Source organism: Colobus angolensis, unplaced genomic scaffold, assembly GCF_000951035.1.
Source record: "Colobus angolensis palliatus isolate OR3802 unplaced genomic scaffold, Cang.pa_1.0 Scaffold324, whole genome shotgun sequence".
NCBI lineage: Eukaryota > Metazoa > Chordata > Mammalia > Primates > Cercopithecidae > Colobus > Colobus angolensis.
Window position 1 is genome coordinate 2895895 of NW_012116533.1, and position 64449 is coordinate 2960343.

General features: G+C 41.3%; 2 protein-coding genes across 6 annotated transcripts in view; both read right to left on the reverse strand.

The window, feature by feature from the left end:
- Window positions 1–3215: 3215 nt before the first annotated feature.
- On the reverse strand, window positions 3216–28974 carry CAPN6 (calpain 6). The gene is made up of 13 exons (XM_011951691.1): window positions 28678–28974; window positions 22098–22277; window positions 12658–12789; window positions 11379–11587; window positions 10678–10870; window positions 9611–9804; window positions 9266–9343; window positions 8974–9160; window positions 7047–7169; window positions 6687–6889; window positions 5988–6109; window positions 5485–5621; window positions 3216–4875 (listed from the first exon to the last, which is right to left on the reverse strand). The coding sequence occupies exons 2-13, from the start codon at window positions 22260–22262 to the stop codon at window positions 4693–4695; spliced, it is 1926 nt and encodes a 641-aa protein (XP_011807081.1). The 5' UTR covers window positions 22263–22277; window positions 28678–28974; the 3' UTR covers window positions 3216–4692.
- A 23580-nt stretch (window positions 28975–52554) lies between these two features.
- DCX (doublecortin) overlaps window positions 52555–64449 on the reverse strand; it is a 120264-nt gene continuing 108369 nt past the window's right edge. For 4 of the 5 annotated variants that reach the window (XM_011951696.1, XM_011951695.1, XM_011951697.1 and 1 more), the window contains exon 7: window positions 52555–60507. In XM_011951696.1, coding sequence (XP_011807086.1) covers window positions 60451–60507 — 57 coding nt within the window. In that variant the 3' untranslated portion in view covers window positions 52555–60450. The remainder of the gene's footprint in view (window positions 60508–64449) is intronic. The other variant, XM_011951694.1, reaches the window with a different exon arrangement.

The window sequence follows — 64449 nt, forward strand, 5'->3', positions numbered from 1 at the left end:
TGTGAGCTGTCAGTCTGCACCTAGTAGGGGATGTCTCCCAGTTAGGCTACTCAGGGGTCAGGGACCCACTTGAGCAGGCAGTCTTTCCGTTCTCAGATCTCAACCTCCGTGTTGGGAGACCCACTTCTCTCTTCAAAGCTATCAGACAGGGGCATTTACCTCTGCCGTGGTTTCTGCTGCTTTTTGTTTAGCTATGCCCTGTTCCCAGAGGAGGAGTCTATAGAGGCAGGCCAGCCTCCTTGAGCTACGGTGGGCTTCACCCAATTCGAGCTTCCCAGTGGCTTTGTTTACCCACTTAAGCCTCGGCAATGGCAGGCACCCCTCTCCCAGCCTCGCTGCTGCCTTGCAGTTAGATTTCAGACTGCTGTGCTAGCAATGTGGGAGGCTCCGTGGGTGTGGGACCCTCCGGGCCAGGTGTGGGATATAATCTCCTGGTGTGCCGTTTGCTAAGACCCTTGGTAAAGTGCAGTATTAGGGTGGGAGTTACCCGATTTTCCAGGTGTTGTGTGTCTCAGTTTCCCTTGGCTAGGAAAAGGGATTTCTTTCCCCCTTGTGCTTCCCAGGTGAGGCGATGCCTTGCCCTGCTTCAGCTCTCGCTGGTCGGGCTGCACCAGCTGACTAGCACCGATTGTCCAGCACTCCCCAGTGAGATGAACCCGGTACCTCAGTTGAAAATGCAGAAATCACCCATCTTCTGTGTCACTCACGCTGGGAGCTGGAGGCTGGAGCTGTTCCTATTCGGCCATCTTGGGCATGCCCCATGCCACATTTTCTTAATTCAGTCTATTGCTGGTGGGCATTTGGGTTGGTTCCACATCTTTGCTATTGTAAATAGTGCTGCAATAAAGATACATGTGCATGTGCCTTTATAGTAAAATGATTTATAATCCTTTGGGTATATACCCAGCAATGGAATTATTGGGGCAAATGGAATTTCTGGTTCTAGATCCTTGAGGAAGCACCACACTGTCTTCCAGAATGGTTGAACTAATTTGCACTCCCACCAACAGTGTAGAAGCGCTCCTATTTCTCCACATCCTAGCCAGCATCTCTTGTTTTCTGACTGTTTAATGATCGCCATTCTAACTGGTGTGAGATGGTATCTCATTGTGGTTTTGATTTGCATTTCTCTTGTGACCAGTGATGATGAGTTTTTTTCATATGTTTGTTGGCTGCATAAATGTCTTCTTTTGAGAAGCGTCTGTTCATATCCTTTGCCTACTTTTTGATGTTGTTGTTTTTCTTGTAAATTTGTTTAAGTTCCTTCTAGATTCTGTATATTACACCTTTGTCAGATAGATAAATTGCAAAAAATTTCTCCAATTCTGTAGGTTGCCTGTTCGTGCTGATGATAGTTTCTTTCGCTGTGAAGAAGTTCTTTAGTTTAATTAGATCTCATTTATCAATTTTGGCTTTTGTTGCCATTGCTTTTGGTGTTTTAGACATGAAGTCTTTGCCCATGCCTATGTCCTGATTGGTGTTGTCTAGGTTTTCTTCTAGGGTTTTCATGGTTTTAGGCTTTACATTTGAGTCTTTAATCCATCTTGCGTTGATTTTTGTATGAGGTGTAAGGAAGGGATCCAGTTTCAGCTTTCTGCATATGGTTAGTCAGTTTTCCCATCACCATTTATTAAATAGGGTACCCATTCCCCATTGCTTCTTTTTGTCAGGTTTGTCAAAGATCAGATGGTTGTAGATGTGTGGTGTTATTTCTGAGGCCTCTGTTTTGTTCCATTGGTCTATAGCTCTGTTTTGGTGCCAGTACCATGATGTTTTGGTTGCTGTAGCCTTGTAGTATAGTTTGAAGTCAGGTAACATGATGCCTCCAGGTTTGTTCCTTTTACTTAGGATTGTCTTGGCAATGCGGGCTCTTTTCTGGTTTCTTATGAAATTTAAAGTAGTTTTTCTCTAATTATGTGAAGAAAGTTGATGGTATCTTGATGGAATAGCATTGAATCTATACATTACTTTGGGCAGTGTGGCCATTTTCGCAACGTTGATTCTTCCTATCCATGAGCATGGATTTATTTGCCATTTGTTTGTGTCCTCTCTTCTTTCATTGAGCAGTGGTTTGTAGTTCTCCTTAAAGAGGTCCTTCACATTCCTTGTAAGTTATATTCCTAGGTATTTTATTCTCTTTGTAGCAATTATGAATGGGAGTTCACTCATTATTTGGCTCTTTGCTTGTCTGTTATTGGTGTATAAGAGTGCTTGTGATTTTTGCACACTGATATTGTATCCTGAGACTTTGCTGAAGTTTCTTATCAGCTTCAGGAGATTTTGGGCTGAGAGGATGGGGTTTTCTAAATGTACAACCATGTCATCTGCAAACAGAGACAATTTGACATCCTCTCTTCCTATTTGAATACTCTTTATTTCTTTCTCTTGCCTAATTGCCCCGGCCAGAACTTCCAATTCTATGTTGAATAGGAGTGATGACAGAGGGCCTTCTACCGTTTTGCCTTCTACCGTTTTTTGTCTGGGGAAAAATTCTCATCCTTGGGGGAAAAAACACAGTAGCGTCTTTGTGCTTAATTGTAATATCATAGTGCCATCTGGTGACCATATGGAACGACTGCATTATCTGCAAGGGATTTCATGTCTAATAAACATCTACAACATGTAAATCTCTAGTGTGTTCTGGGTTAGTGTTATAGGGACAGACAGTGAGGGCTGGACTTGAGAACTGTTCTCCTGAGCTATCCTTTTGGAGATCCTTCCCCTGGTCAGGCACTTTTTCATGTCAGAAAGAAAAATAAGAATTTTCCCCTTTACCCACCCTAAGATGGGCAGATGGCAGTTTTTATAAGCAAATGAGTGAAGTCTTCACACATCCCTTTGGCTCTAAGGAAGATGCTGGGAAAGGGTAGTTGGTATTTTGTCTTGTTGAGAGATCTGCCCTTAAAAGATTTGGCTACTGTACCTATGGCCTCGAGTCCAATCCCAAATAGGAGTTTCAAACTCAAGTAACTCCGAATAGCACCCAGCTGTCCCTAAATATGACATAAAGGCCCCTCTTCATTCTTCCAACTACCCCAGCATGCAAAGAACTGTACCATCAGAGTGTAGCCAGGGCCTTTGAATCCATCACACTTTTACTTGAGCTCAGATTTCGTGAAGTACTCCAGCCCCCACCTCCAGTGGCTTTGAAACAAGTCTTAACAGATGTTCACTCTTGCCATCCATCCCATGCCATCAATTCAAGTGAAGACTGGTCAATGTATTGAATATGAACTTTATTGTGATTTGGTTTATGTAAGGCAGTGTAGTGAAGGCACTGCAGAGGTTAAACAGACTGGAAAACATGGTAAAAAATGAGCGAGCTAAAAATGAATGCTTGCTGGACTAGGCTAAGTACTACAACTATGTTTCTTTTTCATCATTGCAGAAGCGTTGAAATATTGTTGAAGGTGGGGGTTTGGGGTGGAATTAGGGAAGGCTTCATGGAGGAGGTGGCATTTATACTGGGCCTTGAAGGAGGGGCAGAACATTGATAGGTTAAGATGGAGGGAAGAACATTTCATAATGACTGACTCTAGAGAAAATTCTGTAGAAGTACTGAAAAATGAGAGGGCAAACACTCCCAGCGAGTGAAGCATCCCAACTGAGAGAAAAGTCTGAGGAGTCTGGGCTGGGACCAAAGTCTCAAATCCCCAGATGGGGTCTTCAGTACAAATGATATTAGGAGGCACAGGACAATGGGCTTGTTTGTAAACCTAGCAGCAGTGAGAGGTTTCACATTGCAGTCAGGGGCCCCAAACTGGCTGTAGTATGTCTGGGTGAATTCTCTCATCTTTTAGGTGTGTATGGTACTTACTTATCTTTCCTCTTGCCCACTGACTGCCTAAACGGTAGTTCGTGCGCGCCCATGTGCGCGTGTGTGAGTGTAGGTGTGTGTAGATGGGTGGGGGACCGAGGCTTTGTCTCCCACTGCAGCTTCTTCCAGTTTTCCTTCTTGTGGCACACAGCTGGCTTCCATTGAGCTGAAGCTCAGGCCCTTCTCACTGTCTAGGACTCATTGAACTCCAGCTCTTGATTAAGCACCTAGGAAGCTTTCTCAACATGAAGGTAAAATTTACTGTGGGGGGTGACTTGGTTGAGGGCAGGACTACACTTTCCGGAGGTGGTGATGGTGGTGAGTGGTGGTGGTGGTGGTGGTGGTGGTTGTGGTTGGTGGTGGTGGCAGTGGTGACTGTAAGGGTTGGGGACTTAAAGCTGGCTCTGGCTGCTGGGTGAAATGCTGCTGGGAAGTCTATAGTGTTCAGTCAGGAGCTAGGATGTCAGGCTAGACCAGCTTGGCCTTGATCAGCCCTCCTCCTTCCTCAACATGCCCTACAGGGGAGATATATCGAACAACTGAAAACATCACAGACATCTGTAGGGAGTTCAGCCTCTTGTTATTGTCCTGCTTGAATCTCACCCCCGGAAGCCCCAGAGATCCTTTCTTGGCAAACGTATATGATGTCTAGATAGGACTGTCGCCTCCCCATGTCCAGCTGCTGGAGGTATATAGGTTATGTCGCTACTGATGCTACTTGGATTGGGAAGTATGGGGAATTTATCAGAAGAGAGGAAAAGTTGATTATCATGAATCTCATTCTTTCTAAAGATTGTGAATCTGAACTAAGACCTGGCACCTGACAGAAAATAAAAGGGTGGCAAGCTTTGTCAGGATTCTCTGGGATTGGAGATTTAGAGCTCAGTGAGATCATCGCTGGAAATAACCTTGAAACTGATGTGGCCTTGCTTGACTTTGGCGGTTGGACCACCCTTCTTACGCAGGTACAGAGACTTCAGATCACGGCAGTCGCTGGGGTCAGCATCCAGAGTAACCTGCCCCAAGAACTGATCACAGAATTTTCGGCTGTTCCAGACCTGGAAAGACAAATGAAGGGAGTGAAGATGAGCAGCCCTCAGTGAGATTAACCTTTGCCCAGTGACATCCAGATCTAATGCTGAGCTTCAAAAGATTTGTTTTAAAACCAAGAGACCATTCTGTCCTTTCCTGATAGCCCATCAGCTGAGGGAAGGATATCTCAAAGAATATAGGTGAAAAGCCAGAAAACGGAATCTCCGGTTTGTTCTTGACCTGTGGGATGGTTACGTAAAGGCTGCTGGTCAGGCGTATTAAGTCAGAAAAACTGCCAGACTGCAGTGATTCATCCTGACCTAGCCATGTTGAGGGTCCTCTGAACTGGCATATGTTTCCTTCCATGGGATTTTATGATACGTATGTTAACATGTGTACTGGTGAGCACGTGGGCTTTTGCCCACAATTAAATAAATGGAAGAGAGGAGATTTAGGATGGATGGTAATAAGGAAGTCAGTGTCCATGCTTGGTGAGAAAAGTTTTTGAGTATAATACAAACCAAAAAATATGATAATTCTTACTCTGCATCCTAAACATATATAAGGTACTTGGGATCATCTAGTATCTGGTACAGAGTATGAGCGTTTCTGGGGACCCCTGTACACACTCTTACCTGTACTATAATAGGAATGTCAGTGGTCCTTCTGTAGAAAATGGCCTGGGTGTCAAAAATGGCATGAACTGTATTCTTCTGGACAGGAGAACGGACTTCCTCCTTTCCACATTTGATGACCAAATATGGGTTTACAGCTGGAACAAAGTGACATGTTTTTAACACAGCAATTAAAGTTCCTTTTCTAGATAGACAAGAAGGTATCTCAGTAAGCCAGTCCTGGGACTTTCAGCATAGCACCTGAGCACCGGAATGACTGAGATTCAACACTTTTATTCCCACTTCCCTTTCCTTTTCCATATTTTGTATAGGAATATGAAAATGAATCTATTGTAGGCCTTGCCTGAAGTTGACATCCCATCCTCTGCCATGATTGCCATCCATTCCCAACTTCTCTAGACTGAAAATATTGCTGGAGAAAATCATTTGTGATCATATTTTCTAACTTATATGCTATAAATGCAACTGAATTTTGCTTTCCCAGACATTCCTGCCATTCTTACTTTCATTGGCATACTTCTTCTCCAGGTCCTCAGCACTATGAACAGTGATCTGAGTAACTACTTTCGGGTAGCCACGAGCCAAGTTCCAGCAGGACATTTTGGGCATGTCCAGAGTCAGTTCCCTAGAACATCAAAAATAAAATATTTTCATCATATGATAAACATCCTTTGATGAAATAAGTCCACCAAAGCAGACATCATTGCTGAAAAGCATGAGACATTGTATGACTTAGCCCATTCTTCCTCAGATATGGCTTATATATATTTTGAGCATGCTTTCCTTTCTCTTTTCTTTAAGGACCAGGAGATAAAGATCAAAGTAGGCAGGGCTGGGACAAAAAGGTGGCTTTGGTGACCCAGTACTCAGAACATAATAGAAGAGCAGGGAGGAGTGCCATCTGCTTAAGAAAAGAGGGTATCAGCCAGAAAACAGAAGACAAAATTTGATGTGGAAGAACTTAGACTATAGGCCTGTTCCTCTTTAAGGGTAGCTCAGAGCTCTAAAGTTCAGACCTTCACTGGGGAATTTCCCCCAATCCCCCTTTGAGAAATATTTTTACCACCATGATTTCAATGAATTAAGTCTGATTTAAACAAGTTGTCCTATCGAACGTCTGAAGAGGGGAGATGGGTGAAGGGGTTCAGGATTGGAGGTAAAGCAAAGAACAGGGGTTTGAGGGCTTGCAAAGGAAACTGAACCTGAGCTGGACAGGCACTTCAGAGAAGATTCTCAGGAGAAACTCGCTGGTGCGACCATGCTGGAACATGGTTGGGACAAGCACATAGTTGCCCTTCTTCAGGTACTTGCTCAGAAATACTGTGCGAGTGTCAATATAGGTGGAAGTCCCAGCACGCTCCTGGATGTAGAGGTGGTGGAGGCGGAATTTGCGGTTCATCTCCACCTGGAAATGAAATAGGGTAAAATATTCAATTCCACTCAAATCGTGGTTTTTGTATCCTCCGTTTTCTTTATCCTTAGGCCTTTCATTCTTCCCTTACCCCTAAATCATCCTAATTTTTACTTTGTTTGCCTTCATTCTCTCTGCTCCAAATTTTTACCTTGAAGAGCTCAAAGCCAATGATGTAATTGTCAGGTCTTCCCATTCGGCGGTAAGTGCGCAGGTCCTTCTGCTGCAGTGACATAATGACCTTGTGCCCATCCTCAGGCACGGTGAAGATGTACTAAGGGAAAGAGGCCACCAAAGAGGTGAGTTAGCATTCCCATTTCAGATGAGCCAGCTTAAATTTCAGGGAAGAAAGTTTGTCATTGGGAAGCAGAGCCTTGAGTTATTTTCTGGGCTTTGATATTGATCAGACAAGGTCTTGGATAATTCATTGACTTGCTAAGTGCATACCATTAATACTTGCTTCTTTCTATGTCATTCAGCATGTGTTGAGGGATAACTTTATTCTTAGCCTTTGATGCCAAAGAGGATATGCTTTGTTCTAATAAGTTATTGGTAAATTATTGTATTATTATTATTGTTGTTATTATTATCCCTTTGTATTTAAATGCCATTCATAGAAAAAGTCTGGAATCCATAAAGACAGAAAGCGTTTTCATTTGACTCAACCTGACACTACAGCATCACCCTGGGCTAGCCTCCTATTGCCAGCCAGACATATGGCCTGTGGAAGAGCTGGATCCACTTCCTTGGAGAATTGATGTTTTGCTACTGCCACTTTAAGGAAGCTACAAGCCTGTGTCAGACTTTCCAAACATCATCTGGGGAATCACGGTGCTGTTAGGAGGTAAAACTAAAAGGCATCAGATTTTCCTCTCTGTCTCTGTCTCCACTCCTCTCTCCCTTTAGAAGGAAACATGAAACAGCTATTCGGGAGGCTAAGGCAGAAGGATCCCTTGATCCCAGGAATTCAAGGGTGCAGTGAACTGTGATCCTGCCACTGCACTCTAGTCTGGGCAACAAAGTGAGATCCCATCTCTAAAATGATGGAAAGAAGGAAGGAAGGAAGGAAGGAAGGAAAGAAAGTAAGAAGAAAAAACAGATTCAGAACTAAGGCCCCTAAGTTCAATCCTGTACATACATATAGAGTGAAGCCATTTTCCCAGCTTAGTATATGTGCCTAATACTTGAAACATTTCCAGAGTTGTAAATGGAGGTGAGGTGGTGTGTGGCGGGGGAGATAGGAAATTTCTTTTCTTTAGGAACAATTAAAATGGAAAGGGTGGAAGAGCAGTATGAGTTAGGTGAATCAGCCCACTAGTCTCAGTATTCTCCTAAATGCCTGACCAATGAGATCCATGGAAAGAAAAGACACACCCGTGTCCAGTGAGGCAGCAATATAGGCAGAATTCTTGTTTTCTATGCGTTAGCTCATCAGCACATTTTGAGATGAAACCATCCAGGTTATTATAGATTCAGGCTTTAGATGTTTGGGTTTTTTACTCTGGACTTGACCCTGCTGTGTCACCTGGAATAGCACTGTAATGGGAGATGGATGGGATGGAGTCATTGACAGGGCAATGATTAAAATCCTGGGAAAAATGACCCGGATCTAGATGATAAAATGGAGGCATAATAATGGGGTTCAAAAGAGTCATCTGCATTAGAAAGAGGAAGAATATAGTAAATGTGCACCCCAGAGAACAGCTGGGCAGTAAAGCGAAATGAGGAAGAATTGAGAGAACATCTCAAAGCAGATCTTCTCTCTCCAATGTGGGACCATCACAAGGAAGCAGGGATTGTCAAAGAGCCATACCAGGCGATATGGCCAGAAGAGAGGCAGCCAGAGGAGGTGATTCAGATTTGATAATGCTGCCAAAGTCTGTCTCTGCAAAAAGGCATAGTCTGCTGTGGTTTACAAGCGCCTGAGACAATCCCTAGGGATCCTGGTTGATGAATATTACACAATAACTGCAAATGGAAGACTTGATGCTAAAGAAATACTCCAGAGATGACCAAAGCAAGATCTGAGTTCCTATTGACTGGATAACTTTGAGGCAAATAAAGTAATTGACTCAAACCTGGGGATTCTGCAGGAAGGTATCACGGTTGTTATAGCAGCCTCCTGAGCGGTTCATCAGGGGATCATCATCCACAGTCCAGCATCCCAACACCGATTCCAGCTCCTTTCGGCCAAAAATAGGGTTGTTCACATTGCGGCAGACATTCAGTTTGTGAAAGTTGCGGCAAAAGTCCTCCAAGCTCATCCTGAATGGAAGGAGCACAGGAAAAAGATAAAGATGATATTTAATACTTAACACTGTAGTTCCATGTGGAAGCCCCAATTCCCTTAGTGCAGAAACCGCTCCTCACCAAAACTCTCCATCATCAGACATAACAAGCCCCAGGTTTTTGCGATCTCCTGCAGTCAGTTGCTGCCACTCTTCAGAACTGAAAGCAAATAGAAAGAAAGAAAAAAAAAAAGATAAACCATTATGTTTGCCATTGACTTCTTGTAGTAAGCAGGATGCCAGAGAAACAGAACGCAGGAGAATCAGTCCTGCTTTATTTCATCTGTGGCTGGGTCACAGACCCCATGCCTGACAAGAGCCCACAGATGTCACTGAGCACTGAGAGCACACTAGCAGTCTGGAGGGATGGGTCTGGGAGAACTACAGGGCTTTGGAGATGTAGCTGTGAAAGTGGAATGCAACTCACATTTCACTCCAGGGGCCACTCCATTCCTGTCTTCCCAAGGGGTTTCTCAGGCGAATCATATACAGCTTCTCAGCACTGAAGACTTCCACAAGTCTCTCTCCAAGACGAATTTTGCGAATATCAGTCATGGTGTAGGTATGGCCCTTCAGCAGACCCCAATCAGTTTCAACTTCTTGCTCCTCCTGACTGGGAGACTGAGAGCAAAGAAAGCTATATAAAGGCACAGGAACTGGGAGACCCAGTCCTGACCCCCCTTCTTCATTAATTGGCTTAACTCAGTAGGATTGAAGCTAGTTCTCACACAGATGGAAATTTCATCCTGACACCCAACTTGAAACAAAAGCAGTAGAGAAAAAGAAATAAAGAATGTAATATAACAACTCAAGTCAGATTCAGACTATCCACTGTAGTACATTAATATGAACTGACATAAATTTTTTTTTTTTTTTTTTTTTTTTTTTTTTTTTGAGACGGAGTCTCACTCTGTCCACCAGGCTGGAGTGCAGTGGCGCGATCTCGGCTCACTGCAAGCTCCGCCTCCTGGGTTCACGCCATTCTCCTGCCTCAGCCTCCCTAGTAGCTGGGACTACAGGCGCCCACCACCGCGCCCGGCTAATTTTTTGTATTTTTAGTAGAGACGGGGTTTCACTGTGGTCTCGATCTCCTGACCTTGTGATCCGCCTGCCTCGGCTTCCCAAAGTGCTGGGATTACAGGCGTGAGCCACCACGCCCGGCCACTGACATAAAATTTGATGGGGCAGATTCATTTATTGAACAAGCAGCCATAACCTCAAGATCTAGAAGCAGAGACAGGAGGAATAATTTAGCAGAGACTACTGACACCAGCCTGGATGCTGCATTGGTTCCACGTGGAATGACTGGTACAAAAGGATAAAAAATTAAAGCACCTCAACTTCTACACCAGCACAAAATGTGTATCTTAGCTTTCCAAGTACCATTAATAGTTTTCCATGGGTCTTTCGGTTAAGGGTGAATTTCCCTACTAAATTTTGTAGTCTCTTCTGCCAGGAATGAGTATACAGTGGTTGTTTTTCATGAGTACAAACCTCAATGGAACAGCAGATCAGACCACCTTTGGTAAATGTTTTGTACAGTTCTCCGAATAGCTTGTACTTCTCCTCAACAAGCTCAGTGTATCTTCCTTTCTGCATGTCAACAGTTTCAGCCAATGTGCCCGTGAAGTCCACAATAATATCAGTGATGGTCAAACCATCCAGGGCCTCATAACAGCCTAGCAGCCTGAGGGCAAGTATGCAAGGTTATCTTTGTAAAATTGTTTTTCCAGGTCAAGAACATCATACTCTAAAGAATCAGAACATTCCCTGCCTAGACTTTACCAGATGGCTTTTCTCTAGGTATGAAATGAGATATTTTTTGAAATTATATTCAGAAATTTCTAGGCTTAGGCTATGTTGATCAAGGACAATCTATGCAAAAACTTCTTTCTATGGGGAGATATTAGATAAAGAAAAAACAAAGTGATAATGTCATGTGATCTGCAGATAGCAGCAGGAAAGGATACCTGGGAGCAGGTAAGAGTTTAAATGGAGACAAGAACCTCTAATTCCTCTCTCATCTAAGATTTCTGACAGCCAGGCCCAAGTGCAAAACAATGCCTTGGTTCTGACTGACATCTTACCCAACTTAATCTCCAGGGTTGGGCTGGGAGAGAATGAGCTCCCAAAGACAAATGCGGCTTTCCTTTCCTCATGTACCCTGACAGCAGACTAGTCAATCCCCTCCTTACTTTGCATAAGCTTTTTCCAGCAGAGCATTCCAAAACTCATTCATGGAGGTGGAAAAAGAGAAGACCAGATCTCCATTAATGGTGGGCAACAAGTCATCAATCACCACTTCAGTCCATTCTCCAAAATGCCAGAAACGAAAGCGAAATATCCCAGCATATTTATCTGTTTTTTGAGGGTCCCACTCCTGTTCCTTATGGTTAGGAATTGTCTAGAAATGCAAGAACATTTAATCAAGTGTTATTCACCAGACCACATCCAGAAACTGAGATGACAATTTACTCCTGGCAAATCCACATGACAACAGGAAGCAAGCCACATACACCTGGCTTGAGTCTGGATTGGAAAATCCTAGGTATAGCATTTTGCCCACAACTTCTGCCTCCTCAGATCAGTTTGGCTGAGGATGATATCACCATGCCTGTCTAAATGCACACAGGAGAATACAGTGTGGCTGGGACAACCAGTCAGTGGTTAAATGCTTTCCACAAATAATCTATAAACTAGATGTTGAGAAGCGGACGACATAAACATATTCATGATTGCATGTTTAAAATGCAAGGCATTCTAAAAAGCAAAACCAATCAAAATCAAGGCCCATTGTAGTTTGTTTTTTAAATATCCATTCTAGAGATTTTATGTCAATTCTATTGAATATGGATTTAATTTGCATTTTGAATAAAATCATGTTTAGAAAATTTTTTTATATAACAGCTACACATTAATATTCTAAAATTATTTTTTTGAGGAAAATGTTTTAACTTTGTCCCAAGTCAATACTTCATTGCCTTGAACTCTACCTGAATGCTAAAGGAATTTTTGTACTATTAATAATTTATTAGAACCTTTTCAAAGTCCTACTTCTGTCTTTCTCACCTTTTCTGTTATTAATATGTATTAGTGACTCCCTGGTTTCTACTGACTTTTTATCCCAGTAGGTACAGACAATGTAATATGCAGAGATACTGAGTCAATGCACGGCAAATGATAACCAAAGATTTCAATGAGCATATATGACAAAGCAAGTAGAGTAAAATGTTAATGGCAGAATCTAGGTGGGTATATGAGTGTTCACTATAAAATTCTTTCAACTTTTCTGTGTTTGCAAAACTTCTTATAATGAAAACTTCTTATAATGAAATGGAGGGAAGTCGCCTAGTTAATACCTCTACTTTCAAGAAATACAACAATCTAAGAAAGTTATGAGCTGATTTTTTCCTAAAGTTATTAAAGAAGACAAGAAAGTGGAAACTGAATGAGGTCCCACAGGAGGGATAATACCTTTGTCCAATGAGTCTCCTGAACAGCCAAACAGGAAAATGCAGACACCATTGGCTTGTGCCCCAGTCTCCCTTGGGTCAGCTGGTGGTTGCTAATGTTGCCCACAATCAGACGGGGGTCATCACAGATGTCCTATGAATACAATAATTGGTTATATGAGAGTCTGGGAAGAGTTTCATAAGAGTCACTGTGAGCTGAACTAGGCAGGACAGCCTTCATAGAGGAGATAAGGTTAGAGTTGAAAAATGAGTAGACTTTCCATAGGTGGGTTGAAGGGAAGACTGAGGGGATTATAAGGAAAACCAAAAAACAGTTGATCATCTTGCCCCATGTTTGGAAGTGGCAGGAGCAATGAAAGGAGGGGTTGTGACGAGATTGGGTGCCATGCGGTGGTGAGGGCTCTTAGACATAGCTATCATTGGGGTTTGGGAGAGTTTTCACCACAGTAGTGACCTTTCAAAAAAAAAATAATAACTAGGAATTAGTACATTACACTCTGATCCTATTTTGCCAGGATGAGATTTTCTGAAGCACCTGTGTTTGGAAGGGAGGTTGTATTAAAGAGACAAGGTCTAATGAAGGTTAACGTTAATTCTTCTCCTTCTCTAGGAAAATCAGTTAGGAGACCTTATAGGAAGCCCTTTTCTAACATAAAGCAAAAGCAACAGTGGTCTCCATAGCAACCAGATTTTTCTACATTTTTGGATGAATATAGATGACAGCAGCATTAATAGCAAGTGGTAATAAACCACTCACAAGAACACTTCAACCGACCCTCTTCCCAGTGAAGGTCCTGAGGGAATCTGGGCAGAGTGGGGGCAGTATTTGTTTGGAATGTATGCATGTATCTTCCCCCCAACATATTAACTGTGCCTTTGCCCTGGGAGTAAGAAAATGACACCTAAATAATACAATTATAACATAAAGTGATAGGGCACAGTAGAGTCATTTTCAAAGCATAATTCATGTCTAAAGGAAGAATCCCCATAATTCTCCTGATCATAGTCAGAATAGGATTCACAGTGGTGTTAACACTGGAGTTGACTAGAATTAGGCAGTTGGACAAGAGAGGGGTACAGTGGCATAACAGGTAGAGAGAAAGGCATGGGCAAAGGCATTGTGGCATACATGACACTGCATGGTTGAAGACATAATTGGGTGACCCAGAGTACCAGCATTTGCAGAGTTCAAAGGCAGGAAATACCAATGCATTCTTGACTAGATCGAGAAAGCTTCACGAGGAGGCCATTGACCGGTACCTTGACATTCTGCTTACGCAGCAGAAATAAATCCTTGTCTCAAATGGAATCTAGACATATATCCTTTTAAAAAGTATTAGAGGCAGCTATATTTTTCTGGTCCTCAAATCTCTTTTTTTAATGGCCATAATTCTCCTTGATGAAGGGTCTGGTCTACAGAATGAAACATTCCATATATTCTTTAAAAACCAAAATAACTCTGGAAAGAAATAGGCAGGCATTCTGGGCAAAGACAAGTCCAAGTTGGAGATTAATTGGGCATCCCTCTGCCAAAAGGAGATGGCTAGATAGGTTGTCAGCTTTGGATTCTCAGGTCTTTTTTTTTTAGATGCATGCCTGGTAGCTCACAACTACTTTTTGTTTTAGAAGAATTTTCTATCTTAAAAAATATTTTTTATGAGTTGCAAACTGCACTTGTTTTCACTTGTTGAACATAGAGCAGGTATGTTGAGTGAGTCAAACCCTGATGTTCTTTTCCTTCTCATTGTTTTTTGCCTTTTCTAAAATGAAACTAAGCACAGTTTTTCCTCCCCAGGTCAGATGTTTTCATTTTATTTGGAGCAAGATGTCAAAGTATAAAATAATTTCTTTGACCTAGATAATACATATCATAGTTTCCTAACACGGAAAAACAATAAAGTGAACACTGATATATGAAAAAGTGTGCTTTTAGACTAGTAAGACAAATTATTTGCTAGTTTTATGTAGAGTTGTTAGTGGTTGGAGATACACTATGGTGTCTTGAATTTCCAAAAGATTTTCATTTCACAATAGGTATCTAGGCTTAGCCAACACTTTTGGCATGTCAACTTCTATTGAAGACATAAAGGGTCACATAAGTGAGCAAAAAGACATATAAACAGAATTCAAATTGAGGAATGGTGTAATTATTCTGTTGTAGACCCAAGATGGATATGATTATTATATATTATATGTGTGTGTCTATGTATATATATGTATGTACATATAATATATATATTAAAAGCTGTGTCAAATTCATGAGAGAATGTAAGTTTGGGACCCCTCCCCACCATGTTCCATTTCCTCTTATAAACTGGCCCATTCTCCAGGTATGCTTTACCCCTCTTCATACACGATGGCTATTTAACAATAGATTTAAAACATGACAAGTTAACAGTCATAGAATGTCAAAACTGGAATGAATTTTGGAGACCAGTAAAGCTTATCTTTCACATGAGGAAGCAAGCTCAGAGAAGGGCAATAACTTGCTACTCTGATCATCTAGCTAGTCAGCAGGAGACCTAGGCCTAAAGTTTTTTTATTTTTCAGAACCACATATGGCTAGAGAATAAAACTCAAGACCTCAGTCATCCATCCCTGTGCCTTTAGGCTCAACAATAGCCACCACATAAAGGATGATATTGTGCAACTCCTCAGGGACAGAGATGCTACCACCTCTTTCAGTCATTCATCCCAATGTTTTATGCCTCCGCTTAAAACCTACCTAAACACTCTTCACTCTTTTGGAAAACTTACTTACCTCTTAGCTTTTTGTTCCAGGATAAATATCACTAATAGGTCTTAGTCTGCTCATTTAAATTCACTAAATATGAATCAATCTCTTACTATATGTAAACATCGTGATATGAAATCTGGGAAGCAAATCCTTTATTAAGCCATATCTTCTGTCTCTTTAAGGAAGTGAGGCATTAAAAGACTAGAAAGTAGCCAAGGATTTAGAAAGGGTAAATGGTAATAAGCCAATGCAAATCCAGCAGCCAAACAGACTATTTGGTGACAAATTTGAAAACAACAAAATGACTGGTTGTTGACTTCTTCCCTAGTTTTGGACACACGGATATCTTCCTGTTGGGGTTAAGGATGTAAGACTTGAGAAATTTTTCTGTAACTCAAAGCTGAGATGCAGAGTGCAGATGGGACATTTCAGCTTGAGCTGTGCTGGAGAGGTAGGAATGGGGTTGGAGGAGAGGTCACAGCACACATATTCACAATATTTGGGTGGCTTAGGAGCAAGGAGGGATGCTGAGCCCCTAATGGTTCCCAGCTGTCTTGGCACAGTTGAAGTGATCCTTGAACTGGGCTGTTTGTCACGGCAAAATGATTTCTTAGGAAGAAACACACAACTAGGAAGTTAGTACCAAGAGTAAAGCTGAAATGGTCCCCACATGACCCCGCCTCTGAGCCAAAACCTTCCATTAAGCAAAGCAGCTTCTCTAGGAAGTATGTTCTCTTAGCTTAGTCTTAAGGGACTTCTCATTGTCCTTACTTCATCTTCCTTCCCAGAGACCTCTGAGCGGGAGGGGGCATACAGTTACAAGTCCTGTAGCCCTGCACAAGGCACTTTATGTGACTCCCTTTGCACCTACCACATCCAAATTCAGCATTTTTTCTTTTACACAGGTGAAATTTACTGACAATAAACATGGAGGTCCAGGGTAAACCGCAGGAACCACAGTAAAATGAAAAGCTGCCCAGAAAACCAGCAGCCAGAAGAGTGGAAACACTTTTGACCAAGTGCTACGTGCAGTCTAGCAGTAGTGAGGGGGTACGAGTGTGGACACCTACAAGTGAGGCCAGCCCTGCGGTAGGTACATTAGGAATAAGTCCAGGGTCTGAATAGTCCCAGAAGGCTCAGGGGCTAATTTGCACAGAACTGCTACTCAGGAATGGAGGGTTTTGTGAGCTAGTCCAAGTAGCTGTTATCTTACTTAGAAAATTGAACCATCCCCCAAATGGAGCATTTATAGGTGGACTTGGGCTCGAGGACCAATGTTGCACCAGCCTCTCAAGGAGTCCACTTTTCCTAATGGGGAGTTTCAATTCTGCATGAAGATTTGGTTATCAGTAAAATATTCTCTTCCTTCCTAACCCATCCAAGGAAAACTCAATATGGAGAATAGAATAGGATCTTAGGCCCAACTTCCACCTCCAAACTAGGCCACCAATCACTATGTAATCATTTTCCCACTTAACCTTCAGAATTCTGCTAGGAGACTCAAGCATAGATCCCAAACTGCTTTTTGGGGAATAATTTGTGTATCTATGCAATGGAATACTGTTCAGCAATAAGATGGAATAAACTGATACGTGCCACAACATGGGTGACTCTTGAAAACATTATGCTAAGAAAAAGAAGCCAGTTACTTTCATGATTCCATTTTAAGTGGAATGTACGGAATAGGCAGTTCTGGATAGAAACCAAAAGTACATTAGTGGTTGGCTGCAGCAGGGGGTGGGGGTAGGGTGGAGGGATTACTCCTTTCAAATGTGCACAAGGGATCTTATTGAAGTGATGCAACTCTTCTACAACTGGGTTGTGGTAATGTTTGCACAACTTTAAATTTACTAAAAATCATTGCTTTGTACACTTAAAACAGGTGAGTATCACAATATATAAACTGCACTTCGATAAAGCTGCTAAAGTTTGTTAATGCATAATTTAAAATAAATAGGACAGTTGGAGAGAAAGACTATGGGCCTATTCAACTCTCTTCAATTGTGTAAACAGTGGAAAACACTTAGGACTACTCACATGGGGTGATATAGTCTCTGGGAAGAAAAGGAAATTTTTGAACAGACTAGGCCAAAGCTACTACACTGAAATGTTGCATTCAGCTGGTGGTTGGAAATTTCTATTAGCACAGAGGGAAAAGTGTTTCTTTTTTTACAGTTCCCTCACATGCCATCTATCACCCAAGCCTGTATATTCTGCTTTTAATGTCTCCCCTCATCTGCCTTTCCCTTCCATTTCTACTACCATAATTTTAATCCAGAGCCTCATCACCCTCCCACTCTCAACCAGACAATGTAGTAAAATGGCCCCAGGGGAATGTATTCTCGAAGGGAAGACTAGGCAACAGCAATGGTAGCAAGGTTGAACTTAAAACTTGACAGGAGAGCTGACAGATCTTGTGCAGGAGTCCTTTTTTCCTCCACAGTTGACAGTGCAAATTCCCATGAGGCTTTACTCCTTTGTAGTCAGGGATTAGATGTGTCTGATTTTAAGACACTATTGTAGGTAGATATGAGTCAGTAAGGAAAAAAGCCAGAGGTGGGCAGGAGGGGAGAGTGGCTGGAGGGAGCTGGAGAAGAGATTTTCTGTGGGAATTTGGCAGGCAGATTTCAGCCAAAAAATCCAACCGGCAGTCTTATGATCACACTGTAACTCAGTATAAGTTAGATCTTATAATTTATGAAGACTATATATGTTGAGCTCCAGGAGGATAGAAAAGTCCTGGAGCACATGGTCTCAGGCAATATACCTGTGTACTCAGAAAACTAGGACAACAGCTGAGGCCAATGAACAGCTGGATAAATTAAGAACTTTCCTCTGGAGGGTATGGGCAGATGATATGGCATTGAACAATTGCAAAACACTCAGAATTCCTGCCATCTGAAGAGGCTCCTTAAAACACAGCAAGGAAGTGGCAAGTGGGAGGAGGGGAACTCAATCCTGCCCAAGAATGGGAGGGTGGCCCAGGCTGAGAGGGGCAGAGCTTGACTGGAGTCAGTCTGTTAAACTATCAGTGGTGTTTGCAGGCATGGAGGATTATGAAGGCAAAAGCCTTCAACACGAGAAAGGAAAAAGACAGAAAATATGAGGTTAATCGTGTTGCTTCCATTTTGGAGACTTCAGAAAAGAGCCCCAGTTAAGTGTGCAGCTACATGGCATGCCAAGGGACAAGATGTCTATAAATTTCACTGCAAACCAGGATCTCAACCTTGCCAATGAGGCGGGGGAGGCCAACGACTCATCTGGTCTTCCTGAGCCAATTCAGAGAGGCCCAGCTCTGTCTCTCAGCTTTCCTGATGAGAGGCCAGAGAACTTTGACGTGGTTCTTGACCACAGGCTTGGCCTCCACTCTGGCTGGGAAGGAATCCACAGCTTTTCGAGGAGGCTCAGATGGTGGTCCAGAACCTTGTTTTTTTCCTCCTACTCCCCACAAGAGGCCCCTTCCCCAACCATTCCAATCTATGGTAAACTCCCCTTCTTCAAAAATTCTACATGATTTACTGTCCATGTGCCTGAAAATAGCATTTCATACATCCAACATTCATTTCTTTTTTAACTCTTTGATAGCTCAATATCCATCTCCCCAACTACAATGGGAGTGCCTCACCACAGGCCATGTCTGTGTCTTGCACCAAGGCTGGCATAGAGTAGGTGTTCAGTAAATATTTCTCTAGTGACCCTCCCTTTGGGCTTAATAAGACTAAGCAAACATCATGCTCTCAAACAGGAGAGTGTGGAACAATTAATGAAAGTGTGGCATCAACACAGTGAAGAGGAATGTGAGAACTGACTGGAGGGAAGCTACTTATTTTGGTAAAAACAGGAGACACAAACAACTAACTCTATCTCCCTGATATGACAGCAGGATAGAGTGAAAACTCATGCAGGCTTTGCAATCAAACCCAGATGAAAATCCTAGCTTGTTAGCAGTCTGACCCTGAGCAAATACTTACCTTCTCTTAAAGACACAGTTTCTTTCTATATAAAGATATATAATGGGCATGTATCTGCTGGTATTTTTTAAACTTGGAAAACAGAATTGCATCAAAGTAACTTTTAACATGCCTACTTTGCTAAGCCATGGTAAATAAGGGTGAAATAAAATAATGTACCTCAAACACAGTATCTGGCCCATAGTAGGCATGTCGTGACTGTTGATTCTTTTTCCTACCCATCCCCACTGTTCAGCCTCTCTCTCTGATTTTCTCTCACTTTAGAAGGGGTATTGTTTGCTTTAGAGGCAAAATGCCACGGTTGTTTTGTTTTTTTTTTTTTTTTTTCAATCAATGTTGACCAGGTTGGCCTCGAACGTGTGGCCTCGCCTCCCCGAGTGCCAGGGCAACCGGCCTGAGCCACCGCGGCTCCCTGCCACGGTTGTTAAGACTTTTTCCTTCCCTGCTAATCCATCTAGGATTCAATCCACAGAATTTGGAGGATGAAGGCAAAGGACAATGGGCTGAACCAAGATAGAGAGGGAAGGATGTGTCTAAAGACAGCCAGTACAGGAAACACTGTCTGCTTGGTGCACATCTGGGGAATGGCTTCATGTTGGCTTGCAATTTTGCTGCCCACCGGATTCCCTCCCACCTCCTCCACCTCACCCCTACCTATTATCCTTTTTCTCTTCTGTGTCTTCAACCTCTTCTTCTTTACCATCTACTTCTTAGCCTATAAATATGTTCAAGTCTGTCCTATTTCAGAAAGACACCTACCCAATACACCTCTCTTAATTTTCTGCTTCGTTTTTAGCTACTTTTGCCGTATTGACGTCTTTTCCTTCATATCCAAGCATCAGAAAAGAGGGATGCCCCTCATTTATCACCGTCCATTCATAAGAGTGGATCCCAGAAAATGTATCTCTGTTTTCTCTATGTATTTTTGCAAAATAAAAAAAGCCTGTCTGCATACCAAAGTATTTGTTAGTGAATTCTGCTCATTTCCTAGATTTTTCTTGCAGGTCAGCTAAGTGATCCGCTGGAATGTCAATAACTCCAGACACGGAAAGGCAGGAGGAGTGTAATTTTCCTTCAGACAGAGCGAGTTTCTCCCAGTCTCATACTTTCAATGGTTGTCATTCTTTATAGGCAAAAACTAAGAGATGTTCTTTGAGTTGCATAGAAAACAAGTCTTGATGTAACCGGTGTATCTTGCCACCACATGGTAGCAACGTGCATAAACTGAAGTAGCTCTTGGCATAACTCCATTTAGGAATTTAAGCTGTGGAAATTACAACTAAAAGTGATAGTTGGTAAAAGGGTTACCTGAAGGAGCAAATATTGAGATGATGCCTGAGATGGTTCCATAATAGCACACAGAAAGGAACCTCATTAAATAGGACCTGAATGTCTTCAGGATATTATGAAGGTACAAGAACTTGCATTTCACAATGCCTATATACCCATCACCTACATTGAGAAGGAGCTTAGGTACAATATCCTTCTATCCAGTTATACCCTTTAGATATAGCAAGGTTGCAATTTATTCTTCAGACTCCATCATCCTATTGTTTTATACATTGAGCTCCTGCCTACGTAGGACTAGTGAAAGGGTTCTGAAACTTGCTTTAGAGACACAACATACAGATGATGCACAGAGAACCGCAACAGCTATTAATAGTTACTACTAATAGGTGGTGAAAGACCTACAATTCTACTTGAAGCCCACTTGTCCAGTTGTGGGATGATACAGGTGACAGTGTCCATAGAGCAGCAAAGAACTCTTCTCGCCCCCATGAAAAATTCATCTTTTCTTTTTAAAATTCATCTCATTTATGCTTACTGTATAAGGAGTTTTTGTCCTCACTGGTCTAAAATTACGTTTAAATTGTTATGATAGGTAACTCAGTAAAGAGGCAAGAGCATAGTTGCTTTTCGCGTTACCATATTTACTCAAATGAACTTCCAAAAGAAAATAAGAATGGCATCTCTCTCTCTCTTTTTTGTACAGAAATATTCATAGCATCTTTAGGTGTAACAGTAAAAAATACTAGAACCAACTCCAATGCCCTTTGGTAGGTGAGTAGATGAACAAATTTTGGCATATCCATATCATAAATTACTACTCACCAGTAAAAACAAAACAACTATTGATACACAGAACACCTTGATTGGATCTTAGATTAATTTGCTTAAGGTTAAATAGCTAATCTCCAAAAGGTACAGCATATCTTTTTTTGTTGTGTTTTCTAAGTAAATCTGTCAAAATTTGACTAAAATTCAGGACTCCAAGCTAGAGCCAGGAGCGCAGATCCACGGAACTTTCATTATCAAGTTTTCTTTATGTGAGGTGATAAATACGTTAACTTGATTGTGGTAATTATTTCACAATGTATATGTATATCAGAACATCACATTGAACACCATAACATACACAATGTTTATTTGTTAATTATATTTTAATAAAGCTGAAGAAAGAGAGAGGAAAGAAAGAAAGAAAGAAAGAAAGAGAGAGGAAAGAAAGAAAGAAAGAAAGAAAGAAAGAAAGAAAGAAAGAAAGAAAGAAAGAAAGAAAGAAAGAAAGAGAAAGAGACAGAGAGAGAGAAAGAAAGAAAGAAAGAGTAAGAAAGAAAGAAAGAAACTTAACTTCTAAATTGGTCTACACAGTAGACCTTGTAAGTGAAACAGTGGATCAAGTAGAGGTATGATGAAGGAGGTCAAGGAGAGAGAATGTGTAAAATAGAAAGTTACCTGGGGACGTTTCCACACCACCTTTCCAGGAAGCAGTCGGTTATAGAAAAGAGAATCATTCTCAGGCAGAAATGTTGGATCACAGAAAAGTCTACTGTCTTTGACGCATTCCTGCTTCAGTTCCTGGTATTTCTGGTTTTTGAAGAGCTTCAGAGGAGGACCCATAGTGTTGAACTATGCCTAGAATGAGGAAAATTGTTGTCTTTGAAGGAAGAATTTCTTAGGTCTTTTAAGTGTTATCTGAGATTAGACAAACAGCCGTCATCCCAGGGACTTCTTCCCAGAGCTAGGCACTTCTAGTTTGGATTTAAAGGAAACGTCACCATTTTCAAAGAAAGAAGGGTCCACGCTCAGCAACTAATTAGTATGGGGCCTTGGGTAAGGCACCTAACCATTTTGGGTCTCAGTTTCTTTATCTGTCAAATGGGGCAATATGGGTCTTAATCTTATTGGGAAAAAAATCAATAATAAAAGTGAAGATTGTGGGTTAAACGTGATTCATTATAATTTAAAGAGAAGTCTTCCATTTATACCAGCAGGAAGTAGTTCAAGACAAAGTACAACTTGAAGATAAGGGAAAAAATCATTTTACTATAGTCAGAATAAGTTGGTGCGCTGGAGAGTCATGTACTTCGTGCGTGAGGGGAAAAGTAGCCTCCTTCCATTCCAGCAAGTCTTTTTACACAATTTCTTCCGTCTTATCATTTAGAGAGCTTTGCATTTTTTATTATTGGCCAGGCAGACTACTGCAAGAAACGGCTCAGCAGATGGCCTCCAAAGACAAGGAAAGATAGAAAGATTGTATGGTCTTTCTTCTTAAAAGTCTAATGTATAATCCTTTGCCTGTGATAAAAGACAGATTCTGAAACTCAATTACACTGATTTGGTGGGCTATAGATTGTTATCCCACGGCAATACACTCTTGCTTTCTTTTCTTTAAAAAAAAGGGAGGAAAAACAAAAACCTCACATGGCTAAACAGAGAATTCATATAGTGATTCTTCAAGCAATGTCTATCAGAGTGCCCCACACTCAAGTGCTCTTAACAACTGGTTTTTAGGAAGATAATTTGAAAGGCAAATTTGATTTTCAATAGCCTTGGGGTGATAATAGGGTTTTCAGTGCTTTTTCTTGATTCACAAAGATAGATTTGTAATGATTTTAATGATCCTCTCCTGGCATTCAACAGTAAATAAGAATGAGATTGTGAAATTTACATCGTGTCAACTATTTCAAAATGTATTTTAGAAATAATTGTCTATATTCTATAATCATAGGAGGGTTGAAACAAAAATAAACCTGAGTAAGTTTCAGAATGTCTGCTAAAAAATAAGGAGAATACGTTAGCACTTTAAGGAGTATCTGTGTGGTATATCTGTGGGACAGTCGCTATTTTATAAAAAGTGAAATATTGATCAGACCTTTCTACTAGTTCATTTTATGTCCTTTCAGTATCACATTGAAATGCCTCACTGGTAAAGAAGTTTCCCCATTTGAAAACCGTAACAATTTTTAATTTAAATGTTTGCAATGTTATTACAATGTTATTTGCAATGTGTGTACAACAAACTTACCCTTTCTCTGAATCCAAGGAACAAGAAGCTGAGAATAACCACATTTTTTTCATAGCCTTATTTATTGGCAATTGCTTTTAAAATTGAGAGCTGTGGGGGCACTGCAAAACACTGATGTCCTTTTTTTCATCAGATTTGTCTGCTCACGTGTTTTAAATATTAAAGTGTACTTCATTGTATTTGAAAGCATGGATGGTATCAATAATAATTTTTAGTTATGCAGCATCAGAGCCAACCTGAATGTTTGCCCAGACTCCTATTTGGAGGCTGTCACAAATGGATCCCAATTTTCTTGTATGCTCAAACTTAACAACAAACACTACTGCGCCTCTTGTTTTCCCTAGAAGGTTTGGTGAATTGCCAGAGCCTGGGGACTGTAAATGTGGAATAGCCTGGGGCAATTAGAATATTTAGTTTGCCAGAACCTCCTAGTCTCTGGACATTCTGGATAAATGAGTATTTCCTGTTCTGCCTTCAAAGGTCTTCCTTACTACTCGGTCAAATGGTAAAGCAGGCAAGATCCTGCAAAAGGAATCCCTGTTATAAAGAGGGCCTGTGTACAGACAGAAGTAGCATAAATTGAAAGGAAAATCAGGTTTGATTTTTAAAGCCCGTATGATCCCAGTAGACTCTCTCAGAGGCAGAATGTACAGCTTATATGGATAGTTTACAGCTTGACAGAATACCTTTTGGGTTGGGGTGCTTATGTTCTGGGGACACACAGTAAATAAAGAAGAGCAGGCTATAAGTCTGACCTTCCACTACAGTACAACTGTAGTCCCAAGTCCTCTCGGACTTGCGGAGTAGAAGTGACCTTCATGCGGAGGTTGCAGTGAGCCGAGATCGTGCCATTGCACTCCAGCATGGGAGACAGAGCGAGACTCCGTCTCAAAAAAAAAAAAAAAAAAAAAGTGACCCTCATTTCTGACTAGGCAACAGAACTGTGATCCATTTGGTTGTGCCTCAGTTTTCTCATCAGGAAAGTGAGGTTATCTGCCCTGCCCCTTTTACACCATGGGTGTACCTAATGAGATGGTTGGTGTAAAAGTAGTTTTGAATAAGAAGAAAGTGATCCATAAATGTAAAATATACACTGAAGCCCTCTCATTGCCTAACATTGAGTTGGGCACACAAATATTGTTCAAAAAATGTTTGTTGAACGGATAAACGTCTTATGTGGAGAATTAACGTTTGCATGGCAATTTCTTGTTTGAAATGTGTATTTTACATTTTAGTTCGGGTTCTCGTCATAGCAGTCATGCTTAATGAGATTATCTGTGCCCTTCATTTTGTATCTGCAGAAATGGCAGTTTAGAGAAGCAGTAGCTAGAAACTGGCAGAATTAACTCAAACCCAGGTTCTGTGCAATGCCAGATTCGGTGTGCAGCTTTCTATCACATCACACTGCTTCTTTTGGTCACTACCTTCTTAGAGAAAGGATTTTTTTAGTTCAAATGAGGAAATCTTCCAAAGCAAACATGATACCAAACTTTGAGGCACTCTGCCTAGAATTTATTGCCATGGTAGATATTGAAAAGGTTCTTTATTTTCATGGTTTGATGATCATGGGAGAATCTGAACCCTTTACATCAGAGGGTTCATCATTTAAACATCAGAAAACTTTTGGAAACCCAGACATTTTTAAGTTGAGTTTGTCATAAACAACTTATTCTGTTGGAACGGATGAGTGCAGAGAAGGGAATGCTCCCTCCTTTCTGTTCTATTGCACCCGATGGCGATGGGGATGGGAGAGCCCTTACATTAAAGATCACATATTAGGAAAGTCGGTAGACAAGAAAAAAATTAGGGGTTTGAGTATAAACCCAGGGATTTGAGTATCAACCATGGAGAGCCTCTAGCTAACAAAGGCAATTTGTGGACATTTAAGAAGGGGGACCCTGTGGCCTGAGGGCTAGTGGTATGAGTGGTTGGGTGAGGCAGAGTGTGGGGCTTAGCACTGAGGTAATGGTCTTAAGCAATATTATTTTAATTCAGACCCACCACTTTGAGAAAGAATATGAGGACAACCGTGTCTGCCAAGGCAAAGGATAGAAGCAGGCCCAGAGTGCAGAAAGTTGAGAAATGCCAGGGGAAGTTGAGGGAGACTGCCACGTAGAATACAAGGCTGCAGTTTAAAGAGGGAAGTATTTTTTTTTTTCTACTCGCTGGACTGGAAAGCTTGAGGAAGTTAGGCAAGTCGTGAAAGCAGAATCTCTTGCTTCTTAACCTGTGCATTAGCCTTAGAGTAAAAAGCATATTTTGCTCTAAAAATATCTGATAAAATACATCCTGTCTGTGGTTCACAAGCTGCTTTGGATTTAGGTGAGTGGGAGAGAACATGAGGGAACTTAATGGAGACAGGGAGAGAGGGCATGGCTAAGGCATTGTTCCTGGCTAGTTTCTCCTTTTCCTCAGTTTCCTCCCTGTTCTGTACTTGGAGCAAAAATCGAGATCAAATCAATAAAAGTTTGCAGACAAATTTAATACTGAAGACCCAATTCTGCCCTGGCATGAAGTAGGCACCACTTTACCCACAATCCACATCCCTTATCCCCACACCTGGGGGTGGTATGGTGAGCGAAAAGGGATTTGGATAGGAAAAAGTAATATAAATTCAGCATCCACATGGTATACAGAGAACAGTGCTTTTTCATATGTACACAGGCAGAGTCATAGTTTACATATATGGGCACGCATTTAACCACGGGACTTAGGTATGGCTGTTCAGATTCAAACTTCTAACCAGATATTCTGGGTCTAAAAAGGACCACAGAGATCCTCTGATCCAGCCCACTGCCTTATATAGGATGTACCTACTCTGCCCAGAGAGAAGAGTCTGTTCAAAGTCACTCAAAGGAAAAAAAAAAAGAGGACACAATTTTCTTTAATTCCATTGCTCAATAATTCTATCAAAAAATAAAAAGCAATTCAAAATGATAAAAAAAAACAACACAGGTGGTTACAAGATCCAGAAACAAATCCAAAATATCGCCATTTAGTATACATAACATCTCAGTCCCTCAGTTTCCCCATAGCACAATGATAATATGTTAGCTGTCCTGTCTACTTCAGAGTGTTATTGGGAGAATGTAATGAAATTATGTATGTGAACATACTCTTTAATTGTTAAAGACAAGGCTAAAGCAGGGCAGTAGTATTAGGAAGCACGTGTTTTTAGCAAGTTAAATTTCTTTTCTGTCTTTAGGGGAAACTGATGAAATTTGATCATGTGCTTTAAATAAGACATGCACCAACATTTAGAAGACTAATATAAAATCACCCCTCCACCATTCTCTACACCTCCCTATTTCACCCCTCCTTTTTTGGCTGACTTGCTCTTTTGGCCGAATAAGCCCATCCTATATGTCTACTTTTCCAGCCTTTCAAGAATCAGATTCTGATTTTATAGAACGTTATGTTGGAAAGACTCTTAGAAATCACTTAGTACAACTTCTTTCTTTTGTTGTAAGGTAAAGGAACTTGCCCAGGGTTATGTAGTGACAGAGCCCACACTAAAACTGGGACCTCCCAACTTTTTTTTTAACCACAATTTGTTGTAAGGTGGGGAGGAGGGCAAACTGGCAGACACAGTATGTCAAGCAAGACATTGCTTTTAAAAATTCATTTTGTCCTCTTCTGACAAGAATGCACTTAGAAGTTTTGTTTTTGAATTGCAAGCTGTCAGAAGGTGAGATGATTTCAAATCAAGGCTAATCAAAGAAACACTGTTTGGGGGTCACAAAGGGGCTTTTTCTGCTTTTAATTTAGAAACTGAAAACTCCCAAGGATATGGAAAGCCTGCTTTTTAACCTATTCCTGACCATATAAGTGTTTAGACTTTTTCCCTAGACTGCTAGGGAGTCTAAGGACAAATAAAGAACGTTATGTGAATACAAAGTATTCACACACACTCAGGCACACACGTGCACATAAGCATGCTCACACACACACAAACTTCCAGAGGAATAAAAGAGTTAATTAGCAGTCCACAAAGAATTTTTTGTTTATTACTTCAGACTGTAAGGTGTTCTTACTTTCACAATAAAGATTAGCAAATGAAGCATTAGCTGAATTTCAATACACCATTAATACAAACCAGGATGCTTTATCCTGAAGCCAGAAGTAATTGTCAGGACAGCAGAATTTGTTGAGTTTTTTTATGTGCTTTTCAGCAAACTTACAGTTCCAAATCCTCAGAACCAATTGTTTCCATTGCAATGCACCGCTCCTTTTTCCTGTCCCCCACCCAAAGCCAGCTCTGATCAAGTGGTCCAGTGAAGACCCTAGAACAGTGTAGTTGGCCTGGGAGTGGAGGATGGAGCCCCATCTTCAAATCAAAGTTTAAACCAAAGTTGGAATCAGAAGGGAACAAAGCCAGGCCAGAGGTGGAAAATGGAATAGCCAAGATCAACCTGTCACCAGGGCAGGAAGACCACTGGCTGTGCAGACGGGGAGTTAAGATAGACTTGGCCACCACTTTCTCCTGTGCAACAGTGCACAGCCTGCTCACCCTCCTACCAGAGCTCACGGGCCTTTTGTATACAGTGTGGCTCCAAGATTTTGCCCGCATTTCAATAATTTGCCCACAGTTGTGGGTCAGCAGAAGCTAGAAGGAGGCCCTGAAAGGAGCCACACTTCTCCCCCTCAACACCATCCCCTGTGGTTTTTCCTCACTTACCAGGTATTTTGGGTAGCAGAAGGCAAGCACATACACATGCACGCGTGTGCACACACACAAAACTGACCAGATATCCCCAGAAAAGTTTCATTGCCAGACAACCACAATCATCACCCCACACACCCCTCAAAATAACCAACCAAAAATTCCATTATATTTGAAGTTCTCAAACTGCTAATAACAGGCACATATTTGATCCAGACAAGCCATAAAATATAGCTGTGGAGTTTGGTTAACTATAAAGTTGAAATTTCTTCATCTTTCTTAGACGCTAAGTTATCCAGGAAATAAAACTCCAGGGTAAGTTTGTGAATTCCCTCTCTACTCACCTGAGTTATCCCAGGAGCCCTGCTGCTGTTGCTGCTGCTGCTGCTGCTGCTGCTGCTGCCGTTGCCGCTGCTGCTATTAGCCAGGTAACCCCACTAAAAGTCTGTTCAGTCAGTGCGGCTGAACAAAGATTCTGGCTTTCTTAACCTGAAAACTATTTGGGCTGTACCAAGCTCTGCTCACAGGGGGAGGTGCCTCGCAGCAACTTCAGGAGGCTTTGCCCCGCCCAGCAGTCAGAAACTGATCCTGAGTCATGAGGAAAATCTGGAAAGTGCCTCTACCAGATGTGCAGACGGGATGCCCACTCCAGACCCACCCACCAGCAAACTGAAAAACTCAGGAAGCCACGTTTAAAAGCTCTTTCGGTTTCAAGGAGAAATAGGACTTTCAGCCAGGATTCTGATAGATTTCTTACTTTTCTGTCCCAGGGTTAACATTACAGACATGCACATTACTGGAGAGAGGACATGCAGAGAAAAATGGTGAAGTGTTGGCAAAGTTAATGTGGGCTAGGCTACAGACATGGCCCTGGTAGGCAGATCTGTGATAGTGATGAGGACTTCAGCAAGTGACTGGCAGTGAAAGAGCAGCTAATGGGGTGCAACGAAGAAAAGGTCACTTCGTGAAACAACAGGTAACATTTGGCCAAGGACATAGAGAAGGGAGTGTCAAGAGGAAAGTGAATGGAGTTTATTCCACAGCAACTATAAGAACCCTAATTTCTAGCAACCAGTCTATGGAGATTCTGCACAGCAGTGTTAGGTGAAAGGAGAGCAAATAATTGTTTTTGCTCTGAAAGACCAAGCAAGACTCCTGTAAATACTGTACTGCATCAGTCAAAGTCCTGGTCCCTTCAACCGGAGACTTTCATTTGGACACAATTCCAGGAACATGATTCTCAAGTTGTTTTGTTTGTTTCATTTTCACAAACTGTAAAGACACTCATCATCTCATTCTTCAGCTTTCCTGACCAGTGTACTGTTAACTCTTGAACCTGAAATTACTACCTTCTACCCCTACTCTTGTACCAACCCTCCTGCTCTCTAGTTGAAGATCTAAGAGATAAGGGGGGGGTTGGAGATAACAAGTGAGCCACATAGAGCCCAACAAGGAAAGGAAGCATGTTCTGTCTCCACTCACTCAGCCCATACTAATGTTTTCATAAAACAGTTCTGAGCATTTCTATAACTCTGGTCTCTGAGATCTCCTTCTTGGCATTTCCCTACAACTCCCTCTGTACCTTCTATGCCAAGATGGAAATTGAGCTAGAGGTAGGGCACAAGGAAACAGGGACCCATGAGAATTAGGCCTCTAAATATTGGCAACCAAGTCAGCTAGACAGTGAGATATTCCGCAAGCAAATATCCCTGGTGTGGAATTTTGGTTTTAAAATCAAGGGAGGCTGTTTTGTCTGGGCTCATATTCTTTAGCCATCTTTTCCACCTTCATAATTATAAATCTAGTAGGGAATCACAGAACCTGGGAATTAGAAGGAACCTTAGAAGCCACATCTATCCTCTTGCTCAGTGCAGAGATATCCTCCTGACAGTCTGAAAAACTCATCCCTCTGCAAAACAGCTTATTCCATATTTGATCATTTCCTAACTGTTAAAAGGGTCTGCCTTAGGTTGAGGAAAAGCACAAACAATTTCTAATTCCTCTTTCACATGACAGCCCTCTAAAATATCTAGCATGGCACCCCAAGTCATTCATCCTCTGGGTTAAATATCCTCAGTTCTTTTAAACCATGCCTCATAGGACATGGTTTCCAGACTTTTTACCACTCTAGTTGTCTTTTGGGCATAAATCTACTCAGTGTGTAGCCTGTAGCTTAATCAAAATCCTCTGTTGTTTCTGGCATGAACTACTACTATGTGCCTGATTCTAGGTTTGTAAAATTGACTTTTAATTTTACTTGGATGCTGGGCTTTGTATTCATTCTCAAAAACCATTGCCTTGTTTATTTCAATTTGTCTCCTTAAGATCTTTCTTTATCTTGAGCCTCATATACAAAATCATATTCTTCATAGTAATGGTTCTCAATCTTTTGTTATCATTATCACACTCCTAAAGAGTCTTTTTAGAGATTTTTCCCAATCTCTCTCCATGAAATTTTAATACCACAGATATGCTGTATGTTTATTTGCTGTATGAATATCTCTGTTTCATGTAAAATAGAAATTTTTTTAACTCTTCAAGAATCAATTTTTGCCCTCTTGGGAGCAATATTACCCCCGCTGAGAATGCATGGTCTATATCAACAAATGTTTTATATTGATCAGACTGATGAAAGTATTGAATGAGAGGGTCCAGGACAGAATATTGCAGCATAACCTTAGTGTCCTCTTCTTTTGATGAGGTTGTTCAAACTTGAAACAATCCATATAACTCCTGCTACCACCCAGCTCCTACTTTTCCATCTTCTTCATGAAGATATCATAAGACTTTTTCAAATGTCTTGCTGAAATCCAGATACATTATTCTATGGTATACATTATGGTATCCCAGTGATCTATCCTTTTAGATACCCTTTTCAAAAAGGAAATGTACTTAGGCATTACTTGCTTTTAGTCATGCCATGCTTACCCCTAGTGATTTGGCTCCCTTTCTAAAGCCTCACAAATGATCTGCTTAACAGTGCATTCTATACTTTTGCCAAGGATAAATGCCATGCTCATTGGTGTTCAGTTTCCAGGATCTATATTTTGCACCCCACACCACCACCACCAACCTTCACTAAAAATTGGGATATTTCCCTGTCTCTTTGCACCCCTCATGTCTTCTTTTTGCCATAATTTTTCAAAGGTTACCAAGACTGGCTCTGTGATCACATCTGCACATTCTCTCAGCAGCCTCAAATATAATTTGTGTGGGCCTGGAAACTCATTGAAGGCAGCTAAGGACTCCCTTATTATCTCCTCATCTATCTTGGGCTTTAATTCTCTTTCCAGTTCAAAGATCATGCTCCTTGAGGGAGAGGTTAATTAACTTGCCCACAGCCACACACCTAGTAAATTGGCAGAGCTGAGATTTAAATTAGGCTCTGTTTGACTCTGAAGACTGGCTCTTAACCAGAATGCTATGTGATTTCAAACACCAAATGAGTGGTATGGCCTATGGGTGTTGTATGAGTTCCAAAATAGGAGAGAACTATTTTAATAAGAGTAGTCAAGGCAGCCTTTATAAAAGAGGTGAAATTTGAACTGGATCTTAAATAATGAGTAGGATCACAATATGAACAAAATAATGATGTGTGCATATGTAGGAATCAGGGAAGAGACGGAGGATGGCATCCCAGTCAGGGGAAATAACAAAGAATAATAAAGGATAAGAATTGCCACCTTGGTCTGCCTCATAGTCTACTTGGTTGATCATTATGAACCTGATCACAGATCAGGTACTCATTTTTAATGGGGGTTGGAGTCCCAGCATGATTCAACCCTACCACCATATTTTTACTAAGACACCACAAATGATCAAGAGATAGCCAGAGTGTTCCTGCTTTCCCTTAATAACTGTTTATCAAAGCTCTGATGCTTGCTACTTGTATATTCTAGAGCAAGGCACAGCCCTTCCAGTCCTTGGTTTCCTTCTCTATAAAATAGGAATAAAACAGGCCTATTTTAGAGGGTTGTTGTGAGGATTAAACGAGCTAATTAATACATATAAAGTACCTAGAGCAGTGCCTGACATAGTACTGAGGCTCAACAAATGTTACTTGCTGTTACTGTTATCATTACGGTGATTTACTTATTCATTTAATAAGCATTTACTGAGCTCCTACTATATACCAGATACTATGCTAGTTGCTGGAGTTATAATGGCAGCCTATAATAAGAAACATGATCTCACCCTCAATAAGTAAAAAATCAGTCATGTGTTTGCTTTGTGGAAGTTTTCAGTCTGTACTACTATTTTGTTCCATTATCTGGGTAATGTGGCACATTTTACTTATCTTAAAAGGACCTCCTTTAAAAGCTTGTGGGGATAGCGGTAAGGATGCTTTTGATATGGTAGCCTAGGATTTGTGGAGCAAGTTGGTGGCTGCTTTCTCCACGATGCTATAGATTCTGGTTAATTCCATCTCAGCCCTCACCCAAGTCTTGGATTCTGATCTTTTGCTTCCTCCAGCCTCATTCCCAGCCCAATATTTTCCCCTATATTGGGCATTTTCCATCCCTAGATTGTAGAATTGAGTTCCCTGAGGGAGAAAAAAAGCCAGCTGCACCCAGTATGCCAAGTGGTTAGCAGGGGCGGGGGTTGCTGTACATTGGTGTAGTATGGCTCAGCCATGTGGGGCAGTGTCATTTGGTTTTGGCTAGCTAACTACCGTCCTTACCTCTTTTTAGCTTGAAATCCTCCAGGGCCAGTGAAAGTGTGAACAGAAGCCATGGAAGAGGATGGACTGTCAGCTTCCAAACCAAATAGCCTTGGGGTGGAGTTCAACCAAGACTTTGGGAGAGAGTAAGTTGGATATCTTCTCTGTTGGCCTGGTTAACACAAAAATGTGCTTTGCTGGCTGTCAGCAGAACTTTTTTTAATCAGGGGAAGCAACTCATTTGCCTTGTCAACAAAAGGGCTCTAGTTTCTCAATATTAGTCAAAGGAAACCTCTGTCCCTAGTAGTTGAAATAAATGGTTACAGTGGTTGCTGATCTTTGGCTATATCAAATCCATACCCCTTTGCTTGGTCATCAAACCTCTTTCTCCACCAAAAGCTTGGTTTCACCACTACTTGGCACTAGTCTAGCTGGCCTTTGTGGCCATTTCTTAGGGCTGGACAAAACTTTCAGAAACATAACCACCACTGGGCTGGTGCTAGAGTAGCAAACTCAGGGCTGGAAAAGGTTGGGTGGAGGGTAATACTTTAGATACAGATGTCATCCAAGTCTTAGGCATAAATTGTAGCTAAGAAAGGGTCAGCCCTAGAGAATTGAGCATAGGGTACCAGGTGAGAGTGGACAAGGCCACAGACAGAAGACAAGGCAAGAAGTCAGGAATTGAGGTGATCCAGAATTCACAGGTCAGGAAGTGTTGTGTAATGTGGGATGGAGCCAAATAATGCAAGGCAACAGCTAAGAACAAAGCCACAGATCAGGTACTCATTTTTAATGTGGGTTGGATTCCCAGCATGATTCAACCCTACCGCCATATTTTTACTCAAGATGTGTCCCCGGCTGTGACTGCTCTTTCTCACCCTTCCATCTACCCAGGTATTGCTTATCTTGTTACCCAGGTCTTGCTTCTCTGCTTCTCCAACCTTACTTTCTCCACGAAGCCTTCTCCCTCCCTGAGTGATCTGCACTCTTTCTGAATAATCATGTCACTTTGAGTCAGTATCATATCACACAGAGTTCTAGTTAATCATTCTTCAATGTTTCATGTGTTTGCTTGGATTTCCTCAGACTACAGACTCCTTGAGGACAGCAGCTCTAGCTTCCGTACTTTTACACTCCCCACAATGTGAAGCACAGAGCCAGGCAACAAGTAAATGTGCAGTAAATACTTGGCAAGGAATTCCAGAGATATTCAGAATGGAAGTCAGTAGCAACTTAGCAAGAGACTTGAAATTAGCCCACCACACACGCGAGTGCATACACGCGTGTGCACTCACACACACACACATGTGCTTAGAAAACCAAGTAAAACTGTCCTAAATGTGGAAGTCATGGAGGATGGTATTATAGTATCCCTTTGTCAGAGCTAGGTATACATAAACAACTCTTTGAGAGCTGAGAAAGCTTATAGAATTAGAACAAAATGGGAGGAGGCAGCCTTGAGTTGTAATTAAGTCGGAGGGTGAAGTAAAGATAGGGAGGGGGTTAGAAGCAAACAGAAATATGAAAAATGTCTAACATGGAGGGAAGGGACTCTTTTTCAATGCCCATAATATGTCATTCATCTGGCATCCACTAATTTTGAAACATCGGACTAAGAGAGGTTGTAGCTTGTTATAGCCAGATCTTGAAAGAAAAAGAACTGCTAAATTAATTAAGCCTCCTCCATCATGGGAGAGACAGTGAGAGATAGGGAAAAGTCTTGTTTGACTTGGTTAAGAGTTTTCCCAGTTCATTCCTAGAGCTCTTTAGAAATCTCATTAAGCTACTTGTAAATCCTGGTCATTCCTGTCCAATTTTTCCCTTATCATAAATACTTTGGAGTATTAAAACTACATTAAAAATTTACAATTCTAACTTTTCACTATCTTAGACTCCTTCTCCTCCTTCCCTCCTCAATTAGTACCAAAAGAGAAGAGACTAAATAGGTATGGAAAGCCTCAAAGTACTGGGAGCTTTCCTGTGCTATCTCATTTAGTCTTCACAGAAACAACTCTGTAGCAGAGATAGTGTTTTTCTTGGTTATCAGAGGGGGGCACCTGCTGGGTGCTCAGGGGTATTTAAGTAACCAGGCTAAGGCCACAAAAGAAGGAAATTGTGAAGCCCCTGCTTCTAAAAAACAATTCTTCCAACTCCAAAGACCTCCTGCTTTCCCCTAGACTATGTTGCCCCTAAATTGAAAATAATCATTGACTAATAGGGGATTAAAAGATTTTTCTTGACAAATATTGCTTTATTAATCATTTAAGTGGCTGTGAATTCATGAGAAGAACACATGTTCAAAAACAAAGGTTATATTCATAATAGACAAAAACTGGAAATAGCCCAGATGTCCTAGTTTTAGAAATGGAGAATGGATTAGCATTTGCCAGGGTTTGGGGGTGGGGAGAAGCTGTGTTGCAGGAGGGAGGTGGGTGTGGTTATAAAAGGGCAATACCACAAAGGATCTTTGAGGTGATGGCACTTTTCAGTATCTTGACTCTGATGGTAGATACATGAACCTAATGTGTTTAAAATTATATAGAACTAAATGTATATGCACAGATGAATATGAGTAAAATGAGAACTCTGAATAAGACTGGTGAATTGTATCAGTGTCAATATCCTAGTTGTGATATTATACTAAAGTTTTGCAAAATATTATTGGGGAAAGTTGAGAAAAGGGTAAACAGAATCTCTTTGTACTATTTCTTACAACTGCATGTGAATATACAATAATCTTTAAAAAAATTCAGTGAAAAAGGAGATAATATGTAGTGGGAACAGACATATATATAAATTTAACACATATAACGTGTGCATATATATATAAATTCAATATATGTAAGATGATTCAATGAAAAATGAGATAATATGTAGTGGGAATATATATTTATATATACATTAAATTTTATAATAAATATATATATATAAATCAAGTGTATTCTCTCTGATCTGACAGAAGTTTCCTTTTAAAGATGATGTTACAATAATCTTGTAGGTTTGAGTAGTTCAGCCAAGACTTGGAGACAAGGTGGTGGGACTTCCAGCTCAGGGAAATCATTCTCCAGGGAACAACACAGGTCGCTGAGCCTGACTGAGTGTGGTGGAATGGGAGTGTGGTGTGAAATTTGAAGGAGTAGATTTCACGCTTCATTCAAGGCCATAACTTTTCAGGTTCCTCTGCTCTTTGCTGAGAGAATAAACTCTGCTTCCTGAGGCCTGGTTACAATGGGCCCCAGCTAGAACCAGCTACATAATTTGCTGGGCCTAGTGCAAAATGAAAATGTGGGGCCTCTTGTTCAAAATGTACTAGGAATTTCAAGACAGCCACTGCAGAACATTAAACTAGATGTGGGGCCCCTCCAAGCACAGAATACTATGCAACTACACAGGTCCTGGCCCAAGTTAACATTTCTGCTAAATCCCCACAGCTGCAACATCTACCGAACACTGACCGTCACCCCCTTTGCAGCCCCTCCCAGCTAGTCTGAATTGACTGAGATGACGGAGGCCCAAATGGCTCTTTGGGATCCATTCACTGTGTAGTCACAGTTCTGGGCATTGGTAAATCCCTGCTGACTGATGGACTGGACTGCTGCTCCATAGATCAGATATAGAGCAAGAGAGGGTGGAACCCAGAGGCAGAAGGCATGCTGGAAAACTCTGGTGCCCATTGACAAAAGGGAGGCTGGTGAAAAGCAAATCAGGCTGGTGGCCATTCAGAAAGTGTACAATGGATGGAGCACTAAATTATAGCCTGGAGACCTGGGCTCAAATGCCAGCTTTGACACCCTGGAGATAATTAATTTCTGGGTGTGTCAGTTTCCTCATGTGTGACAATAGTACTTTTCTCATTGGGCTGTCATGAGGATCAAATAAAATCATGGATAGGAAAGCACTATGAAAACTTTCATGTGAACAGAAATGTAAGACATCTCAGTTGACCACCAGTCTGATTATTACATACACATCCCTAAGCCTCTGCTAGCAGGTGGTGGCTGGCTTGATCCAGATGCCTGAAATAAGAAGTAAGGTTAAAATGCATGGCCCAGACATCCAGTTCTGGCTGAGACAGAGGAGTCCCATTCCCCACCCTCATTCCCAGTCCTCCCTCTTACAACTAAAAAATGCTGGCTATAATACAACAAACAAACATAAGAAGGCTGAAATGTGGGAAGAAGAAGGCAGACAAGCTAAGCACCTAAGGACCTGAGAAACAACACAACCTTGAATACCCTGGGTTTTCTTTTTTCCTCCCATATATCTCAGATAGGATGTTGTAGAAGACTCCAACCTGAAACGTCCCACAAGCACAGATGAAAAAAAGTGTTCCAAGTAAAGCCTGTTCATTGTAGCCACAGGACTGGGGAAAAAGTTACCTAACAATAGAAGACCTTTTTTGGCAATACTCACTCTATTCCAACTAAACATCAATGGCACAACTGCATACCACTCCTCTGGGGTTTCAGTGGGGCTGAGTGGAGAGCTGATATTCTATCCCCTGCCTGGCAGAAAGTTAGTCCTCTTATTCCCCCATCAGAGCAGGGTCAGCTTAGCAGTGAGCTGAGTCTCCACTACCAGCTAGCAGCAAAGAGACTGAACAAGGTGATGTGAGGCGTGGCTAGTTGGTTTCAACAAGCAATTACTAATTCTCTGGAAACAAAGGAAAAACTGGATAATCTCAGTAAAGAAATAGAAAATGTTAACAAGAACCAAAGGGAAATTATAGAACTTAAAAACACAATAACTGAAATAAAAAATACTCACTGAATGGGCTCAATGGTAGAGATAACAGAGGGTATAATCAGTGAGCTTGAAGATAGGTTTGTAACATTTACCCAACATGAAAAAAAAAAGAGAGAAAATGACTGAAAAAAAATGAACAGGGACCCAGGGAGCTAGCTGTGAGACAATAACAAAAGTGCTAACATGTGTATCATTGGAGTTCTGGAAGGAACGAGTAAGGAGTGTGGGGCTAAAATATATTTGAAGAGGTACTGGCTATGAATTTTCCAAATTTGTCATGACATAAACCTAAAAATTCAAGAAGCTTAGTGACCTGAAACAGAATAAACTCAAAGAAATCCATACCAAAACACGCCACAATTAAACATCTAAAAATTAGAAGTCATGGTCCAAAAGACATCACTCTCTGCCACCCCATGGGTTTTGGGGAATTCAGTACAGAAGATTTTCAGAGAGGTCAGTCTCCCCTTTCTGCATCATAACAGGGAAGAAGGGCAAGTCCCACCTACTTCAAATCCTGGCTTCCCCAAGCTTAACCTTCAAGTCTATCATTCATTCATTCAAAAAACATTTATGAGCACCTAATATTTGCTGGTCATTCACCTCATTGCTAGTGAGACAACAGTGGACAAGCTAGAGTCTCTGCCCCCATGGAGCTATATTCTAATAGGTGGAGAGAGACATACAGGACATGTGTTGAGAAAGAGGGTAACTAAACAGAGCAGTACTTATTTAGACACATACTTTTCCCAGAAAAGGATCTTACATCAGCCACCCTTTCATTCACTCAATATTTATTAATCACTCAAGCACTCACAATATCTAAGAACCTGCTCGGCCTTGGAGACACAGTTCCTGCCCTCAAGGAACAAAGAGTGTTCTTGTAGGACAGCATTGCTTAACTACAGTACTGTTGACATTGGGGATTGAATAATTCTTTGTTATGTGTGTTGGGGTGGGGGCTGTTCTGTGCATTGTACGGTGTTTAGCAACATCCCTGGCCTGTACCCCTAGAAGGCAGTAACATCCTTCCTCCAAGTTGTGTCAATCAAAAATGTCTACACACATGGCCAATGTCTCCTGGTAGGCAAAAATACACCCAGTTGAGAACCACTGCTGTAAGGTAAACTGAAAAGTGAATGAATAGTTGGTATAAAATGTGATAACTGCTTTGATAGAGAAACCTCCCTTGGCTCCACATTGCTTCCAGGCCCTTTAGAGGTGGCCTTACTCCACTTCCAGGTTTATTTCCTGCCATGTGGTCAAGCTCCCACTATACTGCACTCTAATCACCCCCAGAACATGGCATGCCTTTTTTTTTTCTCTAGACCTTTCCATATGCCCTTTTCTCTGCCTCGAATACCCTCCCCTGGCCAGCAACCTCAAATGGCACAGCACTCCTTTTAAATCTTTATTTGACGTGTTTGTCTCATTTTGAGGGCAGAGACTATGTCAAGTTGATCTCTGTATCCCTAGTGCTTAGCATAGTGCTTACTTCCTGAAGGAATGCAAGGATGCAGAAAAAAGATGTAATTGTCCCTAGCTCTCAGATTGCTTCCATTCTCCTTGTGGGAGGAAAGAGAAACAGAAGTGAAACATTCCCATTCTGTACAACCCAGTTTGTAGTAGAGTTAAGTGTGAATATGTACAAGATGTATTACAAATGATAGAACATGGGCAGAGGATTCATGAGATGAAAGAATTGAACTGAACCTTGAAGGCTTTGATAATATGAAACGTAGTGAGGAGTAGCTAAGGGATGGGAGTGGGAAAAGATAATAGAACACATTACATTCCCCAGACAGTGAGAAAACAAAACCCCAGAGAGTGTAGACCTGACACCCACTTCATGTACATAAGAGGTCTACTCCCACCCTGAGGTTTGCTCCTACCCTGATGACTGGATAAATCTTGGATCCTTTAAGCAGGTACCAAAGGAAAGGGTTAAAGAGTGATGGGAGTTTTGGACTGCTGGAATGCACTGGGAGTGACAGGTTTAGAGAATTAACACAGGCACACTGCCATCAAATAAGCTGATATTCCAAGCACAGGAAGCAAACTCTTCCTTAGCACTTCTGATTTGGCTAATTTAGACCGAGCACCCATCATGTACAATGTGCTTCCTGTATATCTTCTTGCTTAGCTTTCACAATAGTAAGATGGATGTCTCAGTGGCAAAATAGATTCAAACCAAAGTTTTCTGATGATGACAAAGCCTGGTTACTTTCATTGTGCCATACTGCCATGGTTAGCTGGGCGGACCCAAGTTTGGGATCTGGAGATACTCTTAGTGAGCTACTTCCTTCCTTCCTTCATTACTTTTCTCCTTCTCTATAAGCTTCTAATCCTGAGATACCCCATCCAAAAGAGATGGACAGTCTCTGGAATGGGGCATCCACAAATACTTCCAAGATTGGTATGACAATTTTACCCAGATAAAAAGGCTCCTCTGGAGGGTTTCCAGGGGAACTTCTTTATGGAATAGGAGAGACTTGAGCTGGGCCTGAAAGGATAATAGTGCTTTTAGACAAAGCAGGTATTTGGGGTATAGGGTAGAGCGATCTATAGATCTTAAGGTCTTGAGTCAGGGGAAATGTAGTGTGTGTTGGGATGGCCTTCAGGGAAGAACAGTGAAGAAGACTGGTGGGGCCGGGCTTAAGAGTTCATGTTGGCAAATAGCGGGAGATCAGACTGGGTAGAGCCTAAATGTAGAGGAGTTAGGAGTTTACGTGAGTTCTGCAAGTTGGTATGTGTAGACACAAGAGCCTGCCTAGACAAATATAGCTGTAGAGACAGTCATGGATTAGTTGACTGGGGCAGCTGGGAAGGCTGCCACTGGGGGTGGGTAATATAATTGAAACTTCTTTCGTGCCAAGATCCTCTGAAATGGAAATGGTGAACAAGGGCCCACCAATGACGAAATTGTGTGCCTAGGGTTCCTTCACCTCCATTGTCCACCCTCCCTTCTCTTTGGATTTCAATAGCTCCATCTTGCCCTTCTGCACACAGCGCCCTCACTTTCTGTCACTGGCAGAGTCTCACCCAGAACCACCTTCTTTAGGAAGGATCTTTTTCTCTCACTAACTAGTTCTCTTTCCTTCCTCCAACCAAACCATGTCACTTTTTCTTAGGGCTCCATCATGTTACTAGCACAAACCTGATTAGACAAATTCACAGTAAACGTTAATGGTTTGATAATGTCTTAATAATGTTCAAATTAGAATGGGAGCCTGCAATGCCTTTGCTAGAAACAAGGGTTGCCATGAGACTGTAGGCTTAAAGGGGGATGGTGATGGGGTGAGGATAGGGTAGGGACAGGAATTTGAGAAGGGGACCTTTTCATGACCTTTACGTAAAGATAGTCTTGCTTGTTTCTTAAATATTTGAAAAGAGGCTTCCCTCCATTCCCCTCACTGCCCCCTCCATATTCTCCCTACCTTGTTCCTGTATTCCAGGATCCTACCAGAAATAACGGTATTAATTAAACAGCATTTAGATGCAGAGAAAATGCCCAGTTTGGTTTGGGGACAGAAACTTTTCTTGAGTTGTCATGGACCTCACAGAATTGTAGCTGCTGCTATTGGAGCCATGTTCACACCTCCCTTGAACACTAAAATTAACAGATGGGACACTTCAATCCCAGGCACAGTTGTCAAAAACCACAGTTTAAATCAGTCACAGACAACTGTTTCATTCCCCACACTTGCCTGGGTGTAACAACTGCAGGAATGCCTCTGCTTAAATCGCATCCAGTGACACCACAGAGAGAGACATGTCTAGGCTGCATTCATTCTTAGGCCTTTCTGAGCTTCTTTTAGAGCAGGGGTCAGCAACCTTCCCAAAATGGGGTGCCAGGGTTCCGACCCATGTTGTTTTGTAGGACTAGTGCGTGTGGACTTATGTATGCAAACAATGGCAAGGTGGGAGGGTGGTGAGGTAGGGAGAAAAGAGGGAGTTACACGAACTCTTGCAGAAAGAGATATGGTGGCCAACTATTAGCCAGAGACAGAGCACTGCTGGGTGACAACTTACGAAAATAAATGGTGAGGAAAGAGTTTTACCTGTTGCTTCTGACTCGTGTGCCTGTAATAGCTGTTCTATGGGTCACCCCTGGGTATACAGCCAACTCTTTGATAGTGACTCATCCATTTATTCATTCACTCAGGCACTTGTTGAGTGGTCAACTTTGTGGAACACTGGAAACCCAGACACAAATAAGACGCTGTCTTCCCTCAAGAAGCTCACATCACAGTCTAGTTTCTGTCCCCAGTAATTCAACTATTCATTTGATGAACTCACTGTCATGTATTTCACTAGCACTTGTTGATTGTCAGGCACCATCCTGCACTTGTGGTATGCAGAGGTGCCAAGAAAAATCAGACAAGGTCCTCGACCTCAAGGGGCTTCCAGTCTAGTAGCATAAAAAGACAAGTAGACATTTCCATTTGTATTCAGTGTGGTAGGAGACATTTGGCTTAGATAAGCCTCTAAGACACCTTCTCATACAAGATCCCTGATCCAGAGGAAGTATACTTTAGATTTGGGGAGAATACTTGGATCAGCCTTGGGGGAGGCAGATCCCTATGTCTGAGAGTTGTCTTGTCACTGTACCAGGATAAAAGAGATGTTACCCAAAACAAGAATAAAAACTGTTTACCCAGGTGCTTGGTAAACATTTATTATTCTTGTTTTGGGAACCATTTATTTCATCATTCTGTTTATAGACGAGAAATAAACTGAAGTTAGTGAAATGAAACAGGGAGGCCTCCTGATCAACAGATTCTCTTCTACTTGTGGTTCACGGGCTCTGGAGCTTCTTAAGCTGACAGTCATCCTGTCAATGTCCCACTGCCTTCTGTTGGCAGGTCTCAATCTGGGGCTCTCTAAAGGCAGGAAATGATACCCTTAAGCTATTTTTCAATATTAAAAAAATCATAGAAATTGTACATTCAGCCAAGACAAAGCCACAGGGAGCTAAGTACAATATCATGTTTCTTTGCTTTTGACTGAAATTATATTGGCTTTGGTGTGGTTAGCTCATGTGGATCAGAAGCCCTGAGTGAGTAAAAAATTGGGAAAATGAATTATTCCATAATAAATGCAGCTTTGCTAGATAAAAATTTTTCCAAATGTGGGGGCTACAGGGGGAAAAATAATAAAAGGGATCCTTGGTGGTGAAAAGGTTGGAAATCACTGGCCTCCATGTCTGGATGCCAAAGTTTGGCTGCAGATTCAAAGCCTGTGACCACAGAATCCTGGGATTATTGGCATCTGACACCCCTGATGTGGTTCCTGTTGGAAAAGCAAACATGCTCCCTGCCCAGCTTTCTAAAGTGTTATACATTAACTGGCTTACAAAGCACCATTCACGAGTGGACAGGTTTTTTTTGGATCGCGGTTTACTGTGTTTTTGTACCTGCAGTGAAAGAACGTTTCAGAGGAAGCACAGGCTTGCCTAAAATCTACAAAGCTATGCTATTGCCAGACAAGCACAGAGCTCCTTATAACTTACAGAGCTGGAACAAGCTGTCCACACCTTTCTCCTTCTCATTGACAGCCTTCATCCAGTACCTCTGAGAACGCACATTCCATGGACACACGCAAAATAAACTAAGAATATCCATTGGGTATAAGCAAAGAAGGAGGGGCCCTGCAGGCTAGAGAGTGAGGAAGAAGGTTTGAAGGAGCCTGGTTAGAGAATCATTCTCACTCTTCCCATTGAAAAAGCTTTCTGCAGGAGGTTTAGGGGGAGAGCTCAGGAAAACTTAAGGGAGAGGGGGCCTGAGGCTTCTGGAGAGAAAAGGGATTTCCAGAAACATTGATCCTAGTCTACATTTTGAAATAAATTTTTAATTTAATGGTGATAAAATACACATAAGATAAAATTTACTGTCTTAACTATTTTTAAGTATACAGTTCAGTAATGTTAAGTATATTCACATTATTGTGAAACAAATCTGCAGAACTTTTTCGTTTTGCAAAACTGAAACACTGTATTCATTAAATAACTCCACATTTTCCCCTCCCCTCTGCCTCTGGTAGCTGCCACTCTACTTTCTGTTTCTATGAGTTTTACTACTTTAAATACCTTATATATATAGAATATATAGTATTTGTCTTTTTGTGACCTGCTTATTTCACTTAGCATAATGACCTCAAGTTTCGTCCATGTTGTGGCATGTGTCAGAAATTCCTTCCTTTAAAAGGCTGAATAATATTCCATTGCATGTGTATATTATTACATTTTGTTTACCCATTCATCTATCAATAAACACTTGGGTTGATTCCACCTTTTGGCTATTGTGAATAATGTTGCGATGAGCATGGTTGTACAAATATCTCTTCGAGATCTTGCTTTCAATTCTTTAGGATGTACACCCAGAAGTGAGACTGCTGAATCATATGCTAATTCTATTTTTGATTTCTTGAGGAACCACCATACTATTTTCTATAGCAGCTGCACCATTTTGCATTCCTACCAACAGTGCACAAAGGCTCCAATTTCTCTATATGCTTATCAACATTTCTTATTTTCTGTTGTTTTTAAATTTTTAATTTTAATTTTTGTAGGTACATAGTAGGTATATATATTTATGGGGTACATGAGATGTTTTGATGCATGCATGCAATGCATAATAATCACATCAGGGTAAACAGGGTATTCATCTCCTCAAGCATTTATCCTTTATGTTACAAACAATTGAATTATACTCTTAGTTACTTTTAAATGTACAATTATTATTGACTATGGTCACTCTATTGTGCTATCACACACTTTTTTTGATAATTGCTTTCCTAATGGATATAAGCTAATATCTCATTTGGTTTTTGATTTGCGTTTTCCTAATGACTATGGATATTAAACATCTTTCCATGTACTTGTTGGCAATTTGTATATCTACTTTGGAGAAATGTCTGTTCTAGTTGTTTGCCCATTTTTGATAAGATTATTTGTTTTGTTACTGGATTTCAGAATTCTTTATATGTTCTGGATATTAATCCCTTATCTAATATATGGTTCATAAATATTTCTCTCATTCCATAGGTTACCTGTTCAGTCTGTTGATTGTGTCTTATGGTGCTCTAGCCTACATTTAAAATATTTTTAATTGGTAAAATACAAGTTGTATATATTTATGGTGTACAATAAGTTTTGAAATGTGTATACATTGTGGAATTGTGAAATCAGTGAAACCAAACTAATTATCACATGCATTATCTCTCACGCTTACTTTTTTGTGTATAGTGGAAACACCAACACCAGCCCACATTTTTTAAAATTATACTTTAACTTCTGGGGTACACATGCACAACATGCAGGTTTGTTACATAAGTATACATGTGCCGTGTTGGTTTGCTGCACCCATCAACTCATCATTTACATTAGGTATTTCTCCTAATGCTCTCCCTCCCTTGCCCCCCACCACCCCCGACAGGCCTGGGTGTGTGATATTCTCTTCTCTGTGTCCATTTGTTCTCATTGTTCAACTCCCACTTATGAGTGAGAACATGCACCAGCCCACATTTTTAAAGACAGGAAAAATGTGCTAAAATGAAGAACAAATCCAGCAAGAATGATGCTCCTACGCCAGGGGCCAGGTTAGATGATTTCTCCAAGTCCTTTGGAATCGATGTTCTTGAGTTCCAGCCCCCCTAGTGATGCTCCTCCAGAGCCCCTCCAAAGCTTTTGGGGCACCACTTTTTCTTTACACTATTACCTCCAAGTTGCTTCTACAGAGAATGGGCCCCTTTCTAAGTAACCTCTTTAACGCCTACAACTTTCTTGTTGCTTTCTCCATACGTATGCAATCTACCTTTTCAGACAACAGAATCTTCAGATAGCAGCCTCAAATCTATTTGTAACCCCTTTGCTGTTCCAGTTAGGGAAGAGGCTAAACTCTAATTTTATGGGAGCCATAATGGCAGGACTTAGACATATCAAAATTTTTGCAGAGGCAAGTTGGTCTAGTCTAAAGACTGCCAGACCATCACTTTCTTGCTATTCAACAGTTGACAGATCACTTCACCTCTCCAAGCTCCCATTTCCTGTCTGAAAACATGAGGATAACCCCACCCCATTCTGCTGGGGTTTGGTGAAGTTTGTTCAGGAGAAATTTTGTGTGGTGCCTGGCACACCGCAGGGGAGCTCAACTATTGGTAAGTCCTTCCACTGGGTCTGGACTTTTCAGCCAGAGCAAAGCATGCCCAACCAAAGTCCACCATGACACCAGCCCCAAATGCATGACTTATCTCTTGTTCTTGTGTCCCTCCGGTCCAGTCTCCACAAGGTTACAGCAAGAGTGATCTATTTACAACTTTTATCTGCTCATCACACTCTCCTGCTTAAAACTCTTTAATGACTCTCTGAGTGCTCTTCGGGGGAAATTCAAGCTTCTATTTTTTTTTTCTTTTATTATTATTATACTTTAAGTTCTAGGGTACATGTGCATAACGTGCAGGTTTGTTACATATGTATACTTGTGCCATGTTGGTGTGCTGCACCCATCAACTCGTCAGCACCCATCAACTAGTCATTTACATCAGGTATAACTCCCAATGCAATCCCTCCCCCCTCCCCCCTCCCCATGATAGGCCCCGGTGTGTGATGTTCCCCTTCCCGAGTCCAAGTGATCTCATTGTTCAGTTCCCACCTATGAGTGAGAACATGTGGTGTATATGTGGCTAAAAGACCCCATGTCGTGGCCTCTGTCTTTCTCTCTCATGTCATCTCTCACCACCTCTCCACCATAACGCTCCATACTTCAACCACATCGGACTTCTTTCAGTTGCTTCAACAAACGGTCCTGCTTTTTTCAGGGCCTTCACATGTTCATTTACCCTCATCTGGAACAGCTAACTTTTACTCACCTTTAAGTTCAGTTAATATGGGCCGGGCGCGGTGGCTCACGCCTGTAATCCCAGCACTTTGGGAGGCCGAGGTGGGTGGATCACGAGGTCAGGAGATCGAGACCATCCTGGCTAACACAGTGAAACCCCGTCTCTACTAAAATTACAAAAAATTAACCGGGTGTTGTGGCAGGCGCCTGTAGTCCCAGCTACTTGGGAGGCTGAGGCAGGAGAATGGCATGAACCCAGGAGATGGAGTTTGCAGTGAGCGAGATCAGGCCACTGCACTCCAGCCTGGGCAACAAAGTGAGACTCCGTCTTAAAAAAAAAAAAAAAAAAAAAAAAGTTCACTTAATATGTCACTTCCTCTGGGAAGGCTTTCTTAACATCCCTCAGGTTGAATTAGGTGTGCCATGGGGCCATTCTATGCTTCCTCATGTCACAGCACTGGGCATACTGTGTATAATTACAGTCTACCTTAGCTATATTTGGAGCTCTGTGAGGTGAAGAGCCATGTCTATTTATCCCCTAGAGCCTAGCACAGCACCTGGCACATAGTATGTCGCATATGCGTCAAAAAATGAGTACTATTTTGCCTTTCCAACATTGTCTACATGCCACTCACTCCCCCACACTCTACATCTTAGGCTCTTCTACCTCACTAGAAGTCTTTCTGATCTCCAGACACGTTGGGCATGGATCATACCTCTTTAACTTTGTTCATATGGTCTTTCTGGCTGGAAGGCTCTTGTTCTTCCCTCTTCCCCTCTGCGCCTCCCCTCTTCGCCTAACAAACTCCAACTTATTTAAGCCTCAGCTCAAGTTTCACCTCCTCAGTGAAGCCTGTGCTTGAAGGGAAGTATTAAAATAAAGATTTATTCTAGGCAGGATAATTCTTAGCTCATTCTTCATCATTAATGCTTTATTATACCAAGTCCAATATCTAGCAGCCTTCATCACCCCACCCTAGCAGTTAGACTGCCCCTCCTCTGGGCTCTCCCAGCTCCTTACAACACCTCCATCATAGCACTTCCTCAATGCTTTGGGGGATAGATTTTGTTTGTTTAGTTTATGTTTTTCTCCTGAATGAGGTAGGAGGACATTTCATGTCCCTACCCACTCCCCACCCCCTGTCGGCCCCTTGTAAGGGGACCTTAGTCTCATTTCTTCAATTAAAACAAAACATAAATTCTGTTCCCTCCCCCCAACCCTTTGTCTTTTTTTTTTTTTTATTTTCTGCCAGTGTGCCCACTCATTACTGAGACAAGCCAGGGCTGCTTCTCTTTCATGAAGCATCATTTTTTTCCAATTAGCCTTTGATTGGAAACAGTACCATTGCAGCTGGATTGCTTTTAATGCCTGCTGGTGATGGGCTGCCTGGTCATATGGAAAGAGTACTGGCCCGTGGAAGCCCATCTCTGCCTCTGACCAAGGGTCTGAATGTGAGAAACTTCCTTTCCTTCCCTGGGTCTCAGTTTACTCTTTTTGTGAACAATGAGGAACTTGAACTTAGTGTTTTGCTATTTTAAAGTGTGGTCCACAGACCAGGGGCATGAGGTACCAGTGGGCAGCTTGTAAAAACACAGAGTCTGGGCCCCACACCAAATCTCCAGATCAGACTCTGCATTTTGGCAAGATCCCCAGGTGATTCTATCCACAACAAAGTTTGGAAAGCTCTGTAAGCTTCGCAGTTGAAAGATTCACTGAGGCTCTTGTTAAATATGCAGCTTCCCAGGCCACTGTCCTGGAGACTCTAATGAAGTGGAACTGGGATGGGGTCCCTGTGACTCACATCCCCAGAGAACTTTGTGAAACGTTAGGTAAGTGATTGATAAAGGCCCTTCCACCTTTGACATTCTGCAATTCTATATGCACTTGTTCATTACCAAGGATAGTAAATAGTGATACCTAATTCAGAATTCTGGGACTTACCCCTCTTTCCATCAGGGTAAATATTTTTTAAATCATCCAGGGCTGTGCCAGTGGGGAAAAGGAAGAGGGATTACAACAAATCAAGCCAAGTCTTCTTGACTGGAGAGAATCAGCACCTCTGGGATTCAAAGAGAAATTAAATTATCTACTTAGTCCAGCCTCTCTCTCTCTGAAGCATTCAAGCTTGATATAATCAGACGATCTGAAAGACCTTCTTGGGTATCGAAAAGGGGATATTAGAAATGGAGGGTGCAACACCTGCCCCACACTGGCGATGGAATCCAGGAGAGGGGTTCCAAACAAGTTGACAAGGAAATCTGGAGAAAGCCTCTCCCTGAAAGGAATCCTATTTTCCAAGCCCTCAGTGTGGATGCGTGGCCTGAAAAGGGGTGTTTTCTGATTTGTGAGTGTATTTATATAAATTATATATATAATTATATGCTTAACAAATCACCTTTATTTGGAAAAGAAAAAAAAATACATAATTTGCATAAGATCAGGACTGCCCTGGAAAGTTCAGGATAGAAAGTTGCCAGTTTTTCTCCATGTTTGGGTTTGCTTTTCTTATAAATATGCCGTAAGTTCCATTGCTGGTAGGTTTATGGCAACATCTGAGATTTAGACAGGTGGAGAGAATGTGAAAGGGCATTCAGAGGGTATTTTTCTAGGCAGGGAAAGAAGGGTAGGCTCTGTCAGCAAGAGTGAAGTGTGAATGAGCATTGCATAGCGACAGCTGAAGTCAGGGGAGGAGGTGCATGAGAAGCTACTGGGCTGTCCAGAGCAGAGGCCCAGGTCTGGGAACAGGGGACGCTCAGGCCGAGTTGCTCAAGTCAGGGCTTTCTCTTCTTCCCATTTCCTCCCTACATCCAATCTGTACATCAGATTCTGACAATTCTATATGGACAACTTTTCACTCTTATTCCTCCTCTCTACCACCACTGCTCTGGCCTTAATTCAGAATCTGCTTTTGTCTCTATCTGGACAGCTTGCAACAGCTGTGAAGACCCTTTCCAGAGTGTCTTTACTGGTACAAGTTTCTTCTCAAGCTTGAAAAGGCTGTCTTTCTCTACAGAAACTAAGTATATAGAGACCTTACTGAAATAAGCAATCTCTTGCATCTTTTTTTTCTCTTGGGAGAGATGCAAACTCTAACCCAAATGGCCAAAGAGATCATATATGCTGCTTAAATTCTCACTGAGTCCTCACTGAAAAGGAAGTGGAATTCACAAGAGCAGGGGGTTATCAAACTAGAGAGGGTCTCAGATGCCTCATGGAGAGCTTGTTAACATGAGAATTGCTGAACCCCACCCGCAGAGTTTCTGATCCAGTATATGTGGGTGGGGCAGTGGTGTGTGTGGTCAAGGATATGCATTTCTGACAAGTTCCTAGGTGGGGCTAAAGCACTGCTCACACTGTGTGGACCAGGGGAGGACAAAGGAAGAGAGGCTGAGGAAGGGAAGAGGCAAAGTTGAGGGAAGAGAAAAGGGAGATGGAGACAGAACTGAATGCTTTCAGGAGGAACTTCCTTCAAATACCAAACACCTTTTTTCTTATAACTCAACCCCTAGTGGTTTCTCCATTTCCCCATTTCTTTTAGTATAAACCAGTGCTTGCTAAACTTATTAACCTCACAGATTATGAGAATTAAAAAAAGAAAAGAAAGAAATATAGATTTTATTTGAGGCCCCTCCTAGGATTAGTCACGTTAAATTTTGCCTAGTTAGGACATTCAAAAACAAATACATACCTATCTTCTACCATGACCAAAACTTCATATAAGGAAGGACATTTTTAATAACCAAAAGTAAAATGTTATGATCTCAAAACTAAAGATAGTTATTTAAATGAAGTACATTTACTTCTATGAAAAAAGCATACTACATTGTCCTTAGTTTTCTCTTTATACCACAGCCTGGTGAAAACTTTATTACAGACTACCATTGGCTGCTGTACCAGCATTTGGGAACCACTGATCTAAACCACCCAAATTGTAATTCTTAGACTACTGCACTTGTGTTTTCCTGCCAGAACCATGTGTATTGGCTCTGTAACTTTGCCACCTCAGGTAATCATCAGTTCTCAGAGAGACTCTTGCTTTTTGGGACACCTTTCATGCTATTGCCTCTATTTAGATTGCTCACTGCCCACCTGAAAGTTCTTAATCTGTTTTCAAATGCTGCCAGCTCCATGAAGTTTTTCTGAACCTCATGATCCTGGAGCAATCATTAATCTATCACTGGTGTTCCCACAGCACTTGCTCCTTTGCACTGGACTCATTTATTTACAGGTCTGTCTTCACTAGGCTAGAACTCCTGGAGGCCTAGGTCCAAAGACTAGCAATTGGCAGGGTACCTAGAACATAGTGCTGTAGAGATGTCTTAATGAAAACCATGAAGAGGAGTTGGACTTGGTTTAATGATCAGAGAAATGAGACAATCGCAATGATTTTTATTGTAGTAAAAAACATAACATTAAATTTACCATCTTCACCATTTTTAAGTGTACAGTTCAGTTGTGTCAAGTATATTCACATTGTTGTGCGACAGATCTCTAGAACTTTTCCATCCTGCAACACTAAAACTCTATACTCACTAAATACTACTTCTCCCTTTACCCTCCCCAAGCTCTTGGTAACCACCTTTCTACTTTCTGCTTTTATGATTTTCACTATATTAGTTACTTCATATGAGCAGAATCTTATGGTATTTGTCCTTTTGTGACCAAAATGATCTTCTAGAAAGATTTTACTTGCAGGGGACTTCAGGATAGACCAAGGTGGACGAAAAGGACATCATGAGTAATCAGGGACAAGGAGAACCTGATGGTAGTGGGGATAAATCTGTCAGCAAGAGGCCTAGCCAGTCTGATTGTTGTATCCAACTTTTCTTTGGATTAGAAACACCAAGAAGTCCCATTTCCATCTACTTTCTTTGTCTCCACCAGAGTGATGGCCATGGAGCCAGTTGGTAAAATACTGCTTAGATGAAGAATCCATAATCATCTTGGTCCTTGGGAGTGCCTAGGGGAAGCTGACATCATTGCTTCTCTGAACACAGGTCAGCTGAGAGCTGCAGAGTTGGCCCTCACATAATTGTGATGTTGCTCAAACTGTTTCCTAGAATCTCAGCCTCTTGTGTTTGTTTGGTTTTCTGTTTGTTTGTTTTGAGATGGAGTCTCGCTCTGTCACTCAGGCTGGTGTGCAGTGGCACCGACTCGGCTCACTGCAACCTCCGCCTCCTGGGTTCAAGTGATTCTCCTGCTTCAGCCTTCCGAGTAGCTGAGACTACAGGTGTGCACCACCACACCCAGCTAATTTTTATATTTTTAGTAGAGATGGGGTTTCACCATGATGGCCAGGCTCGTCTCAAACTCCTGACATCAGATGATCTGCTTGCCTTGGCCTCCCAAAGTGCTGGGATTACAGGCGTGAGCCACCGCACCCAGCCTCAGCCTCCTGTTTTTTATGTCCTTTTCTCCTTCCCTCTCCGTCAACCTCTTCCCAAGCCCAGTGCTTTGTGTTCTTTATCTCATTAAAACCTGATCTGAGAAACAACAGTCATTTATGTCTGAGGGTAAATAAGATAGTTATGTGTTTCTTCTCACAGAGAGTAGCTGCACCATCAGCCTATTGAAGAAGAATAGTCACACTGTTAAAGAAATTGCAAGCAACAGGTAGAGGTATTTTGGAAGACATGGAGTCTTTCTTGGACCTCTGAAAACATGGTACTAGAAGTCACCACCTGATGACACAGGCTGACATTGGCCAAAGCATCTTATGCATAAAAGGAGGTCACTTTATTCCTGTTCAACTATAGAGGGAGATCTGAGATCTTATTTTTTGTAAATGTGCTGTACCGATAATTATGGTGTTTCTACCATACATTAACTGTCAGCTTCCTCATGTATAAAATTAAGAGTTTGGACAAAATAATGTCTAAGTTTCCTGCCAGCTTGGACATTTTGTGGTTATATGATTATTGGTTCAATGTTTTTTGTTTTTGTTTTTGTTTTTTAAAAAAAGAATGTCAGCCAGAAATATTGAAATCAAATTTTATTTTTGGAAAATGACATTACACACATCTTGCAAATGTACACAGAAATGAGAATGCGATGAAGAACAGAGCTTGAGAGCCAAAATGATTGCAAGAGCAGCTCTTTGGCTGCCCGGTATTGAATGCTGCGAATCTTTAGCACTCACAGTTCACAGCACCTTACACACATGGCGAACTTCTCTAGACAACCTTGAAGTCCTCTGACCCAAGAAAGCCCTCACTGAATTGCGGAGGGGGTAGGGGAAGAGGGATGTTGCAGGCACAGGAGATGAAAAGGGTCTGCTCCAGCTGATTTATGGGGGCCTCACCAAACCTACCAGTCCAAGTGGGGTCAGCAAACCAAAAAGGAGAATGCCTCTTGAAATACTGCTTTTGAATCACAATCTCAGAGTAGATTAGGTATTGCCTGGGACACTGATAGTAATGCATTTGAACTCATGCCCTTGTTTTTTTTCTGGCTATAACTATTCTAAATAGGTGGCTACAATTCTTAAATATCTATTGTATTTCTCTCATTTTTTTCTTTTTTTTCAAATAATTATTGGTCATTGGTCAAGCAGAGTCTTCTGAGGTCTCTAAGTACCTCAAAACAGCTGCAGGGATAAGAGACATCACTGCCTACTGTCTTTGAATTACGTGTGATTCTGAAAACTGTTCAATCCTGAAATGTAATCAAATGGCCAAATACAACCCCAATTTACCACTGATTTTTACGTAAAGTTGAGTCTTTGATCACAATGCCACTCCTTAAGAAATGATCAATAACTACTGAGAGATGGTTGAGAAATGCCTTTTCCCCACATTTTGATTTGTTTGTTGTTTGCTGACTTTACTTGGCTAGAATTATTGGGCCTCAAATCAGATATTTACAACTGTAAGACACCTGGGAGCAGGAAAAGGGAGAGGGCAAGGGGGGTGGGGAAAAGGACTACAAAGAAGAATATATTCTTTTCAGAGGTTAAAATGAGTTATTTAAGAAATGTGATGTACAATATCATGCATTTACTCTCCAAAACTAGTCACTAGCAAGCTAACACCTCTAACACTACAACCACCAATTACAGCTGTTTTGCTACAGTTACTCAATTCTAACTACAGCTATAGGGCAGAAAGGGTGGGCTGTTTCCATTTTAAACTTTCTCCCTTTGAAAATGGCCATAAAAGCATTTTCTGTACAAGTTTAATGGCACAAAAAGGTGATCAAAAACATTTTAAAGAACTTACCACACATGGGAAATGCAAAATTCAATCAAAACATGCATTAGTTGTATACAAGTCATAAGGGATCATTGGCTTCAAGCTGCAATATATTACAGGACCATACATTGGAGACATTTTGGCATAACCTCTTACTTGTTCAAACCCCTTTCGGATAACTTATAAAGAAAAGTCATTGTAAATTTTGGCATTCCATATGGTATTGCAAAGCAATGACATTTCCAAGGGCTTTGCACTCTGTTTAATAAATTAACACCTACAAGCTGGCTTCTTTAGGTCCACTAATTTCTCTTATATGGACTGTCTATTCAGTATCATGAACAGTTGGTGTCAAGAGTAAATGTTTAGGTGACTCTAGTAATAGAAGGAAAAAATACATTTCAATTAAGCAAATGTCTCTTTTTATAGTATAGATTTGTTAAATAATCTTTTCATTTAAATCAACTCCAATTGCCTACCAGTTTAGTTAAAACAACTCAACAGCAAGCCCCAAACAAGATTATTTATAGAGAGTTTAAAGTGTAATGGTAAAACTTTAAGCAATTACTCCCCCACCCCCATCTAGCCGAAACAAATGACAGGAGAAATTACCTGTGGTCCCTCATTATATTATATTGCAGCTTTAAAAATTATGGGCAAATCAAATAAAATCAATTATTAGTATTTAGCTGATATAAATCCATGGCTGGACTTTTTCTCTTCAGCTGATTATGTCTCTGAGCACGCTTCACTGCTCCACAAAATGGCAGACAAAAAGGAAACACAAAGTATTCTGTACAGCGCTTGGAAGGCAAAGACCTAAAGATACATGAGCTATAAGGAAACTGCTTGTAAAGATCTGTGGAGAGGGATTAAGAATGAAAATGGAGAAGAAGAAAGGGCCAGGATCAGGTTGATTCCCACCAACATACTTCTGATTGGACTGGGGTAGGACCAGCGCTGATTGAATCCGGAAATAATTTATCATCAGTCCCAAGGCAAAATCACAGGCTAAGAAGAGGCACATGCCCAATGTCTCAACAGGGAGGAAGGAAAAAGTACAAATAAATATAATAAGGGGAGAGAGAGAATTGCACAGGACAAAGGATGGATGTTTGTATTGTGGAAAGAGAGAATGATAACATAGAGTATAAACTGAGAATAGAGGAAACCAGACAGAGGAAGAAAAGTTAAAGAGACACACAAGAGGTAGAGTGGCAAAAAGCCATTGATTCCCTCAGGTTATTGAAAACTAGTAATAAGAAAGGCTAATGCCTTCAAGTCTTTGCCTTACTTACAAGGTGACTTCTGTTGTGCCATCTGACCTCTCCCAACTAACCTGCCCTTCTGATTAGGAGCAGAAAGATGCCTTAATTCCCAACTGGAATTCTGTACTCTCCTAGTCTCAGGCAACCAAGGTAAGAAAAAATCACCTCTGATTCCAGAAGATGTTGAAGCCAATAAACCAAGTGATAAAAAATTAGTCTTGTTGGCTGGGCATGGTGGCTCATGCCTGTAATCCCAGCACTTTCAGAGGCCAAGGTGGGCAGATAATTTGAGGCCAGGAGTTCAAGACCAGTCTGGCCAACATGATGAAACCCCATCTCTACTAAAAAAAAAAAAAGCCAGATTTGGTGGCATGTGCCTGTAATCCCAGCTACTCGGGAGACTGAGGCAGGAGAATTACTTCAATCTGGGAGGTGAAGGGTGAAGATTGCAGCGAGACAAGATTGTGCCACTGCACTCCACCCTAGGTGACAGAGGGAGACTCTGTCAAAAAAAAAAAAAATTGTTAGTCTTGTCAAATGATAGCCAACGTCACCCTAGCTAAGCCAAAGTGGGAGGTCTGCGTAGATCCTTAATAAGGAACAAGGCAGAAAGCAACACTAAGAGGCTGGGTGTAAAGACCATACTAGACTTTTGGAGATGAAAACAAATTCTGGGGACCAGGCTTTAGGAGAAAGGGAGGAAAGGCACCCTTCCTGAAGGGATAGATGGGGCAACATTCTCATGCTCCACCCCAGATGAACTCCAAAACACTTATTGTTCCCTTGGGAGAACAGTCTGGGACTTAAAGTCAAAGCCCTTGATTCAGTGAAGGCAATACATGAGTAAGGCCTGGAAATGGATCCAAGTGGCCCTATGTGGCCAAGGACAGGTTCCAATCACCTTTTAAAAAAACCAATGCCCTTTATTTCCATAGCAAACTGGACCACCATAAAAGAAGTTGTTCAAACCACACTGTCCCAGTGTTTCTATCTGGGGAAGTCTCTTGGCACAGATGTTTCTGAGGTGGGTTGATCTTTGGGAACATTCCCATGAGTGTCCTGGAGCTCATTTTGGGGATATAGGCATCCTGTTCTCCTGTCCTAGGGATATGGATTTTTAAAAAATAAAAGTCATTTAGAATCAAATGTGCAGGGTGATTGGGAGCATCTGTACCCAGAGTATTGAAGGGATTAGGAGCACAGACAAAATTTTGTTCGAGGTAAGCACCGATCACTGGTCTAGGACTTGGACTAGATGATTCAAAGAAGAATCTCAGGGTTCCTTGCCTTCTTCAAATAGCTACACATCCACTTTCAGGTTCCTTGGTTACTTGTGACTGGGGAGGAGAAGGAGGAAGGAAAGAGAAGCCCAGAAGGAGGACTCTTTGAACTGCACTAATAAATACCCCCTTAATCCCCAGGAAGAGCCTTGCGGCAAGGAAAACCACATGATTTTTACCCTTTTGCCCTGGTTTCTGCTGTGGAAGGCCACAGGAGCAGTGTACACAAGAAGATGGGAAGAGTGTATAGAGTACACAGCTTGCTATTTTGGTGCAAACACAGGAGCCAATATTTAACATCAACCAGGGTACATTTTTGTCACAAAGCCCCTTGCTTATACCTGGAAATTGTCCTCATCAGAGCAGGATGGCTTTGGGGACATTGTGGATGAGGGCAACCACAGCAAGACCAGGTTATTTTCTCTAGCTTGTCTCACTCCCATATGCTAAAAGAAATCATTGCCAGTGAATGGTAGCCACACTAGTTTTTTAAAATGTTGAAAAGCCATCTCAGAAAGTTAGGATGAACAAAGCTATTGTTCCACTCTTTCTCTACTCTGGAAACAAGAAACATTTCCCTCAGCCTGGAAAGACCAACCATTATGAGATGACACAAGGTGAACTGACAGTGAAAATCAGTCTTCCTCCATGCCATTTGGGCAAGGCAAGCATTCAGGGGGGCCTATTCAGAGGGCTCCTCAAGATGGAGCAGTGATCTCCTGAATCAGATGGACAAGGCCAGGGACCCCATTGCTCCTATTGGCCCTCAATGCCTCACTCTCTCCGAGGACATCTGCAACCCACGTGGATAGGAACCATGTGAATGCAGGGAAAAGGGGTTGTATTAGGTTGCTGGGTGGATTTCCCACTGACATCAGGGCAGCAGCATGTGGCTCCAAGATGCAACATGACCCTGGGAAATAACTCTCAGGGGCCTAGTGGAAGGCAATAGTGCTTAGGGGGAAAAGGCCCTAGAATAAGAGCCAGGAGGTGTGGGTTCTAATCCCAATCCTGCTCCAGCCAGCTGTGTGACCTTGGGGAAATTACTTTACCTCTGTGTCTCAGTTTCCTGGCCTGAAGAATGAGAAATTTGGAGTAGAGGAGTAGATGATGTGATCTTAAGGTTCCTTCCAGCTAGAAAACACTATGATTCAATCTAGGCTAATACTAAAGTCCATAAGGACACAAAGCAGTCATGCTAATGGCTATCCTTTCCAAAACAGTGAAGAGAAAAGGAACTTTTCTCTCAAATTACCCCTAGTTAACACTACTTATGAAGTTAGTTGTTCAGCCCAGCCCCAATATATACATTTTCCCCTTCTTTGTCCCTATTTCTATTTCTGTAGGGAAGAAAAATCAGGAGGTAGGAACAAGCAAGAGATGGATTGTATGTGTGTATGTGTGTGTGTGTGTGTGTGTGTGTGTGTGTGTATAAAAGGGAGGGAGAAGTATAGGGAGTGGTGGCAAATGCTTGCTGACTTGATGTTTGCTGACTGTGCAGAAATTAACACAATGGAACTTGAGTGGTAAAATTGGATTGGGTAAAATTGGGAGTGAATGACAGGGGTGGAGGAGCTCAGTTACAGACACACAAAAAAATTTGCCTTGAAAGTGGGCCAATTTAAAATGCAATTAATTATTGGAGACGAATTTTGGACTATGCCAAACCCCATCCCTTGCCCCCGCCAAAATGGCCATAAAGAAACACTTCCTTACACTCAATTAAAAGTAAGATGGAAAATGTACTACTGTTATTGAAGATTGTTGGTTCAAAGGTTATCCTAAAGAAAATATGTCTATTTAGTATTTTCTAGTAGTACATATACCGCAATCAAAGAAATGCTCAGAGAGCTAGTGTGAGGCCCAAGCATAAGAAAATCTGGATTCTTCCTCTGGTCCTGCTCTTTACCAGCCTCCATTTCCTCATCTTAAAATAAAGGTGTTGGACTAAATGAGACCTAAAGTGAGACTATGGGTGGAGTCACTGGGGGGCTCTGGCCTGAAGTTTAAAATCAGGCCTCCCACCATTCTTTATGCCCACACCCCCTAATCCAAGTATCACTTTTTCCCAATTAACTACAAAATGTTCTGGGAGGCACTAAGAAAACCCTGAGCTTCTAGAAAGAAATAGGGACTGAGTAAAATGAATTTATTAATGGTTTTGAATAGGTCTACAAATAAAGGAGAGGGGCAAAAAGAGAACCTCATCATTTGGGGTTCTTCAATGACCAGTTTCACCAGAAACCAGTAGTATCATCATCTCACTTCTCCTGAACCAAAAATGTTTCTGGTAGCTACAGACATCTGAAACTTGTCTAGGAGCATCTGAGCTACCCCTACCACCACTAGGTTCCCCCTACACAGTGCACATCAGCAGTGCCACCAAGTTGCCACCAATCCATTACAGGGGTGTCCTGTAGTATTTCCTAATTTTGAAGCAGCTGCAGATGCACACATATACACACATGTACCACCCCCTCCCACCACCACCACACACACACACAGCAAGCTCATTCCATTTAGAGTGGAGGAACAACTGCAAACCATTCAGTAGCCAAACAGCAGCTTGGCTTTGAATGCTGTGCCTTTCAAAATATCTGCACAATTACAAAGAAATAAGGAAATCTTCATATCTGCTAAAAGCAAACACAGAATTGGCATGCATGACCTTCACTTAAATTTAGTTGTTTTTGCCATTATGGGCTACAATTACAGAAAAAAAACCAGTATTATAAACCTGTATCTCAAAAGACTGAAAACTATTTCAAATGATCAGTCCTTAGTAAAGAGAAATCCTTTCTAATGTTAAAGACAAGTGAAAGATTTCTGTGTCTTCAGTATGAAATATTAGGATTATAGATAAAAAGAGTTGCTTAAAATATGCTGTAACATTTCATTTAAAATATAATTAGAATGTCTGGTCCACATTGAAATTATTAATGCAAGCATAACTGCTAAAAAGCTATCAAAAAACTGATTCTATTGAATTGGCCTCTGCTATTCATTTTGTTTTCTCCTGGAGGTTACTGTTTGGCAGTGACAGCATAATTTCTAAACTACATTATTATTCTGCTTTTTTTGGTAAATTTTCTTCATGTGTTTTTTAGACAAAAGAAAAATCACCAGTTTATAAAAAAGGAGCCCGAAGAGTTTGCTCCTGAAATACAGACATGAGTTTTTATAAAAAGGATATTGATTTCTTGCTATAAAAAGAGACTGAAAGGTGTCAGACCTGAAAACAAATTCTCACAGTGTTTTCAGTGTTGGCTGTTAACAAGGCATTCAACAGAACAGAGATAGATGGATACCATGCAGTTCATGTAATCATGTGGTATGTTAGACAGCCTCCTAGAGGAATCAGGTATATGAAGTCCCTTACTCCAAACTCTTATCAATTGCTTATTGATTCCAAATTGCCTCAGTGGAGAGATTGACCAGGAATTCACTGTGCTTTATAAATTCTTCCAAAATGTCTGCAGTATTTTCCAATTCTGCCTATTCTCTTAGCTAACCCAGCACCAGGATCCTAAGCATCTGGTGTCACAATTATAAGTTGTTAGTTATTTCTCCCCATTGACAGCCAGAATTGGTGCTGGACAACAAACCCAGGCCTCAATCAGGAGTGAAGAGTGAGGCTGGGGAGTTGCCTTGCTGTCCTTCCAGGGTCATTCACCATTCTTGAGATCCAGAGAAAAGGGGCACTTGTGTTTTGACAAAGTCATTCTTGGATCTGCCAATGAGTATTTTTCCCCACACAAACATGTTAAGTGCTGTATATGTAAACAGCCCTCTACAGAAGGAAGACTGTATGGGCAAAATGAGACAGGGCAAAAATAACGCAGGCACCTAAGCTTTCCATTGAAAGGTCACGGACTAGCACATTTTGTATCCCTGGAAGGTTGCCCCAAAGGATGGTTATCAATCTATCTCGCATAATTGGTAACTGTGGATCAGTGGCCCAGAGGAGAAATCACAGGAAAATAAACCCAACATATTAGAGTGTTTTTTTCAAAATAACAACAACAAAATAAAAACTTGAAAGCACCAATAGCCCTGTTGGACACTTGAGCAGAAGTACCCTACTACAATGATAGGTTTGGAGTTGTACTCTGGACTCTGAGCACTCTCCCCTCCTTTACATGGAATCGCCAAGCGAGTCCGAGTCATCCAAGGACAGAGGCAGGTACAGGTCCTATAAGAAGAGAAGAGACAAAGTTAATTCTCTTTTTCTTGATATCTTGAGCTCTGGAATGGCTGTTTTGTTTTTATTAATACTTTCTTTAATTTTTACAACGTAATAGTTATAGATTCACAGGAAGTTGAAAAAATGTACAGGGAGGTACCCTTGTACCAATGTACCCTTCAATCAATTTTCCCTAATGGTACCATTTTGCAGTTTAACATGCAATCATTTGTGTGTGGGGTGTGTATGTATGTGTGTATATAGTACTATGCAATTTTATCATGTGTGTATATTTGTGTGACCATCGCCACAGTCAAGATACAGAACTGTACCTTCAACACAAGGCTCCCTTGTGCTACCCCATTAGAGCTCCATCCAATCCTCCCCTCTTCCCTGAGCCCTGGCAACAAATAATCTGCTTCCTGTCTCTGTAATTTTGGAATTTCAAGAATATTATATGAATGAAACCATACAGTATATAACCATTTGGGATTGGCCATTTACATTCAGCATAGTTCCTCGGAGACTCGTGTAAACCATTGTATGTATCGATAATTTGCTCCTTTATATTGCTGAGTAGTATTCTATGGTGTAGATGTACCACAGTTTGTTTAGCCATTCACCTGCTGAAGCACACGTTGAATGATTCAAGTTTTGGGCTATTGCAAATAAAGCTGCTGTAAACATTCCTGTACTGTACATGTTTTTATGTGATCATACATTTTCATTTCTCTGAGACAGACACCCAGGACTAAAATTGCTGAGTCATATGGTAATTCCATTTTCAGTTTTGTAAGGAATGCCATATTGCTTTCCAGTGTGGCTATACCATTTACAGTCTCACCTCCTGCCAGCAAAGTATTACTAGTTCAGTTTCTCCACATTCTCTCCAGTATTTGATGTTTTTACCATTTTTCATTTTAGCCATTCTTGTGGATTTGTATTGACATCACATTGTGGTTATAATTTGCATTACCCTGATGGCTAATGATGTTTAACATCCTTTCATGTGCTTAGTTTTCATCTATATTTCTTCCTCAATTAAATGTTTCTTCATGATTTTATTCATTTCTGAATTAGATTTTTTCTTACTGCTAAGTTTTAACAGTTATTTTATATTCTCCAAGTAAGCCTTTAATTAGATATTGGGTTGCAAATATTTTCTCCCAGTCTATATCTTGTCTTTTTACACCTTCACACCTTTTGCATGGTCTTTGGCAGAGCAAACATTTTTAATTTTGGAGGTCAAATTTACCCAATTTATCAGTTTTTATTTTATGGATTTTACTTTTGTTGTCAAGTCTAAGAATTCTTTGCTTATAATCCATTTTTAATTTTTGCGTATGATACGAGGTTTAGGTCAAGAAACTTTTTTTTTCTTTTTTTTTTTTTCTTTTTGACAGAGTCCCTCTTTGTCACCCAGGATGGAGTGCAGTGGTGTGATCTCCACTCACTGAAACCTCTGCCGCCTGGGCTCAAGCGATTCTCCTACCTCAGCCTCCCGAGTAGCCGGGTTTACAGGTGCCCACCACCATGCCCGGTTAATTTGTGTATTTTTAGTATTTTCACCATGTTGGCCAGGCTGGTTTCGAACTCTTGACCTCAAGTGATCCTCCACTTCGGCCTCCGAAAATGCTGGGATTACAGACATGATCCACTGCACCCGGCCATGACACTTTTTTTTGCCTATGAATATTCAACTGCTCCAGCAGCATTATTGAAGAGACTGTCTTTCCTCCATTGACTGACATTTGCACCCCTGTCAAAATCAGTTGTGAATATATATGTAGTTTCATTTCAATCTTCCAGAGAACTTTCAGGCCCTGAATAAATGATAGCTGGGAAAATGTACCACATTTACCTACTTCCAACTTATTTTCTGATGCTTCCAGGAGTTGGGATTCCTGGCTGCAATACTGCCTCAAGCCTTATGTCTGTCTTGAGGAGATGGAGGGCCGGAGATGACATGGCACTGACTTTTTCCCATTCTCCAAGGGCTTTATTTGAAGATCCTTGTGATTCCTCTTGGACTCCATCCATGGTATAAATCACTGGTTTTTAACTCTGTCCCTCTCTCTCTCTCTTCTTTCCTCCCTCTCTCTCCCTTTAAATCCTCTATTCAAATGAAATATTGCTTGGAAGCCCAATACATGGAACAGGTAAAAGTGTAGTTGTTCTAGTTGTACCAGAGGTGTGGGAGGCAAAATCTCACCCACTTCTGTCTTTCTCACCTTTCCCAAATGGAACACAATTTGAAAACCACATTTTTTCATACATGTTGTCGGTAAGATACCAAAGAAAACTGGAAAATATAGAATCAATTCTGTGGCACCCCCACCCCCACCACCTTGCCACTGCTTTTGTATCATAAGGACAAGAACTTCAGTAGAGGATTGTTCAAGAAAATTGGAGAACACAGTTTCTCCTTGAGGTAGAGAAAAGAGTGGAAATGAGGAAGAGAGACAAGAGTGGGGAGGAGAAGGGCTTATTTATGTAACATTGAGAATTTATCTAACATTGAAAATGCTTTTTGCTGAGAAAGAAGTGACAGGAAAACTTGTAGGCACCTTATAATGGAAAGAGGAGTAAAGCATATTCAGAAACCCAAGGTTTAACCCTGGCCAATTAATGCTATGACATAGAACAAATCTTTGAATATTGGTTTCTTTATCAGTGAATAATCTGTAAGGTTTCTTCCAGCTCTGAGACTATAATTTGGGAGTCCTAAAGGAATATTGAATGATTAAGAAACACAACAAAGGCAACTACAGCAAATAGACTCAGTTCTCAGTTCTCATCAACGTACCATCCCTTCACTGTAAGCCAGGGGTTGGCAAAATTTTCTGTAAAAGATTAGATAGTAACTATTTTAGGTTTTCTTTGCAGGTCACATATGGTCTCTGTCACACATTCCTCATTGTTTGAGGTTTGCTCTTTTACAAAAACTTAAATACGTAAAAAAAAAAAAAAAAAAAAAAAAAAAAAAAAACATTTTAGATGGGGTGGGTCATCCATGCAAATATAACCAAGACACAGACAGAATTTGGCATCCCTGTTCTAAACTACCAAACAAAAGTTTCTTAGAAAACTGATAAACAGGTAGGATGTACAATGTCAAGAAAATACTAGAAATGCAACGAATACATGTAAAATGGAATTGAGGCAAAGTGGCATACAATGGAGTTGTATCTCTGAAGGGATTAATTCTGAAGTACTGGAGTAAAGTGAACATAGTCAAAAGTATTTTTGAGTTCTGGACTTCTAGAGAGGTGGCATAAGCCCCTCTGAAAATCTGTTCCTCAACAAATGCAGTAACACTGACAAAACTGTCAAAATGAACTTTTTCAGGACTCTAAAAATCAATCAAAAGCTTGCAACAGTCCAAATAGTATTGAAAAAACACTGATGAATCTTGTAAAAATACTAAGATGTTTGGTGTTTCAACTTGCCCTATTTCCATTTTCCCTCTTCCCAGCTCCATGGTAGCCTTGAAAACCAACAGTCACAACTACTCTACCTGTGAAAAACAGCAATCTAGTAGTTACTAGAGGATGCAGTTGGGGGTTTGGAGCTCCCCATATAACTCATTCCCAGAGAATTGTTACTCTTTGACCTGTGGGTTAGCTCCCTGGAAACTTCCATTTGCCAGGTTCTTTTTTTAACCTGACTCAGAGCACACTTGCTGTGAACAGCCTTTTCAGGGGGCATTGATCAGTTGCAATTGTTTAAAAATCGCAGCCGTAGGAGGAAGAGGGCAAAAGTTGGGGCAAATCAAGCTGCTGAAAACCTTGAAAGGAAAAAGTCATAGAATTATGTGCCTATAAGGATCTTTGAAAAGCTCAGGGCCGGGCGCGGTAGCTCAAGCCTCTAATCCCAGCACTTTGGGAGGCCGAGACGGGCGGATCACGAGGTCAGGAGATCGAGACCATCCTGGCTAGCACGGTGAAACCC

What these genes read in the sequence shown, in the direction of transcription:
- CAPN6 (XM_011951691.1), bottom strand. Translation starts at nt 22,262, where the DNA reads ATGGGTCCTCCTCTGAAGCTCTTCAAAAACCAGAAATACCAGGAACTG. An exon ending in TGATCTGCTGTTCCATTGAG is followed by an intron (nt 9,805 to 10,677) that starts GTTTGTACTCAT and finishes CTTTGCTCTCAG; the next exon opens with TCTCCCAGTCAGGAGGAGCA. An exon ending in TCTGATGATGGAGAGTTTTG is followed by an intron (nt 9,161 to 9,265) that starts GTGAGGAGCGGT and finishes CCTTCCATTCAG; the next exon opens with GATGAGCTTGGAGGACTTTT.